The sequence below is a fragment of the Gymnoscopelus microlampas genome (assembly GCF_963454915.1).
Source record: "Gymnoscopelus microlampas genome assembly, chromosome: 19".
Taxonomy (NCBI): domain Eukaryota; kingdom Metazoa; phylum Chordata; class Actinopteri; order Myctophiformes; family Myctophidae; genus Gymnoscopelus; species Gymnoscopelus microlampas.
This window is the reverse complement of record NC_139956.1, coordinates 1,580,325-1,652,413: the sequence shown is the minus strand read 5'-3', so window position 1 is coordinate 1,652,413 and position 72,089 is coordinate 1,580,325. Positions and strand designations below refer to the sequence as shown.

The window sequence follows — 72,089 nt, the reverse complement described above, 5'->3', positions numbered from 1 at the left end:
AGCCCACAACGCCTCGCAGCGCGAGGCGTTGTGGGCTTGTGGGCTTGTAGATCTGCTATTTTTGGCTAAAGTTCTCCTCAGAAAAGGGATGCTAGGTTTCGAGTGGTTATGGTAAAAAAGAAAAATCATATCACATAAAGATTTGGCGGGCCCCCTAGGGGTCCCGGACCCCCTGTTGAAGACCCCTGCTGTAAACTGGAAAAAAAAACTTTTTTTTTTTTTTTTTTCAAAAGGGCACTTCTGGTCAAGAGGGCAAAGGGCAGGTGCTCTAGCACCACCTAGAGTCTATCTGTGCACGTCCCTGTATTTGGCTATTCCAAAATAGCTGATCCACAAGCTCATAGTGTGGCACTGAGTGCCGCGCTATGAGATCCAGTAGAACTAAGACCAGTGGAGAAGAGATCCAGTAGAATAAGACGAGTCATTTTATGTCATTGGTCATTGGTTGCGGGCGGGTGTTTGGGTATAAATCAGGCATTTTGCTGTAGGTTTAGTCGACTAGAATCTAATATTTAGTAAACTGAAAGTAGACTCAAATATGACTAAAACTAAATGGAATCGTTTATTCAAAAGAGTACGACTAAAACAAAATAAAAAAGTGCTGTCAAACTTAACCCTGCTCTCATTGTGCTAACCCAGGTGTGACAACGTGCACGTAGCATTGCATTACATTACATTACATTATTTATTTTAATTTTATCCCACGATTTTGTAACCCCTATTTTTTACACCCAGTGCAAATTACATTACATTATTAAAGGAGTTGTTCGCCCAAAACATTTCTTATTTTCTATCAATCACACACCCCATGAAGCCATGAATTCATGGAGATTGTTTTTCTTTTGGTCGCATTCCTGAGCCAATCATTTGATGACCGGCGGAAAGATGCTATAATGTCTCCGGTAGGAGACTTGCGGAACTTGGAGGAGACTTGGGTGAACTTCTCCTTTAAGGCGGTCAGATTTGTTCTGATCCAGTTTACTGTACCTCAGCCTGGGTGAGACCCTGACCCAGTTTACTGTACCTCAGCCTGGGTGAGACCCTGACCCAGTTTACTGTACCTCAGCCTGGGTGAGACCCTGACCCAGTTTACTGTACCTCAGCCTGGGTGAGACCCTGATCCAGCTTGAAGTTATGGACCTGAGCAGAGCCGATCACAACATGGTTGTTGTACATCGCTCTGGTGGCCACAATCCTACAAGTAGAGAGATGTATTTTTAGTTAGACATTTAACTAGTAAATAATCATATTTTTAACAGCCCACAGAGTATTTTTCGGCTATTAGACATCTAAAATAACCGGGTTTAACAGTGAAAGTGTTTTCAATGTCTATTCTTAGTCTAGACGTTAATTAGCTGTTCTTTAAGCGTCTATATATAGACCATCTATATTATAGACCATCTATATTATAGCCGTTGAAATGACGTCTATAATGACGCTTAAAAAACAGCTAATCAACGTCTAGACTAAGAATAGACATCTAAAACACTTTCCCTGTTGGACCAGTTATAACCCGGTTTTAGACGGAGGTCTAATAGCTGACTATGGCTCACTGGGTGAGGACCCCCCAAAGTAATCATAGCAGATCTACAAGCTCATAACTTTTTGCCTCTTCCTTATATTATTTGACAATTTGGCCTTAGAGAGGCCAAATTAAAAAAAGTCTTAAAAAAGTCCCCCTCACCAACCCACCCACCAGGATAAGCAGCGGTGGAAAAAAGTACTCAAATTCTTTACTTAAGTAAAAGTACCAATACTGCAATATAGACATACTCCGTTACAAGTAAAACTTTAGTATTCAAAATGTACTTGAGTAAAAGTACAAAAGTATTGGCATCAAAATGTACTTAAAGTACCAAAAGCACTAAAATGTTTGAAAATAGCCGATCTACAAGCCCACAACGCGTCGCGATGCGAGCTTGTAGATCGGCTATTTTCAAATAGCCTAGGTATAAAATAGGGCTAAAGTGGTTATATGAAAAGTAACTAGTAACTAAAGTTTTCAAATAACTGTAGTGGAGTAAAAGTACAAGTACACACACACCTGTCATGGGCCTGGTTTTCTATGATATTGGTGAAGATGTTGTCAGCGATCAGCCACTGGTAGTTGTAGGCCGGTTGACGCAGACGGATCCTCCTCCATGCAGCCTGAGACACATAATTACTGCCTGCATTAAAGTCACCCAGCAGCAGTATGTTCTGTTAGAGAGAGAGAGAGAGAGAGGGGGGGGGGGAGATAATAGTTAAAGGCAGGGGTCTTCAACGTTTTCATGCCAAGGACCCCCTAGCTGAGAGAGAGATGAAGCAGGGACCCCCTCTATATTATATAAAATTGTGTTTCAGATAAACGTTTGATGCATTTTTCCCTCTACACCTATAACTCTTAGCCAAAAATAGCAGATCTACAAGCTCACAACGCCTCGCGCTGTGAGGCGTTGTGAGCTTGTAGATCTGCTATTTTTGGCTAAAGTTCTCCTCAGAAAAGAGATGCTAGGGTTCAAGTGGTTAATGTAAAAAAAATAATAATCTTATCACAAAGATTTGGCGGACCCCCTGTAGTAACTCTGACGACCCCCTAGGGGTCCCGGACCCCCTGTTGAAGACCCCTGTCTTACGCCATAGGCTTAAGTGCTTCCTATGAGTGAATTGAAGAGTTAGTTCACTAGAATAGAAAATTACCTGTTAGTCAGAGAAGCCTATACGGGACGGACGTACCTCCGTGTGCCGTGTGTGTGTGTGTGTGTGTGTGTGTGTGTGTGTGTGTGTGTGTGTGTGTGTGTGTGTGTGTGTGTGTGTGTGTGTGTGTGTGTGTGTGTGTGTGTGTGTGTGTGTGTGTGTGCGTGCGTGCGTGTGTGTGTAGAGATTCATTACGTCAGTCCAGGTGTTAGGCAGAGCGTTCACCACGTCCACCAGAGCATCGATCTCCCTCTCTGCCTTGTCTGGTTTGGAGTGCAGAGGGACCAATGCAAAGTCAAAGGTCACAACTAGGAGACAGGAGAGGGAGCAGGAGACAGGAGAGTAGGAGACAGGAGACAGGAGACAGGAGACAGGAGACATAGATAGTTGTAACCATAGATATAGAAACCTAGATAAGATACCTCGTTGTCCTCTGCAGTTCATTGGAGCGACCATATGGCAATACTAGGCTCTGGCGACCGCCATAGAAGGCAAGCTGCCACTCAAAGTGACTACTGGCCAATCACGTGTTGACTACTGGACCAATCACAGCGCGTTGACTACTGGCCAATCACAGTGCGTCTAGCTGACTAGTTGCTGCACGGCTGCGTCTTAAAGGGTTAAGGAGGCGCGTCTACCTTTATATGTCTATGGTTGTAACATTAACTAATTCTGATGCTGACCCTAATATATATTAACCCTAAAATAGCATCTTTAAACGGTGAGGACGAGCTAGCTCATGGCCCATAGCACGGCTGATGCAACTTTGATGATGGAGAGGGCGACTATGTTTCCACTCTCACTCCAGAGGGACACCGTATGTTGACTTTTTTGGTAAATTACTTAATGCCGTTCTATTTCACACAAATATGTCACAAATATGTCACACAGATGTCACACAGAAGTAGCAAAAATAGCAGAAATAGCAGAAATAGCACAAGAGACGCGTCGCACTGCAACGCGTTTTGGGCTTGTAGATCTGCTATTTTTGCTATTTTTGAATCGGAATCCTGAAAAGTAACATTTTTATTTAATTTCGAAGGCATTTAGTTATACTTATGTTAACTTTATGAACTTAAATACAAGTACATTGGACATAAAAAAGACAATAGAATTCTAATACTAGTCATTAAGCTACTAATATAGACTGTAGTAATTAAAGCCGGTCGTGTTTGCATGTGTGGAATCAGCTGAAATCAATAATATAATCAGTATTCTGATATTAACCTGCGGGCCGCATTAAGGGAAGGTGGGGGCTGCATGTAGCCCCCAGGCCGCCAGTTGCCCATGTATGGTCCATAGTGTTAGAAGGAGTTCTCCTGAATGCTACTGTATGTTTATCACACACATTCCCCCCGTAGCGCAGCCTCTGGACTTTAGTAAATATATAAAGAATACACTTTCGCTGTTATGGTCATTGGAAGTTTCTATTGACCTGATCTGTAGGGGGTGCAGTAGTGTAGTAACTACTAGCGTTATTTGTTAAGGAGAACTCCTTTAATGCTATGGACCAGAGCTAAGGACGAGCAAAATATCCTTCTGTAATGTTCCACACGTACACATGCACGCACGCACGCACGCACGCACGCACGCACGCACGCACGCACGCACGCACGCACGCACGCACGCACGCACGCACGCACGCACGCACGCACACACACACACACACACACACACACACACACACACACACACACACACACAGCTTACCGCCGGGCTTGTTGGACCTGAACTCCACAGCAAAAGGAGCTCTGCTGATATGGGGGCCCCATATGAGCTCTTGAAATGGGCCCCCAGATCATTAAGGCCGCCCCTGATGGTCAATAGGGTTAGGTTGTTATGGTGTTACATAATGTACAGAGATAATTATCATGGTATATATCATTGGCAAATATGGAGTTACACGATAGAAACCTTGTATCTCCATATTTCATCTTTACTCTATATATACTATGTCATAGTCTTTTGAATAAAATCTCATTTAGGTTTAGTCACATGAAATGTTTCAGTTTTAGTCGACTAAATCTACAGTTGATTTATTCGACCAAAATGTATTTTGTCGGGCCGAGATTAATGTTTGTTTTACACTTATTTGTTAACGAAATTGTCAGTAAATATTTTTTAGTCATCATAGATTATTTTTATTTAGTTTTCGTCAGTGAAAAACGGTGGTCAACGAATATGTTTATGTTATAATTATTTAGTGGACTAAATGAACACTGGTTTACTGTACCTGTAGAGGAAGACGTAACGCTCCTTCTGGACGCTGTCGCCCAGCGGATCACTGAAGACACAGTCGTAGTCTGTGGATGCTCTGGAGAAGAATACACACACACACCACACACACACACACACACGCACACACACACGCGCACACGCGCACACACGCACACACACACACACACACACACACACACACACACACACACACACACACACACACACACACACACACACACACACACACACACACACACACACACACCTTTGTATAACTTTATGATGTGTGCTTTTTGGTACTTAGAGGGGAATTTTGGACCACCATTTTCTTACCTTTTCTATGATGTTATGATATCTTAGGATGAATGGTACAGTAGAAAATGTCATAACTCCATCCCGGGTTCGGGAAAGAAAAAAAAGTCTCACTAGAAAAAAAAAAGTACTAGACGAAAAAAAACTAAAAAAGTACTAGACGAGTTTGAAATCTCAAGATTTCAATCTCGTCTAGTACTTTTTTTTTTTTTTTGTTGCATAGTGCTCGGTCACTATGAACGTCAGATCTAAAAAATAAAATGAAATAAAAAAGCTATTAAAATACACGATCTAGCGCAAGGCCTATCGGCGCACGTTTTAAGCTGTGGCGGACCCGGGATGGAGTTATGACATTTTTCTACTGTAGCATTCATCCTACATTACATTACATTACATTACATTACAGTCATTTAGCAGACGCTTTTATCCAAAGCGACTTACAATAAGTGCATTCAACATAGGTAGGGAACGAAACTACTAATCACCAGAGGTCTTAAGTGCATTTCCTGTAAAAACAAGCAACCAAGAGTATACCTAGCGCTAAGGTAAAAGTGCTATATATCAGCTATCTACTTTCATAAACACATGAGATAAAATAGCCAAATCAAATGAGCACGAGCTAATAGATCCAATACAACAATACAACAATAGTTCCTACAACTAGTTAACAACAAGTAGGCCAGGCAAAGAGGAAGGGTAGTGTTTCCTGAAGAGGTGGGTTTTCAGCCTGTGGTGAAAGATGGGCAGTGACTCTGCTGTCCTGACATCAGTGGGAAGTTCATTCCACCACTGTGGGGCCAGAACAGAAAAAAGTTGTGACCGTGTCGATCGACCACAGTAAGATATCATAACATCATAGAAAAGGTAATAAAACCGTGGTCCGAAATTCCCCTTTAAGTTGTAACTGACAGTGTCTAGCAGGCTGACAGTAGGCTACACCATTGGTTCTCAAAGTGGGGTCCGGGGACCCCCAGGGGTACTTGAGGGGGTTCCAGGGGGTCCCCAGCTAAATGATGGATAGGAACCAAATAGACCCTTATGGGTCTGTAACTCTGAGAGTGTACAAATGGAACCAAATGGACCCTGACGGGTCCATTTGGTTCCATGTGTACACTCTCAGAGTTAAGTTAACATTGATTTTACGACATGAATTGGGGTCCCAGAGATAGAAATGCCATTAAATGGGGGTCCGTAGCCCTAATGCATGTCAAACTGGGGGTACTTAAAATGTCTCCTATCAAATGGGGGTCCGCGGGCTAATAAGGGTCCTTGACATGAAAAGGTTTGAGAACCACTGGGCTACACTATGAATATGCACAAAACCAAAGTGTATACGTGTAGGTACACTTTGTACACATACAAAGTGTACTACGGAGCACCCCAACCTAAGTTGTTCACAGTGCATGTACTCCTACATCCTTGTTGTGACAATACATTTGTTGAACATGTTGAACGTAGCATTGGTCTTACTGGTTGACGTAGGCCATCAGGTTGACGATCACAGGCGTGGTAGGCTTACTGTCTCTGACCTCCTGGATCGCAATGACGTCATAGCGATGGACAACCTGCGCAAACAAAATGACAAGTGAACACTGGTGGAAATAATGGATAACGACACAAAGAGAGATTTAAAAATCAACAAAAAATGTAAATAATCAGCTAAAAGCAAGAGTGCAGAAGTAGGTCTTGAGCTGTGCTCTAAAGATATCCACAGAGGCTGCCTGTCTTAGGTGTAATGGGAGTTTATTCCACGCTGTCGGTCCATAGAAGCAGAATGCTGCTTGACTGTGTGTTTTGTCATTTTAGGCACCTCGAGCAGGTCAGCACTTGAAGACCTGAGGGGCCGGTTTGGAACATATCTAGGCAGGCAGTCATAGAGGTAGGAAGGTGCCAGACCATTTAGAGCTTTATAAACTAGTACAATCATTTTAAAATCAATCCTAAAAACAACCGGGAGCCAGTGTAGTGAAGCTAGAACTGGAGTTTTAGTTAAAACTCTGGCATGTGTTTGATACCTCTGCGATGGATTGCATGACTGCGTAATCCTGGGACTTTTTCTCCCCAAATATCTGGATGTTGAACGCCCCCACCCTGAGCTGAGCCCAGGTCAGCTGTAACCCGCCCAGCAACAGCAGCAGAGAACACACTAAACGCATCCTGTAAGGGGGGTGAGACAGGGCAGAGAGGCAGTAGAATCAGTACACATGTATAACCAAATGTACCCTTATTTGACAGGAGGGATTTCTGAAATATGTGATTGTTAGAGGCATTTGGGGGTAAAAGTTGGGAACAAGGCCATTTTACATAATTCAAGGGTGCTGAATCAGAAAAACACTGTTCCCAAGCAAAATTCTTAGTGCTTAACCTCCTAATTTGCATATCAAAATGGCTGCCGATTTTGAAGTATTTCTTAAACAACTCTATAACAAAACAAGCAAATCTGACAAATAAAGTGTATATATTTATGTTCTGAGGGTCATACAATGTGTGGAAGGTAGTTGTAATGTAATAAATGTAAATACATGTAAATAATGTAAATAAATATGCAAATTAGAGGCCACCATTACATAAAACGATTTACCGTAGTACTCAAACGGGTCCATGTGCATCCCCCTTATTTTGTTTCTAATTATATGTATTTTTGCCATCCTTAGGACATCTAAAATACATACTTTTTCCCCATGCTAAATGTTTAGTTTTTGATCTTCTAATCTGCATATCTGAATGGCTGCCAAATTGGCAAATTCGCACCTTTATCTTCAATAACTCTGTGGCCAGGCAAGCAAAATTGACAAATGAAGTGTCTATATACATTTTCTACAATGTGAGTAAAGAATGTGTAAGTAATATAATATGATAATATAATATAATATATAATATAGTAATCAGCCTACTCCGAAATATGCAAAATAGCGGCCCCCATTACAGATAACGGTTTAGTACTCTAAAGATACTGTATTGGCCATTGTTGAACGAAAGTCTAGACACTAGACCACATTCATACAAGGAGGTTGATCATCACTTCGTTGCTGACATGCACACATGGCAGTGCATCGTAACCCAGATTTCCGGCATTTGCAACGACGTGTTGTGCATTGCTTATGGCATGCACATGAAATCATTTCTATAGGCTATACTAGCATGGAACAGGCTGGACTAGGCTAGACTAGGTTGTACTAGGTTGTACCAATAGTCTCTATTAGGCTTACTAGTCCCTTGTCAGCCCTGTAGATACTCAGACCATAGGGACTAACCACTGTGTACACAGGCCATAGCTTGTGTGTGCACGAGCAATAGTTTTGCATGAACCTTTGTAGACCATAGTACAGATCTGCCTTGTAAAGCCTAATATAGCCTAGTACAGCCTAGCAAAGCCTACTAGATATTACAACAGCCTATTAGAGACCAGTAGAGTCTAGTACAGTACAGCCTAGTACATCCAAGACTAGTCCAGCCTTTTGGGAGAACAGACTAGGGGAGGGTGGTATAGGCTATACTAGTATGGAACAGGCTGGACTTGGTTGTACTAGGCTGTACTAGACTCTAATAGGCTCTATTAGGCTGTACTAGGCTCTTGTACACCCTGTAGATCCTCAACCCATAGGGACTAACCACTGTGTACACGGGCAATAGTTTGTGTGTGCACGAGCAATAGTTTTGCATGAACATTTGTAGGCCAAAGTAAAGTACTGCCTTCTATATCCTAATAGAGCCCAGTAAAGCCTAGCAAAGGCTGCTAGAGCTGATAGCAGACTATTAGAGCCCAGCAGAGACTAGTACAGTAAAACCTAGTACACCCAGGTCTAGCCTAGTCCAGCCTGGTGGGAGAACATAATAGGGAGGGGGTACCAGGCTATGCTAGGACTGATAAGGCTGGACTAGGATAGATGAGGCTGTACTAGGCTGTACTATACTCTAATAGGCTCTATTAGGCTGTACTATGCTCTTGTCAGCCCTGTAGATCCTCAACCCATAGGGACTAACCACTGTGTATACGGGCAATAGCGTGTGTGTGCACGAGCAATAGTTTTGCATGAACCTTTGTAGACCATAGTACAGATCTGCCTTGCACAGCCTAATAGAGCCTAGTACAGCCTAGCACAGCCTACTAGAGCTTAAAACAGCCTATTATAGACCAGTAGAGTCTAGTATAGTACAGCCTAGTACACCCATGACTAGTCCAGCCTTTTGAGAGAACAGAATAGGGGAGGGGGTACAAGGCTATGCTAGGAATGATAAGGCTGGACTAGGATATGTTAGGTTGTACTAGGCTGTACCAGACTCTAATAGGCTCTATTAGGCTGTGCTAGGCTCTTGTCAGCCCTGTAGATCCTCAACCCATAGGGACTAAGCACTGTGTACACGGGCAATAGCTTGTGTGTGCACAAGCAATAGTTTTGCATGAACCTTTGTAGACCATAGTACAGATCTGCCTTGCACAGCCTAATAGAGCCTAGTACAGCCTAGCACAGCCTACTACTTAAAACAGCCTATTATAGACCAGTAGAGTCTAGTACAGCCTAGTACACCCATGCCTAGTCCAGCCTTTTGGGAGAACAGAATAGGGGAGGGGGTACAAGGCTATGCTAGGACTGATAAGGCTGGACTAGGATAGATTAGGCTGTACTAGGCTGTACTAGACTCTAATAGGCTCTATTAGGCTGTGCTAGGCTCTTGTCAGCCCTGTAGATCCTCAACCCATAGGGACTAACCACTGTGTACACGGGCAATAGCTTGTGTGTGCACAAGCAATAGTTTTGCATGAACCTTTGTAGACCATAGTACAGATCTGCCTTGTACAGCCTAATATAGCGTTGTACAGACCAGCACAGCCTACTGGAATTTAAAACAGTCTATTAGAGACCAGTAGAGTCTACAACAGTAAAGCCTAGTACACCCATAGCCTAGTCCAGCCTTTTGATGGAACAGACTAGGGGACGGCGATATAGGCTATACTAGCATGGAACAGACTGGACTAGTTAAGACTAGGTTGTACTAGGCTATATTAGGTTGTACTAGGCTGTACTAGTCCCTTGTCAGCCCTGTAGATACTCAGACCATTGGGATTAACCACTGTGTACACGGGCAATAGTTTGTGTGTGCACGACCAATAGTTTTTTTCCCTGTTGGCCATCTAAGTGTACCTATAGCCATCCCCATCCCACTCTATATAGTTGTGTTGAAAGTAGTTTGTGTTCAGTTATCAGTACCAGTTCTGTGGCTCTAACTCCTCCTGGGGGTGAGTTATACAAGGCAGAAATCCTCATGATAGCGTATGGAACGTCACATTTATTTTTTGGTCATCAGGGGCCAAATGTACCAGGATTTTTACATCATCTAAATATTTATTTTAGATGTCCTAAGGATGGTAAAAATACAGATAAGTAGAAATAAAATAAAATAAGAGGGATGCGGATAGATCACTTTAAGTACGAAACCGTTTTCTGTAATAGTGGCCTCTAATTTGCATATTTATTTACATTATTTACATGTATTTACATCTATTTCATTATAAATACCTTCCACACATTGTCTGACCCTCAGAATATAAATATATACACTTTATTTGTCAGATTTGATTGCTTTGTTATAGAGTTATTTAAGAAATACTTCAAAATCGGCAGCCATTTTGATATGCAAATTAGGAGGTTAAGCACTAAGAATTTTGCTTGGGAACCGTGTTTTTCTGATTCAGCACCCTTGAATTATGTAAAATGGCCTTGTTCCCAACTTTTACCCCCAAATGCCTCTAACCTCCTTATAGAAGGCCTTTTTTCTGAAATCCCTCTTATCATTTGTTCATTTGCTCTCAGAGTTATAAATGTAGCCTATAAATTAACACACAGGATTTTACTGTGTATAAAGTTAACCTAACAAAATAATTGAATAAATCTCTCTCATCTTTTGATGTTGTTCCTCCAATATGGCGGCATGTCTTTTCATCAGTGATGTAAAGTAAACTAAGTACATTTAATCAAGTAGGTATTTTGTGTGTGTGTGTGTGTGTGAGTGTGTGTGTGTGTGTGTGTGTGTGTGTGTGTGTGTGTGTGTGTGTGTGTGTGTGTGTGTGTGTGTGTGTGTGTGTGTGTGTGTGTGTGTGTGTGTGTGTGTGTGTGTCTGTCTGTCTGTCTGTCTGTCTGTCTGTCTGTCTGTGTGTGTGTGTGTGTGTGTGTGTGTGTGTGTGCGTGCGTGCGTGCGTGCGTGCGTGCGTGCGTGCGTGCGTGCGTGCGTGCGTGCGTGCGTGCGTGCGTGTGTGTGAGATAATGTGTTATCACTGAGCTAATAGAGCCTGCCTGCTTTCTCAGGGGTAAAAATGGCAGGTTAACCACCTGTTAACCACTTAAAGGAATAGTTCACCCAAAAAATAACTTGTTTTTCCTATAAATCAGTTATCCCATGGAGACTTGAATTCATGGACATGTTTTAGTTTTTGTCTCATTCCTAAGACAATAATTTGATGACCAGCAGCGGTTCCGGTAGGAGACACAAAGGAGACTCTTTGTGTCTCCTACCGGACATTCTGTGTAACCACGTAAACCATTATTTTATACTTTGGCTTTTCAAAAATAGCAGATCTACAAGCTCGTATGTTAGCCGAAGTATATGAGGCTGAATGTGCTTTAAAAAAGTATGTTTTGTAACAATCATCGAAATCTGCAAAGTAACTAACTAGTAACTAAAGTTTTCAAATAACTGTAATGGAATAAAAAGTACAATATTTGCCTCTGAGATGTAGTGGAGTAGAAGGAAAAGTAATGCATATTGGAAATACTCCAGTGAAGTTAAAATACCTGTACTTAGTTACATTACACCACTGCTACTCGTAATAGATACCTGCATGTAGGTTGTCCTCCTTCTAATAGATACCTGTATACAGTAAGTAATAGTAATAGATACCTGTATGTAGGTTGTCCTTCCTCAGTAAGTAAGAGCCTGCTGTACAGACTCTTTTTATCATTCTGTTGCTCCTCCCTCTCTAACTCCTCCCCGTTCCCTCCCCCATGTGGGAGTCCTCTATGCCAGTGGTTCTCAAAGTGGGGTCCAGGGACCCCCAGGGGTCATTGAGGAGGTGGAGGACGGGGGGGGGGGTCCAGCAGGTCCCCAGCAAAAAGTAGTTAACCCATTAAGACCTGAGGTGATTCTTAAAAAAAAATCGAAATCCTAACAGTTTTTTGAAAAAAAAAAAAAAAAAAAAAAATCAAGATTTTTCAAAAATAGCAGATCTACAAGCTCGTAGCGCGGCACTCGGTGCCGCGCTACAAGCTTGTAGATCTGCTATTTTTGAATAGCCAAAGAAATCTAAAGTGACACAGATGCGTTCCAGGTCTGAAAGGGTACAGTAGCATCACAATCACTTTAACCACTTTATCCATTTATATGTTGGCTCTTCAAAAATAGCAGATCTACAAGCTCACAGCGCGTCGCTTAGTGCCGCACTGCCAGGGCTGTATTAGCCACTGGGCCGGCGGGGCCGTGGCCCTCAGGGGCCCTTGGCTCTCAGGGGCCCTTCAAGCTCATAGAGCTATGAGCTTGTAGATCTGCTATTTTTGCAAATCTTTGAATATACTGTATATGTTTTTTTTAAAGCAAACATTTGTAACTCAAATCTTTGCTTCTGGGGGATTCTACAAATGTCTTCTATATACTAACTGTTTTTTTTAAAAATACGTATGTTGTTATAATATCAGTGGTTCTTAAACTTTTTTCATGTCAAGGACCCCCAATATGATATGTATCCCCCCCCCCCCCCCCCACCCCAAAATATGTTGTTCCAGGGACCCCTGAGTTAAAAAATGTATATTCAAAGATTTGCACACATTTTCACGATTTTCACCGAGTGCTGCACTATGAGCTTGTAGATCTGCTGCTTTTGAACAGCCAAAGAAATCTTACAACGACACACAGCTGTGTTTCCCGGATTGAATGGTTTAATATCTTATCTGAGCCGTCCTGGGAACCAGTCCACATGTGAGTCTATACAGACTGACCTCTCATAGCTCGCCCTGTCAAATCCAAGTGAACTTGAACTCACACGGACCCATTCAGTAGACCAGGGGTCTTCAACAGGGGGTCCGGGACCCCTAGGGGGTCCTCAGAGTTACTACAGGTAATTGGATTGGCTTTTTTTTAATATATTAACCACTTTAACCCTATCATCCCTATTCTGAAGAGAACTTAAGCCAAAAATAGCAGATCTACAAGTGTGCGTGTGCGTGTGCGTGTGTGTGTTGGATAAAAGCGCTATACAAATGCACCATTTAGCCCCATTTACCACATTGAGACTCTGCATCCAACGGAAAACACCAAACCATGCATACAGGGCAGCATTAGGACCAATTATCAAAGTAAAAAAAAAAAGAACATTGAAATTGTATAACCACTTAAAGGAAAGAGATGTTGAAACAGTCCATAAGAACAGGAAACCCCTAGAGAAACAGAGATGTCCTCATATGGTGGTCCTGGGACAAACACAAGCCCATCCAGCAGACAGAAATATATATATAACAAAACAAAGCTATTTGACACAATGGGAGACAATTAAATAAAAACAACCCAAAACCATAGCAAAATGGAATGCTATTTATCTCTGAACAGAGTTTGATTGATTCCTTTATTAGCAGTTTGCAAACAAAAGCACAGTTAAAGTACAGTTCAATACAAGGTCTGTTAAGAGGGTTTAAAACCCCAAAAAAATCCATTGGCTTGTTTCCATTGAGGTCCCCCCCCCCCCCCCCTCCCCCCCCCCAACAGTTAAAGGAGTCCCTCCCTGCTTTAAAAGGTTTCTAGTAGTGGAGTTGCATCTTCCATCCTGCAGGAGGCGCTCGTTTCCTTTCATCTCGTTTGTTTCGTGGCCTCCTCCCAGAGGAAAGGTCATGGAAGAGCGTTGCCATGTCCGCTTATTATAAGCAAACTTTGGGCTAGTTTATTTTTCTGTAAAGTAGCTTGTTTCTAAAGTCTAGTTGTTTATTTGGGCTTTTTACTAATGTTGTTTAAACCAGTGGCTCTTAAACATATACATGTCAAGGACCACCAAATTAATATTTGTGTTTATCCGCGGACCCCCATCTGAAAATATGTTGTACCAAGGACCCCCCCGTACCAGATTTGTGTTGTTAAAATGTCTCCAAACATTTTCCACTCATTTTCCAAGTTTTTTTGTTGTTGAAAATAGCAGATCTACAAGCTCACAACGCATCGCATCGTGACAGGTTGTGAGCTTGTAGATCTGCTATTTTCAAATATCCGACGTTCATGTGGTGCTCGCTTCTTAGGGGCTTGTTTTCATCATAGACTGTAAAGGTTTTCATAGACCGTGGTTCCTTGTTTCTCTCACACAATCTGGCAACATCGGTTTCCCTAAAGGTTCTTGCAGCAGCTCGCGCCGCGGCGGGATTCATCATTCTACTGAATCTGTGATTAAAACTACAAACTACACACCTTTCTGTAGTTCATCTACAGCTCAGGTAAACATGAATAAACACTCATATATAAAACACACTAACATGTAGGTATAAACTACACACCACACACCGCTAGCATTAGCCTGTTAGCATCATCACACAGCTCCCTAATGGCTCTCTGTCTGTCTGTTAGCCTGTTAGCTGCTAATAGCCTAGCATGCTGGCTTAGCTAGCTCTGATGCTAACCAGTTAGCCACACAGCTAGCCTTAGTTATTGTTCCTCTGATACAACAAATACTCTATTACTTTATTATTACTGAGTACTGAAGAGTAAGTATCACAATGTAGAGAGTATTATCTCATGGTAAACGTCCTTGTATTCAACGGTAAAAGTACTCTTTGTGCAGAATGTCCCATTTCCACGACTTGTACTGCTGGTACTTTACTCTGATTACTCTGGTTTATTATTAACGCTACTTCAGTTAAATGAGTAGGCTACCAATACCACAATATAGAGATACTCTGTTACAAATACTAATTACTGGATTATTACCTTTCATTATATTACATTTTGGGCATCGAAATATACTCAAGAGTAGTGAAGGTAAAAGTACTCATTATGCAGATTTCTGTGAAAATTTCACAGTAATCATATAGGATTGTAATAATGAGTAAATACATGAACGTGTTCATTACTTTATGACTGTATGTGCTGCTGGGTTTTATAACATAGAATTATACATCATTTATCTGTTTATAATGTATGCTTTTTGTAGTTAATAATATAATAATTCACTTTATTGTTGCATTTGTACATCATAAAGCAGTGGTTCTCAAACTTTGTCATGTCAAGGACCCCCAAATTGACACTTATTAGCCCACGGACCCCCATTTGAAAAGATATACATCAGGGACCCCCATAAGAGAAGATTTTTACGACTCTAGCAGTGATTCTCAACCATTTTAATTTCAAGGACCCCCAGTTTGACATGCATTAGGCTACGGACCCCCATTTAATGTCATTTCTATCTCTGGGACCCCAATTCATATTGTAAAATCAATATTAATGTAACTCTGAGTGTACAAATGGAACCAAATTTGGTTCCATTTGTACACTCAGAGTTACAGACCCACAAGGGTCCATTTGGTTCCTAACTATCCATCATTTAGCTGGGGACCCCCTGGAACTCCCTCAAGTACCCCTGGGGGTCACCGGACCCCACTTTGAAAATAAAATACATCTACGAGAGTCGTATTCTATGGATAACTTTTATCCAATCAGTGTAGAGAACTCATGAAGGATAAAGCAGTGCTTCTCAAACTCTTTCATGCCAGGGACCCCCAAATTGATATGTATTTGGCCGGGGACCCCCATCTGAAAATATGTTGTGCCAGGGACCCCCCCAGAAGCAAAGATTTGTGTTTAAAATGTTCGCTTTAAAATAAATATATTCAAAGATTTGTGTCAAAATGTTAATTTTAAATGAAATATGTTCAAAGATTTGCACAAATCTTCAAGATGTATCAAAAATAACAGATCTACAAGCTCATAGAGAGCTATGAGCTTGTAGATCTCCTATTTTTGAATAGCCAAAGTATAAAAGGTTAAAACTATTGTGATTCTATTTTCACAAATTTAGCTGGGGACCCCCTGGAACCCCCTCAAGGACCCCTGGGGGTCCCCGGACCCCACTTTGAGAACCAACAAGTGAAATTGTAAATTAGAATATTAATAATGAGCAAAACAACAACAGTACTGATGAATGCTTTCTCTCTCCTGATTGGATAAAATAGGTGGTGTGTTTACCTGCAGAAACTCTCTCTCTGTATTTTGGTTTGTTTTGGTACACGGGATGTTTTTTTGTGGCCGTCTTTTGTGATCTACAAGCTCATAGCTATGAGCTTGTAGATCTGCTATTTTTTTTTAAATCATGAAAATTTAAGCGGACATTTGTAACTCAAATCTTTGCTTCTGTGGGTCCCTGGAACTAAATATTTGACAAATGTTCGCTTTAGAAACATATATATATATTCCAAGATTTGCACACATTTTCACGATTTTTTGGATAATGTTGTGGATAATGTTTTCAATCATAAATGTTTAACTTCACATAAACTACATTCAGGTCTTTTTTTGTGGTTTGGCTGATTGTGATTGGTCAGTGGTACTCAGGAGGGGCGGTGCTAACGCTCGTCACCCTGTGTTTTCAGGCCAATGGGGGACAGCGACGATGAGTTTGACAGGAGGAGGCGGGACAAGTTCAGGAGAGAGAGGAGCGAGATGGAGCGGTCGAGAGAACGAGAGGAGAGGAGGAGAGAGGACTGGCCTGAGAGGTACGCACACTCACACACACACACACACAGTCACACGCACGCACGCACACACACACACACATACAGCTTTTGAGCTCTGCTGTGTTGTTAACCCTGTAGAGAGCTCTAGACCCTGATGCTAGACTGTAGGGGTGTAAAGAACATTTTAACGAACATTTTAACAGCGATACGATACGCATCATGATACATGGTTGCCGATACGATACATGGAGGATATGGGTTCATTCATGACGATACGATTCAATGATTTAAAATCCATACAGTAACTATTTAGCAAATAAATGAAATCTGTGTGGAGAGTGCAGGTTTCAGAGGCAGTTCGTCCTATAGCTCGCGGGGCCATCCCACAGCTGAGCAGCCGTAACCATGGCGACATTGTTTTACACAAGAACGCTAATAAACAACTTACATTTGGTGAAATGGAAAACGGGCTTCGCTGTTCCGTGCACATGCATGCTGATGGTCAAATTCTGTGTGTAAATTCAGATCAGTTGCTCCAGCCACTGAGGAGAACCGGGCCTCACCACCTCACCACTACAGAGCTTTGTACAATTATTTTAGGATAAATAATGCAAATACATGGACATTGTATTTGAACTCATTATGGACAAACCCACACTTTGACATGAACACAGAGATTACACACATTTATCTATAGACCAAGTGTAGTGATATGTAATGGAACAGTAATTAAATCCCTCTTTGTTTTTTCTTCTTAATGTCTAAATACAACACAAGTAGACTACTCACATTGCAAAATGATTTGATACTGATTATTTTCATTGCAGAACGATTAGATAGAAAGTCAAACAATACGATATGTTGCTGTGTACATATCTATATACTTCTATTGTTGACATTCAAATGCAGTTTAATTTGCAGTTACTGTGTCGTTGTATCAAATAACAGAAATACATTGTAGAAGAACTGTAATCCTGTGTGTGTGTGTGTGTGTGTGTGTGTGTGTGTGTGTGTGTGTGTACAGGGAGTGGGACAGAGGCAGAGACAGGAGGAGGGATTATGACAGAGGTCGTAGAGAGAGGTTCTCTCCTCCCAGACACATCAGCCCTCAACACAAACGCATGAGGAGAGACTGGTAAGAGACTGTTATCTATTATCTACCATGAGAAGAGACTGTTATCTATACATATACCATGAGAAGAGACTGGTAAGAGACTGTTATCTACATATCTATATATCTACCATGAGGAGAGACTGGTAAGAGACTGTTATCTATACATATACCATGAGGACAGACTCACTGGTAAGACTCATTGTGGGACATGATCACAACGAGACAGAGAGGCTGTATAAATGTCGTGTCAGACAGCGTCTGTCTCCACACTAAGTATTGTTGAGCTGTTCTGAACTGAATGATTATATTAATTGTTGCAACAATGAAGACGACATTTAAGGCCTTTTCAGACAGGGTGTGATTAGTCAATCAGTTTTTACCACATGCGAAAAGACGCACAAAACGAACTGGGTTTGATTGGAAGAAAAAACGCATCGCCGCCTCGCATCGCTGCACGGTAAATTGTGAGCCGGTGTGCATGAGGTCACAGAGAACCATGTGTTCATTTAAAACATGATATTGTCCGTTTGTTTCTGTGCGAAAAATCTCACCCTGTCTGCAAAGGCCTTTAATCTGGTACAAACAATCCTCAAGTGATTCCTGTGAGGAGGAGAATTTTCTTACCTTTTATATATATAATATCTTATCCTAGGACTAGTGGTACAGTAGAAACATGTCATAACTCCATCCAGAGTCCACCGCAGCTAAAAACCAGAGCTTACGGTCCGTGCTCTAGATTGCACATTTTGATCGCGATTTTATGTGTATTCTTTTGTTGATATCTGAAGTTCAATAATGACAGAAACCTCACCACAGTGTTTTTGTCTCAAATGGGCCACCGTAGTGTTTACAAGCTGACTTTGATGAAATCACGGGTGAAATCTCATCTTGCGAGACTTTCTGAAGGGAGCATGGAACACAAACACTGTGGCTAGGTCTCTGTCAATATGAACGTCAGATGACAACATGTCAACCTTGCAGGCAGGTGTGTGACTGACACACACCTGTGACTGACACACACCTGTGACTGACACACACCTGTGACTGACACACACCTGTGACTGACACACACCTGTGACTGACACACACCTGTGACTGACACACACCTGTGACTGACACACACCTGTGACTGGCACACACCTGTGACTGGCACACACCTGTGACTGGCACACACCTGTGACTGACACACACCTGTGACTGACACACACCTGTGACTGACACACACCTGTGACTGGCACACACCTGTGACTGACACACACCTGTGACTGGCACACACCTGTGACTGACACACACCTGTGACTGGCACACACCTGTGACTGACACACACCTGTGACTGACACACACCTGTGACTGACACACACCTGTGACTGGCACACACCTGTGACTGACACACACCTGTGACTGACACACACCTGTGACTGACACACACCTGTGACTGACACACACCTGTGACTGGCACACACCTGCCTGCAAATGGTACCAGGGCTGACACACCAAATAATGCGTAATCTGTGTTACGGAACACCAGCTTCACTTGCCCTATTGCACAGGCTTTATCTTGAACGGCCCAAACGTGGCATCTTTCCATGGTGGCAGTGTTACTGCTTGGAGCATCAGCACAACCTCAACACAGTTGCAAGACCCATGTTCAGGTGTCAGTCAATGTCTGTTCATTTGGCTGGTAATCGCTCTCGTTTTGAGCGACCTGCCAGCACACCCCTGCTGAGAGGTGTGTGCTGGCAGGTCGCTCAAAACGAGAGTGACTACCAACGGAAACATATTTGGAGGCGCTACCCACAGGTTTATCTGTGTTGCTCATTCCACGAATGTCCGATAAAGGTGACTAATCTACGTTAAAAATGATATAAAATACAATACCAATTGGTATTATTAAAGGGGAGATCTAATCAACCGAAGTTAAAGTTTCCGAACTTTTTATGGGCAGTTTATATATTCAAAGATTTGCAAAAAATGTTCACGATTAAAAATAAATAGCAGATCTACAAGCTCATAGCGGTGTGATGATGCACTGGTTCCTCTGGTCTGAACTGGTTCTCTCTCTCTCTCTCTCCTCAGGGACGAGGGCCACAGAGGAGAGCCCTACAGAGGGGGTTACGACATGCCGTACGGGGGAGGGGGCGGGGGCATGCCGCCGTTCGGGGTGGGGGGTCCCGGCGGGGGAGGGGGGGGCATGCAGGGGGGCTGGCACCCCGACATGCCCCACCACCCCCCGCACCCCCACCACGCCGCTCACCCACTGCAGGGCAGGTAAGATACACACACACTCTCTATATCTCTCTCTCTCTCTCTCTCTATCTATCTCTCTCGATCACTCTCTCGCTCTATCTTGCTCTCTCTATCTCACTATATCTATCTATCCATCCTGCTCTCTCTCTCTCTCTCTCTCTCTCTCTCTCTCTCTCTCTCGCTCGTGATCATTAGTTTACATACATGTATAAAGAACATGTAGGTCATGGCAGTTTTGACTTTCCAATCATTTCTACAACTCTTATTTCTCTGTGATTAGAGGTTGATTAGACCAGTGGTTCTCAAACCTTTTCATGTCAAGGACCCCCAAATTGACACTTATTAGCCCGCGGACCCCCATTTGAAAAGATAAGCCAGGGACCCCCCATAAGGGAAGATTTTTACGGCTCTCTAGCAGTGATTCTCAACCATTTTAACTTCAAGGACCCCCAGTTTGACATGCATTAGGCTACGGACCCCCATTTAATGGCATTTATACCTCTGGGACCCCAATTTATATTATAAAATCAATGTTAATTTAACTCTGAGAGTGTACAAATGGAACCAAATGGACCCTAACGGGTCCATTTGGTTCCATTTGTACACTCTCAGAGTTACAGAACCATAAGGGTCCATTTGGTTCCTATCCATCATTTAGCTGGGGACCCCCTGGAACCGCCTCAAGTACCCCTGGGGGTCCCCGTACCCCACTTTGAGAACCAATGGATTAGAGCAAAGACTTATGTGTCACACAAATAAATCACAACTTTAATTTTATTTTCATGAATTTATTATGGGGTTACAGAAAATGTGACCAAATCTGCTGGGTCAAAAATATACATACAGCCATGCTAATATTTGGTTACATGTCCCTTGGCAGTGCAGAAAGTTGTGTCAATCAAATAGCACCTGTGTGTGCAGCAATAGTTTGTAAGTATAAAGTGCATATGCACACAGCTGTGTCACTGACACCATCAGGAAGAAAGTGTGCAAGCCATACTACTGCTGAGAGAACATTGGTCAAGAGTAAACCCAGAACCAGCTAAAAGCCACCTGATTCGGATGCTATCAATGCATTGAATGGGACATTATCACCTTTTATTAGACCATTGAATGGGCGAAGTAGGCGACCTACTTACCTACCCGCGATTTATCAGACCATTCATTGGGTGTTATCAAGACATACTGACCTACCAACGGAGATGACTTAAATAGTTCAGTTTCGGTTTTGGTTGTTTTGGTTTGGGACCATGACGGAGGCGCGCAGTCTCAGGCGAACTGGAGCCCCGCGAAGGACCACCGAGGGAGCTAAAGCGACCGAGTTGCCGTCCTGAACTGTGCGACGTTCGTCTGAGCCTACTCAGCGCTGTTGGAGTTATGTACCGATAGGCACAGAATGGTAAATATTGTTGTGGGGACTGCTCCGCCTCCAAAGTAGGTCAGTAGCTCCTGATTACGCCCAATGAATGGTCTGACAAATCGCGGGTAGGTCCGTGTATCGCTTACTCGCCCATTCAATGGTCTGATAAAACGTGATAATCTCCCATTCAATGCATTGATAGCATTCGAAGCCGGTGCTAAAAGCAGATCTGCAATGCATTAGAAGCTGCTGGAACACAGGTGTCAGTGTCCACAGTCGAGCATGTTTTACATAACATAATCACCATGGGCTGACAGGCTGCCATGTGAGAAAGAAGCCCTTTGCTCCAGAAGCAGCACCTTAAGGCTCGACTGGAGTTTGTGGCTGATCAAACATTTAGATGTTTGGCCACAATGACCAGAAATATGTTTGGAGGCGAGAGGCTGAGGCCTTCAACCCCAAGAACACCACACCTACCCTAACCCTACTCACGCATGGTGATGGTAGTGTTCTGCTCTGGGCCTGTTTCTCTGACAATGCTTTACAGAGAGTACATGGAATAATGAAGGAGGATTACCTCAACATTCTGCAGGAAAATGTCAAATCAGCCATAAGTTTGTGTCTCAACAGTGGTAAAGGGACGACTGAATCAGGCTCCAATTAAGGTTTTAGAACGGCCTGCACAAAGTCCTGACCTAACCCCAGTGAGAACATGGTGACAGCGCTGAAGAAACAAGTCCATGTCAGAAAGACGACACATGTTGATCAACTAATGATAACTGATGCACCAATACTGTCCAGAGGAGTGGTCACAGACTCAACCAGACGCTTGCCTTGTGGAAGCTTGTGGATGATCAATAGCGGCTAATCGGGGTGAAAATGGCCAAGGGACATGCAACCAAATATTAGCATTGTGCTATGTATATTTTTAACCCAGCAGATTTGGTCACATTTTCAGAAAACCCATAAAAAATGTAATAAACGTTGTGATGTCTTTGTGTGACACAGAAGTATTTGCTCTAATCAACCTCTAATCACTGAAAAACTATTGGAAAGTCTAAACTGCCATGTATGTAAACTTATGATCACAACTGTATCTCTCGCTCTCTCTCTCTTGCTCTCTCTCTGTCGCTCTCTCTCTCGCTCTATCTGTCACGCTCCTGTCTCGCTCTCTATCGCTCTCTATCTCTCACTCTCTCTCTCTTATCTCTATCTCTCTCTCTCGCTCTCTCTCTCTCTAATGACAGTGAACAGCAGTTGGATCATCTATCAAACAGTGAAACAATGTCCAGTAATTCATTTCAAATGAAAAGATGAACTCAAAACTCATGTCATGTTTTCCAGGCCTGACTGTAAAACACAACGGGTGCCTTTGACCTTTGACCCAAACGTTCATGTCATTCCAAAAGAGAAAAGAAAAAGTCCTCTTCCCCCCCGAACCAGAGTGTGTGTGTATAAATATGTGTGAGTGTGTGTGTGTGGTTGTGTAAAACAGTCAGTTAGAAACCCTCCTCCACCCTCTTTATAGTCAAAGGAAAACGCCAAGAGAAAAACTGGTGAGTCATTTTAACCCATTAGAACCTGAGGCACATTCTACACATTGCCGAGGACCCCTTTAAAATGATGTGTATTTGACCGCGGACCCCCCCCCCCCATTTCCTTGTGCCACGGTACCCCCCAGAAGAGAATATTTGTGTTAAAATAAAAAAATAGCAGATGCACAAGCTCGCAGGCTGTGAGCTTGTAGATCTGCTAATCTTGCTAAGCTTGTAGATCTGATCTATTCAAAATCTTTCAAACACTTTCAAGATTTTTCAAAGATGTTCAAAAACAGCAGATCTACAAGCTCGAGCTTGTAGATCTGCTGTTTTTGAACGGCCAACGCTGAAATGTAACATTCCCGTGGTTTTAATGGGTTAAAGAAAGTCATAGATACTGTTTAATATGTTTAATGTCTGTTCATTTGGCTGATCGCCACACAACTGTCTGTCTGCCTGTCTGTCTGTCTGTCTGTCTGTCTCTCTAGACTAGGTATGTCTGATCCAGACATGCCCCCGGCGGGACCTCCCACCATGAGGAGTTTCAAGGTACCCACTCACAGCATTATAAATCATCAGTACTGTACATAATGATATGCATGTAACGAGTCATCGTCAATCCATTACAATCCACTCAAACTGGTGTTAAACCCATTCAATTATGACGATGCAAAAAGCAGAGGACACGTAAAAATGAGAAGAAAATACAGGATCTTTTTAACCAATGTAGACCTGAGGTCTATTCTAAAAACACCTTCTACATCCTGACCTAAGTTTTCTGAAAAACTTCAAATATTTATTCAAAAGTTACAAAAACATTGAAAAGAGGATGAGAGAAAACACAGTATTGTGAAACAAAACAAAAAAAGAGAAGAAAATACTGGATTTGTGTAAAAGAAATAATACAAAAAAATAGATTTTTCGGTCATTTGTCTGGAAAATATTTTTGTGTTAAGAAAACCGTGAAAAATTGTATGGTGAACCTAGTATTGTAATTCCAATTGTATGGTGGGTTGAGTGAATGGTTACATGCCTAGTACATAATATTATAGTTATAGTAAACTCTCTCTGTCTCATAAACGCCTCGGCCCGTGTAGCTCTCCATCATAGATATGAGGACCGTGCAGACATACTATCCTGGTCATTTGTTCTCATGTTTTTGTTACTTAGGTGTGATTATTTTCCTTGACCACAATGTTAAAATGTCATTTAGATTCATTATTCATTGTTTACCTGGTATTCTGTAGTTTATAAAGTGCAGATTATTATATTGATAGTTTATAGTTTATAGTTTAGACTGATGCTATCTTCATAGTTTACCTGGTATCCTATAGTTTACTGAGACACTACACTGTCTCTCTGTATTCTATGTATGTGTTAACCTTGTTTACTGTAAGTTACTGGGCTCATCCCTACATTTAACTGACGTGTGTGTGTGTGTGTGTGTGTGTGTGTGTGTGTGTGTGTGTGTGTGTGTGTGTGTGTGTGTGTGTGTGTGTGTGTGTGTGTGTGTGTGTGTGTGTGTGTGTGTGTGTGTGTGTGTGTGTGTGTGTGTGTGCAGGAGTTCCTGTTGAACCTGGAGGACAGTGTGGATGAGACGGAGGCAGTGAAGAGGTACAACCAGTACAAACTGGACTTCAGGAGACAACAACTGCAGGACTTCTTCCTAACACACAAGGAACACGAATGGTACTAGTCACACACACATGCACACATACAGAAGGCAGAGGAAACCATTAGGGCTGTGAATCTTATGATAGCTGAAGCTCCGATTCATGGGGTCACGTTCGATAAAAAAATCAATTCTCATTTAGAAATGATTCCAATTCAGTTTTATCTATTTTAATAACAGCCATATTGTTGTTATCTGGACTTAGACAACCAAGCGTAGCCTAGTTATTTCCAACAGCTCAAACTAACGATCATACAATACCAGAGAGTCACTGGTAAACATTCTTGACTTTGATGGTATGTTCGATTAGGTGTAGTTCTATTTGATGCAGAAACACATCATTATAACTAACGAGCGTCGGCTGGACACACACAGTTTAACTCATTCCCTGCCTAGAACGTCTAAAACGACTTCTGTCCCATAAGCCATGCCTGCCTAGAACGACTAAAACGACTTTAAAAAATATATATATATTTTTTTTATTTGACCCAAAGACCAAGGAGATATGATTTTTTTGAAGATCTAGACTCCCATCCACTTCCTTGTTAACTTTAAACTTAAAAATTCTGTATCTCGGCTCCTGAGTACTTTTTTTTTTCAATGAAAAATCTTGGCAGTGGGCAAACGCGGCCAGAAATAATTCAGGCAGTGAATGAGTTAACAATGTATTTATGTCCACACACAGGGAAAGCATACAGGGACACACATATTTTAGGTGCAGCTAGAGGTTACATTCACAAACTCATGCATACGTCCTCATGATACAACACACATGTCACTCAGCACTCCAAGTAGTGGCGGCTCCACCATACATGGCAGCAGAGGGACGGCACAATACTTTAACCAGCCTTTCTGCCTGCTCTTTGGGCATCCCAAGTTGTGCGAAACCCTCCAACAACCAGTCCGTGGGTATGATGTCCTATAGGCTGGATCACCAGAGGAAACAAAGTTCTTAGTCTTGCACTGCTGCTTGGTGTTAAAGAGCTCTCTGTAGTTGTTCTCATGGGCCTGGAAGTCCATCCATTGCTATTCCGACAGCGGACGGATGGTAGTTACAACGGGGAAGTTTAACGTCATGCCCAGGACACACACACACACACACACACACACACACACACACACACACACACACACACACACACACACACACACACACACACACGCACCTCTGCTGAACTGAAAGTGAGTGGAGTTATAGTGCAGTACGAGGCGTCAAAAAAACTGCAACTTTGGGCAACCAAGACAAAATTGTTCTAAAACACCATATGAATACAAATCAACCAAAAGACATCATAGGAACACAACTATTTGAAATGAAAATAAATGTAACTATTCATTTTAGTTTTCAGAGCCCTGCTACAAAAACCTTTTGTGCTTCAATTATTATGATCTAATTTAACGTTGTTCTGGAGAAGGAGCAGAGCAAGGAATGTAATGAGTACTGAGATAGGCACAGGGGTCAGTCCACGGTGTCCCAGGTGAGGAAAGACCCCAACCACAAGTCAGAAAAGATTATTCTGGCTACTTAAAAAGTGTAAGAAATCAACTCTGAATGTTTTAAAACAACTTTACATTATGAAAACTAGCTGCTGTACTGTTCTGGGAGGTTCCAAAATAGGTGACCCCCACCAGAAAGGGGGTGGGGGTCGGAAATGTTTTAAGCCCATCAATCTGTCATAGGTAAGACACTATAGAACCAAGATCTGCAAAATAACTATTTTAGCACAAAAATCCTAACCTCGTACTGCACTTTAATTTCCCCCTAAAACCCCTAGAAACCATGTAAGGCACCAACCTGCTCTTTGTGAGCAGTTGGGGGTTTCAGTGTCTTGCTCAAGGACACTTCCACACTAACACAGGGGAAGGCCCGGAATCGAACACACACGCACGTACACACTCACTCTCTCTCTCTCATAGTATATACATTATTCTATGTCTCTCTCTCATAGTACATGCATTATTCTATGTCTCTCTCAGGTTTCGTTCTAAGTACCACCCCGATGACATCACAACGAAGAAGGCGGAGTCTCTGGCCGCCCTCAAGACCAGGCTGTCCGTCTTCCTCTTCCTGTTGGAGAACGGTTGGCTGGATGACCTGTCACTCAACATGGAACACGCCCCCAAGATCATCAAACTGATGGATGCAGGTATAGTACAGAGATGTATTTATTTATATTAATGTAATTGCTGTAGTTCCATCCTAGACAGTTGATTGGTTCATTCACACATTGACTTCATTTTTTGGAAGAATTTCCATACAGTGGTTTTTTGTGTAAATGACCCGCCGCCACAATACTTTGTAGTCAACAACATCAACTGTACATTTAGTCTAGACTAAAATCTTATGATAATTAGGTCTGGGGACCCCCAGGGGTCTTTGGAGGGGTTCCATGGGGTCCACAGCTAAATCTGTTACCATAGCTATTTAAAAATAGCAGATCTACAAGCCTGTACATCTGCTATTTTTGGAGAATCTCGAAAAGTGTTGGAGCATTTTTGAATAATATTGACTTTTGTTTGTCTGTCTGTCTCTTTCTCTCTCTATCTGTCTATGTCCCTCTCTCTCTCTCTCTCTATCTCTCTCTTTCTCTGTCTCTGCCTCTATCTGTCTCTCTGTGTCTCTGTCTCTCTGTCTGTCTGTCTATCTCTCTCTCTCTCTGTGTGTCTCTCTGTCTGTCTGTCTGTCTGTCTGTCTGTCTGTCTCTCTCTCTCTCTCTCTCTGTGTGTCTCTCTGTCTATCTCTCTCTCGGTGTGTCTGTCTCTCTCTCTGTCTATCTCTCTCTCTGTGTCTCTCTGTCTGTCTGTCTGTCTGTCTGTCTGTCTGTCTATCTCTCTCTCTCTCTCTCTGTGTGTCTATGTCTCTCTGTGTCTGTCTCTCTGTCTGTCTCTCTCTCTCTCTGTCTGTCTCTCTCTCTCTCTCTGTGTGTGTCTATGTCTCTCTGTGTCTATGTCTCTCTGTCTGTCTCTCTCTCGGTGTGTCTGTCTCTCTCTCTCTCTCTCTCTGTGTGTGTCTATGTCTCTCTGTGTCTATGTCTCTCTGTCTGTCTCTCTCTCTCTCTGTGTGTGTCTATGTCTGTGTGTCTGTCTCTCTCTCTCTGTATGTCTCTCTGTCTCTGTCTGTCTCTCTCTCTCTGTGTCTGTATGTCTCTCTCTCTCTGTGTCTCTCTCTCTGTGTGTCTATCTGTCTCTCTCTCTCTGTGTCTCTCTCTCTCTGTGTCTGTATGTCTCTCTCTCTCTGTCTCTCTCTCTCTCTGTGTGTAGCGGTCATAAAGATGGAGGGCGGTACAGATCATGACCTCCAGGTGTTGGAGGTTCCCTCGGCCTCCGTAGTGGCGGGCGGGGGGGATGGGCGGGGCGCCACAGCGGGGGAGGGTCCCTCTGGGAGCGGTCCGCCTCCTGCCGGCGGTCCTCCCCCCACTGGGGGGAGCGCCGGAGACGACAAGACCGAAGAGCCGGAGACCGGAGAGGCTGCTGGGAAGGCTGACACTGATGACAAGGTACCGTCTATGTACCAAACACTGACGATAAGGTACTGTCTATGTACCAAACACTGACGACAAGGTACTGTCTATGTACCAAACACTGATGATAAGGTACTGTCTATGTACCAAACACTGATGACAAGGTACTGTCTATGTACCAAACACTGATGATAAGGTACTGTCTATGTACCAAACACTGATGACAAGGTACTGTCTATGTACCAAACACTGATGATAAGGTACTGTCTATGTACCAAACACTGATGACAAGTTACTGTCTATGTACCAAACACTGACGACAAGGTACTGTCTATGTACCAAACACTGATGACAAGGTACTGTCTATGTACCAAACACTGACGATAAGGTACTGTCTATGTACCAAACACTGACGACAAGGTACTGTCTATGTACCAAACACTGATGACAAGGTACTGTCTATGTACCAAACACTGACGATAAGGTACTGTCTATGTACCAAACACTGATGACAAGGTACTGTCTATGTACCAAACACTGATGATAAGGTACTGTCTATGTACCAAACACTGATGACAAGGTACTGTCTATGTACCAAACACTGATGACAAGGTACTGTCTATGTACCAAACACTGACGATAAGGTACTGTCTATGTACCAAACACTGATGACAAGGTACTGTCTATGTACCAAACACTGATGATAAGGTACTGTCTATGTACCAAACACTGATGACAAGTTACTGTCTATGTACCAAACACTGACGACAAGGTACTGTCTTGTCTATGTACCAAACGCTGATGACAAGGTGCTGTCTGTGTACCAAACACTGACGATAAGGTACTGTCTATGTACCAAACACTGATGATAAGGTACTGTGTTCATGTTAGAGTTCTTTGGTCCTCATTTATCAACACGGTGTATTAACACGTTGGTTCTCAAAGTGGGGTCCGGGGACTCCCAGGGGTACTTGAGGGGGTCCCAGGGGGTACCCAGCTAAATGATGGACAGGAACCAAATGGACCCCATTTGTACACTCTCAGAGTTACATTAACATTGATTTTACAATATGAATTGGGGTCCCAGAGATAGAAATGTCATTACATGGGGGTCCGTAGCCCTAATGCATGTCAAACTGGGGGTCCTTGTGGTTGAAAAGTGGTTGAGAATCACTGCTATAGAGCCGTAAAAATCTTCTCTTATGGGGGTCCCTGGCTTATCTTTTCAAATGGGGGTCCGCGGGCTAATAAGTGTCAATTTGGGGGTCCTTGACATGAAAAAGTTTGAGAACCACTGTATTAATGGGCGTACGGGATCACCACAACTTTCGGCATTTATCAACATATCCTGACTCTGACTTTAGCGTACGACCCACGCAGATCTCACGACAGGTCTGAGAGGCAGTCGTTGACTTTGGCTAAACCCGTTTGTTCCATCCTAGACCTGCGGAGCAGCATTATCTGACCGTCTGACAGGCATCTGGACACATGTACCCAACACACTAATAAATAATCCCTGTGAAAACATAACATTTTATAAACTCATTTAAACAAACTACTTTAACAGTCATTCAGATAAGATTGCAGATCTGGCTGCACTGGCTATTTGAAAATGGCAGATCTACAAGCTTTGTGAGCTTGTAGATCTGCTATCTTCAAAATATACGAGCGCTTATGCGAGAGCATTTTCGGGAGTGGGGACTGGTGCGGCCGCGCCGCTGTAATCTTTTCATGGACAGTGAGGTCTCCAAACTAACAGTAGCGTGTCCTATGTGGAGTTATGTACAGCTGGGTTGAGGATATAAACCCGACGCTCCAAACCTGTGCTGAGCGCACTAGCACAGGCTATCTCTCATCAACGTGCAGCCCTCTGTCACGGGTAATAGGCCTACATGACTGTAATGTTGACAGGGGGGGGGGGGGGGGCACGGTGGCTTAGTCGGTAGCGCTGTCGCCTCACAGCTAGAAGGTCCTGGGTTCCACTCCCGCCGGGGGGCGCTGGGGGCGTGTTCTCTCATCCGCGTCATCGGTGCCCATACCCTAGGTGGGGTTGGCGAAAGGGTCTACTCTGTGTGGAGTTTGCATGTTCTCCCCGTGTCTCCTAGGGTAGGTACCCTCACAAAAACATGCTGTAATCCTGGTCACTATACTGCCCCCCCCCCCCCTGGTCAGCCGGGGCGCCTGATGGAGGGGAAAGGAACTGGTTGGAATAACGTGTTCCTTCCACGCGCTACGTCTAACACGCGTTACGTCCAACCAGGGAAACTCCCCCCTGTCAGGTGATAAGAAGCGGCCTGCTTGCTCCTCATGCATTGAAGGAGGCATGAGCTTCAGCTTGGGCTCTCCCTAGGCTGGCAGAGGGAGAGTAGCGCCCAGGATTACATAGGCAATTGGCACTGGGTGACAAAAATATGGGTTACAAAAATCGTGGCATAAAAAAAATTAAAAAAGTACTGTGTTGGTGATGTCATGGTACCGTGTGCTTCCAGCCTGAGAACGCAGAGGAGGTGAAGGAGAACGGAGAGGAGAAAGCAGAGGAGGAGGAGGAGGGAGAGGAAGGAGAGGAGGGCGAGGAAGGAGAGGAAGGGGAGGAGAAGAAAGAAGAAGGAGAGGAGGGAGAAGAAGGAGAAGAAGAAGAAGGGGAGGCGAAAGGAGGAGAGAAGAAGAGAAAGAAAGTAAGTGTGCTGGTAACCTACCTGGCTCCATACTGGAGTAAACCAGTTTAAAAAGGCGGGAAAAGATTAAAGAAGAAGAATTGTATTGTATTAGGGATGATGCCATTCTATGTCACACAAAAGTAGCAAAAATAGTCGATCTACAAGCTCAAAACGCGTCGCACTGCAACACGTTTTGAGCTTGTAGATCGACTATTTTTTAATTGGAATCCATATTTTTTTATTATGCTATTTTTTAATTAGAAAGTTACATTTTTATTTCATTTCAAATGCATTTAGTTATACTTATAACGAAAAAACATCACATGGATGCACCTGGGACGTATCATCAGTGTTGTAGCCTGGAGTCATAGGATGTTTCGGGTCTCGCAACATACACCCTCGCCCAGGTGACCCAGCCAGGGTTGATCAAGCCCCGACTTACGTCCCAGGTAGCTACCCACGGTCAGTCCTAAATAGGGAAAGACAGGGCCACTCAATACGCTTGTCCAAAACTACTCTGCCAGGAATGGGGGAGAGGAGAGGCTCTGGTACGTGGAGGGACTAGGCTCTGTGGACGGCCTCCTGGCCGGGCTCCTCCTCCGTCTCACCAGGTCCAGGACCTGAGCGTTGCACCAGACTCCCCTGCTCCAAACATTTCATTCTGGTGTGATGGTGTCTTGGCCCGCGGTGGTACTGCAGGCTCCCTTTGCGTCTTGCTTGAATGGTCCTCCTAAAGGCCTCAACGTGGATTTGTTGGGCTTCTTCCTCACGGAAGACACAGACTGGGGCGCCAACCCAAACTGCTCCCGGATGCCGTCTACATTCCGGCTTATGTCTTGTCTTATGTTAACTTAATGAACTTAAATACAAATACATTGGACATAAAAAAAGACAATAGAATGTTAATACTGGTCATTGAGCTACTAGTAGCTACTACTAGAAGTAATTAAAGCGGGTCATGTTTGCATGTTTAGAATCATAACAGCTGAAATCAATAATATATCACTATTCTGATATTAACCTGTGGGCCGCATTAAAGGTAGGGTAAGTGATTTGCATTGGTTAAAATAAGTGTTAAATAGCTCTATATTGTGATAGTACTCATTGCTATAGAGTGTTTGTTCAGTAAAAGGAGTCTCCTTGTCTCTCCAGCTCTTTATTAAACAGAAAATGCATTTTCGTTTCAGTTTCATTTCCAATTTTATCCAACCAGGATAGAGAACTCAATCAGGATACAGATTAAACAAGTGAAATTGGAAGTGATGACACTAAGAAATGAGCAGACAAAATTGGAACTGGAACACTATACAAATGAAGCTTAAAAATGGGTACTTTCTCCTGATTGGCTGAGATTTTGACACCTACCGAAAAATGTATTTTCTCTTTATTAAAGAGCTGGAGAGACGGGGAGACTCCTGTTACTGAACAAACACTCTATAGCAATGATTACTATCAGAATATAGTGCTTTAACCTTTTAACACAATACTTTTTGTTTTAACCAAAAAATATCACTTACCCTACCTTTAAGTGAAGGTGGGGGCCGCATGTGGCCCCCGGGCCGCCAGTTGCCCATCGTATAGATCTGCTAAAACATGCTGTTGGAACAGAAAACACACGTTTAAGCCCCTCCCCTTCCTCTCAGGACAGGAAGAGGAAGCGCAGCGTGTCGGCCGACAGCGGAGAGGGGAGTGGCACCGACTCTGACTCCTCCCACTCTGATGGAGAGAAGGAGGAAGAGGAGGATGAAGGAGAGGACGGTATGTCAATCAAACATCACCTGTCTGTCTGTCTGTCTGTCTGTCTGTCTGTCTGTCTGTATCTCTGTCTGTCTCTCTGTCTGTCTGTCTGTCTCTCTGTCTGTCTCTCTGTCTGTCTCTCTGTCTCTCTGTCTGTCTCTCTGTCTGTCTGTCTGTCTGTCTGTCTGTCTGTCTGTCTGTCTGTCTGTCTGTCTGTCTGTCTGTGTCTTTTTGTTTGTCCATACTGTGTATCAGTGTTTCTCAACCAGTGGTCCTTGAGGGGGTTCCAGGTGGTCCCCAGCTAAATGATGGACAGATAACCAAAGAGTAACCAAATGGACCCTTATAGATCTATAACTCTTGAGAGAGTAACATAAAGCCAAATGGACCCTAAGGGTCCATAAAACATCTGCATTACTTAATTAAATGTCATTTTGATCAGCGTTTGCCTGTCATCTCTCCCATTGAACCAACATCAATACAGCATGGATGGAATTGTGGACAAAATCTCATCCAACGATAACAAAATATTATACGTTTTGGGTCTGAGCGTCTAAATCCAATCCACTTTATTTATATACAGTGGGTACGGAAAGTATTCAGACCCCCTTAAATTTTTCACTATTTGTCATATTGCAGCCATTTGCTAAAATCATTTAAGTTCATTTTTTTCCCTCATTCATGTACACACAGCACCCCATATTGACAAAAAAACACAGAATTGTAGAAATGTTTGCAGATTTATTAAAAAAGAAAAACTGAAATATCACATGGCCATAAGTATTCAGACCCTTTGCTGTGACACTCGTAGATGCTGTCCATTTCTTCTGATCATCCTTGAGATGGTTCTACACCTTCATTGGAATCCAGCTATGTTTAATTATATTGATTGGACTTGTTTGGGAAAGGTAAAAACCTGTCTATATAAGACCGTACAGCTCTCAGAGCAAATGAGAATCATGAGATCGAAGGAACTGCCCGAAGAGCTCAGAGACAGAATTGTGGCAAGGCACAGATCTGGCCAAGGTTACAAAATAATTTCCGCTGCACTTAAGGTTCCTAAGAGCACAGTGGCCTCCATAATCCTTAAATGGAAGACGTTTGGGACAACCAGGACTCTTCCTAGAACTGGCCGTCCGGCCAAACTGAGCAATCGGGGGAGAAGACCCTTGGTGAGAGCGATAAAGAAGAACCGAAAGATCACTGTGGCTGAGCTCCAGAGATGCAGTGGGGAGATGGGAGAAAGTTCTAGAAAGTCAACCATCACTGCAGCCCTCCACCAGTCGGGGCTTTATGGCAGAGTGGCCCGACGGAAGCCTCTCCTCAATGCAAGACACATGAAAGCCCGCTTAGAATTAAGGCCAAAAAGTTCTATATTGGTCTCACCAGACCAGAGAGTCTTATTTCTCATACTCTGGGAGTCCTTCATGTGTTTTTTGGCAAACTCTATGTAGGCTTTCATGTGTCTTGCATTGAGGAGAGGCTTCCGTCAGGCCACTCTGCCATAAAGCCCCGACTGGTGGAGGGCTGCAGTTATGGTTGACTTTCTAGAACTTTCTCCCATCTCCGCAAAGCATCTCTGGAGCTCAGCCACAGTGATCTTTCGGTTCTTCTTTACCGCTCTCACCAAGGCTCTTCTCCCCCGATTGCTCAGTTTGGCCGGACGGCCAGTTCTAGGAAGAGTCCTGGTTGTCCCAAACGTCTTCCATTTAAGGATTATGGAGGCCACTGTGCAGCGGAAATTATTTTGTAACCTTGGCCAGATCTGTGCCTTGCCACAATTCTGTCTCTGAGCTCTTCGGGCAGTTCCTTCGATCTCATGATTCTCATTTGCTCTGACATGCACTGTGAGCTGTACGGTCTTATATAGACAGGTTTTTGCCTTTCCCAAACAAGTCCAATCAATATAATTAAACATAGCTGGATTCCAATGAAGGTGTAGAACCATCTCAAGGATGATCAGAAGAAATGGACAGCATCTCAGTTAAATATACGAGTGTCACAGCAAAGGGTCTGAATACTTATGGCCATGTGATATTTCAGTTTTTCTTTTTTAATAAATCTGCAAACACTTCTACAATTCTGTGTTTTTTTTGTCAATATGGGGTGCTGTGTGTGCATGACTGAGGAAAAAAAAAAGAACTTAAATGATTTTAGCAAATGGCTGCAATATGACAAATAGTGAAAAATGTAAGGGGGTCTGAATACTTTCCGTACCCACTGTACTGTAGCACATTTTACAACTCAACGTTTACAAAGTGCTGCACAGAAAATCTAAAAACTAATACACCGGGTAAAGATAAAACACAGAACAAGCAACAGCAACAACACACAGTCCTAGGATCAGCCCATATCAGCCTATTATGTAGACATCTGTGTAACTGTTCTGTGTGTATCTGTTCTGTGTGTAACTGTTCTGTGTATTATCTCAAGAACTCTGATCTATTGAATGCACAGAATCTCTGGTGTGTCTGAGAGATAAAAGGACAGACATTTTTAACGTTTTGTGTGTGTGTGTGTGTGTGTGTGTGCGTGCGTGTCTCTCAGACGGGGCGGAGCGCCGTAAGGAACGAGGGAAGGAGCGAGGGAAGGAGAGAGAGAAGGAGGGACCTCCCAAACCCAGACCTCTGCACCTCACCACCTCCCTGTTCATGAGGAACATCTGTCCTGAAGTCTCCAAGGACGAGATCACTGCTGTTAGTATTCACACATCTGTAACACATCTGTAACACACCTGTAACACATCTGTAACACATCTGTAACACATCTGTGCTGAAGTGAATGTCCAACCAGCGTCTGACATGCACAGGGCTGTGTCACCATTACAAATTTAAGTTGACCATTAATTGTCACTCCAATAATTGTGATTTAATTGTGTGTTTGGCGTTGAACACTGGAACATATGAAGCCTTTTAGACTTATTATGGAAATATTAATATCCCAGTCAGGTGAAGTGTTGGTCATTTATTTAGGAAGATTCAGCAGAGCAACAGCATAGAGATCATACAGAAACAGGCCTAGTGGCCTGCTCCTGTACTGCAGCCCCTCCCAAGCACCCATCTAACACAGTTCTTATAGTCCACACTGTAGCAGAGATGCTATTCTAAATGGTCATATATATAAGGTGTGTACTAAAGATAAGAGAGACACAAACATAGATACACAAATACACATAGCTGACAGAGTCAGAGTAGCATGGGAGAGCTTCAATGAGATAACCAACAAATACACAATGTGTGCACAATAATACACAAACATATGCTTGGTAATCTATATGTTCCTGCCACCATAGACTTCATAATCAAACATCGCACAGGACAGACATGACAAATAACTGAAATATACAAAGAAATTATTGATTTATTGAATATTTGTATTCATGTAAAAATAGCAGAAGTAGCTGATCTACAAGCTTACAACGCGTCACTTCGTGACGCGTTGTAAGCTTGTAGATCAGCTACTTCTGCTATTTTTAATATTTCAAAATGTGTGAAAATCTTTCAACATGGAAACGATTATGACGATTATCTCAAATAATTGCCATTAGACGATGATGTATTAATTGTGACAGAGCTAGACATAAGATGTTCTTAAATGAAGAAGATTCAGAAACATCTTCATATAAAACGCTCTGGATGTTTCATTAAAGCCTCACTCTGTGATTTCTTCAACTGGTTGGTTGTATATGTAGAGCATCAGGAACATAGGTTTACAATGATACTACCTAAACATAATGAGGGGGGGGTGGGGGGGCTTTTCACATGGTTCATAGACTGAGCTGTACTGACAGAGTTCCAGTCATGAGATTACAATAGCAGCAGTACACCAATAGCGCCAGGAGAGGGCAGTGGTACTCCAAAGATATGTGATGGAGCCATTTAGACCTGAGGATGATTCTAAAAACCTCAGAGTTTTCTGAAACACTACAGAACTGTCAACGTTCAATAAAACATGAGTTCTTCTCAGCCTCTGTAGCACATGGAAAGTTACAAATGGAATACAAACAAAGAAAGACATTGAGAGCTTACTGAAAAGTACTTTAGTTTGACCTTATAGTCATGAAAACATCAAGACAAATCAATAATAAGATGTGTGGAATGTGTATATATAGTTTGTTCTTGATCTATTGTTATTTGTTACGGTTTTAATGCACATTTAGGCAAATTAGATGCTAACCGTGTGTGTGTGTGTGTGTGTGTGTGTGTGTGTGTGTGTGTGTGTGTGTGTGTGTGTGTGTGTGTGTGTGTGTGTGTGTGTGTGTGTGTGTGTGTGTGTGTGTGTGTGTAGTTGTGTCGTAGGTACCCGGGGTTCCTGCGGGTGGCGCTCTCTGACCCTCAGCCTGACAGGAGGTTCTTCAGGCGCTGCTGGGTGACCTTCGACCCCACTGTCAACATCAAAGAGACCTGCTGGAACCTTCAGAACATCAGGGTAACACATCTCCAGAGTATTTCCATTTTTCAGTACTTTTACTTCTACTCCACTACATCTCGGAGGCAAATATTATACTTTTACTCCACTACAAATATTTGAAAACTTTAGTTACTTTGAAGATTTTGATTATTAATACAAAGCAGACATTAGCTGTGGTAAATACATTTCGGACATTTGAAAATGGCCGATCTACAAGCTCACAATGCGTTGTATCGCGACGCATTGGTACTTTAAGTACATTTTAATATCAATACTTTTGTACTTTTACAAAAAGAAACAACATATTTTGAGATGGGGGGTCGGCGGCCAAATACATATCATTTTTGGGGGTCCTTGACATGGAAAAAGTTGGAGCACCACTGATATAGCAACCGAACAACAAAAATATGTATATGTATTTGGCCGCAGACTCCCACCTGAAAACATTTTGTTCCAGGGACCCCCTGAAGGACATTACATATACATAACCCCATTTATTTTGTTTGTTGTGAACTATTTTCACCACTTGACAAAGGGGGTGGTTAAATGGTTAATTGATTTGTATGAGCTACTACAGTAACAGTACCTCGCTACAATGCTCCTTAAATGATTTGGCAACACGTTAGCAAAGCCTACATAGTCAGAATGGAACATGAATTAACGGTTGGACTTTAGTCCAAAAACGTTAAGTTACATAAACGTCAAGGATATAAATAAACGTGACTTCGGTCAATTATTTCTCCCCTTCAATAATACCAATTGGCATTGTGTTTTATATCATTTTTTATCGTTGAGTAGTCACCTTTACAACGAGGTACAGCTTGTAAGGATCGGGCAATCTTAGAATGAGGAACACAGCTAAACGTTTGGGTAGCGCCCCCAAAAAATGTGCCATTTTCCCTATATGCTTCTGTTGGTAATCACTTTTGAGCGACCTCGCAGGTGTGTGACAGGCACCTGAACATGGGTTCTGCAACTTTGGTGTGTGTGTGTGTGTGTGTGTGTGTGTATATGCTCCAAGCATCAACACTGCCCCCATGGAAAGATGCCACGTTTGTCCCTTCAGGATAAGGCCTGTGCAATAGGGCAAGTGATCCGTTTTGCACAGTATGCATTATTTGGTGTAAGCCCTGCAACCATTTGCAGGCAGGTGTGTGACTGGCACCTGAGCATGGGTCCTGCAACTTTGACATGTGTCTTTGGTTCCGTTGTGCAAATAGTGCTTGTAAATCTCTGGAAGAAAACCTATGGTTCCTCAGTGAAGCTTAGCAAGGGGTCTTGGGTTGTTGTCTTCCTTTGACTTCACCAGTCTCACAGAACTTGGTCCTAAGTGTGTAAATGGTAACAGGACTGACACCAAATAATGCTGCTACTCTGTATAACAGAACTCCAGCTTTCACTTGCCCTGTTGCACCATGGGTCTTATCCTGAAGGGACAAACGTGGCATCTTTTCCATGGGGGCAGTGTTGCTGCTTGGAGCAAACTCGACAAAGTTGCAAGACCCATGTTCAGGTGCCAGTCACTCACTTGTGACTGGCACACACTCGCCAGCACGTGTGTGCTGGCAGGTCGCTCAAAAAAAGAGTGATTACCAACACAAGCATATTGGGGAATTTTGGCAAATTTTGGGGGGCGCTACCCACACGTTTAGCTGTGTTGCTCAATCCATGAATGCTCGATCCTTACAAGCTGTACCTCGTTGTAAAGGTGACTAATCAACGATAAAAATGATCTAAAACACAATACCATGTATGTATGTACAGTGGGGCAAAAAAGTATTTAGTCAGCCACCATTGTGCAAGTTCTCCCACTTAAAAAGATGAGAGAGGCCTGTAATTTTCATCATAGTTATACATCAACTATGAGAGACAAAATTAGGGGGAAAAATCCAGAAAATCACATTGTCTGATTTTTAAAGAATTTATTTGCAAATTATGAGGAAAATAAGTATTTGGTCAATAACAAAAGTTCATCTCAATACTTTGTTATATACCCTTGTTGGCAATGACAGAGGTCAAACGTTTTCTGTAAGTCTTCACAAGGTTACCGCACACTGTTGCTGGTATGTTGGCCCATTCCTCCATGCAGATCTCCTCTAGAGCAGTGATGTTTCGGGGCTGCCGCTGGGCAACACAGACTTTCAACTCCCTCCAAAGATTTTCTATGGGGTTGAGATCTGGAGACTGGCTAGGCCACTCCAGGACCTTGAAATGCTTCTTACGAAGCCACTCCTTCGTTGCCCGGGCGGTGTGTTTGGGATCATGGTCATGCTGAAAGACCTAGCCACGTTTCATCTTCAATGCCCTTGCTGATGGAAGGAGGTTTTCACTCAAAAATCTCACGATACATGGCCCCATTCATTATTCCCTTTACACGGATCAGTCGTCCTGGTCCCTTTGCAGAAAAACAGCCCCAAAGCATTATGTTTCCACCCCCATGCTTCACAGTAGGTATGGTGTTCTTTGGTTGCAACTCAGCATTCTTTCTCCTCCAAACACGAGAAGTTGAGTTTCTACCAAAAAGTTCTATTTTGGTTTCATCTGACCATATGACATTCTCCCAATCCTCTTCTGGATCATCCAAATGCTCTCTAGCAAACCTCAGACGGGCCTGGACATCTACTGGCTTAAGCAGGGGGACACGTCTGGCACTACAGGATTTGAGTCCCTGGCGGCGTAGTGTGTTACTGATGGTAGCCTTTGTTACTTTGGTCCCAGCTCTCTGCAGGTCATTCACTAAGTCCCCCCGTGTGGTTCTGGGATTTTTGCTCACCGCTCTTTAAAAAAAAAATGATCCTACGGGGTGAGATCTTGCGTGGAGTAATGGGCCAACACACCAGCAACAGTGTGTGGTAACCTTGTGAAGACTTACAGAAAACGTTTGACCTCTGTCATTGCCAACAAAGGGTATATAACAAAGTATTGAGATGAACTTTTGTTATTGACCAAATACTTATTTTCCTCATAATTTGCAAATAAATTCTTTAAAAATCAGACAATGTGATTTTCTGGATTTTTCCCCCTAATTTTGTCTCTCATAGTTGATGTATAACTATGATGAAAATGACAGGCCTCTCTCATCTTTTTAAGTGGGAGAACTTGCACAATGGTGGCTGACTAAATACTTTTTTGCCCCACTGTATGTATGTATGTATTGAAGAGGAGAAATAAACAAACAGAAGTTAGTTTATGAACTTTTTGTGGGCAGTTTATATGGTGTGAAAAATCTACTGAGAGTTCTGGAAAAATATGGCATTTTAAAATGGGAAAATGTGTGTACGTAGGAACCCTGCTTTCCTGTCTAACCAACTGTGTGTGTGTGTGTGTGTGTGTGTGTAGCTGCGTGACTGTGAACTAGCTCCGGTGGTGAACAGGGATCTGGCCCGTCGGGTCCGTAACGTCAACGGTCTCACTCACCATAAACCTGTCGTCAGGAACGACATCAAGCTGTCTGCCAGACTGATCCACACCCTGGATACCAGAGGACTGCTGTGGGAGACAGACACACTGACAGACAGACAGGTACACTGCTGTGGGACACAGACACACTGACAGACAGACAGGTACACTGCTCTGCGAGACAGACACACAGGCAGACAGACAGGTACACTGCTGTGGGACACAGACACACTGACAGACAGACAGGTACACTGCTCTGCGAGACAGACACACAGGCAGACAGACAGGTACACTGCTCTGGGAGACAGACACAGGTTAATTAGAACAAACAGAACTTGGGCCACAAACCGCTATAATTCCTCTCTACAAACACAACCAGATGTTAGAAATACATTAATAGAGAGAGATAACACTGCTCTGTCTGTCACCAGAAATAGACAAATGACGACGAATATATTTGTATAGAGCTTATCCAAACATTGTTACAAAGTGCTGTACAGAACGTGTTAAAAACGGCACATAAACATAGAAATAGGATAGCATTCGTAGTCAGAAATCAGGGCTGACATAAGCTGTGATTGATTCTCCTAATACACTTATGAAAACAAGTTAAAACCAGGAGACCTGGTTGTGCCAGACCTAAGCCGGTGTTGTGTGAAGTCTAATTCTGAAATCTTTGTGTCTTACGTTATATACCAACCGTATTTATACTTGTGACATAATAGTGATGTCACGACTAGTCTGTGCCTATTTATTCATGCATAAGAAACTTAACCACAACCAGACATACCATGTATGGACAAATTGGTGACAAAGGCTCGTGTAGACCATACCTTTCAGGTCTGGCAAACACTCAACATACGAGGTGTGTTTCTGTTTTCTGATGCTGTCTGGAGCAGAATTAAAACGTCATCAGGCGGCCGGAACCAAGCCTGCCGTGCACCTACAAAATGATTCCCCTTGTTTAAAATGTGTTTAGTTTGGTATAATGGTTTAGTTTCTTTTAGTATAATAATGGTTTTGTATGTCCATGTTTTATTCTAACTCGTAGCATGACTAGCCAGACTAAACTAATTGACTTGCATCATGTGGGGAACAAAAACAATGTGGTTGGTTCTGGTTGGTGTCGACCAAAATGTTGGTCAGCTACCTTGCTTCACTGACGAAAACTGAATAAGAACTAAATAAAAGCTGTGATGACTAAAACTAAGACTAAATATATTGACAATTTCGTCAACAAATAAAAACTAGACTAAAATGTTGGTGAGGAACGAGTGGAGAAGAGATCCAGTAGAAATAAAAGACAAGTCATTTTATGCTTGTTTGGCCTCGGGTGTTGCGCTCTGAAAATAGCCGATCTACAAGCTCACAATGCGTCGCGCTGCGACACATTGTGGGCATGTAGATCGGCTATTTTCAAAGTGCAACCAAGTGTAAAATCAACCATTACGACGCCATCAAGGCACCATCAAACCACATTATAGTCGACTAAATCAACTGTAGATTTAGTCGACTATAATCTTATGATATTTAGTCGACTAAAACTAGACTAACGGTAAAACATTTCAGATGACTAAATAGAATTTTATTCAAAAGACTATGACTAAAACTAAATCAAAATGTGCTGTCAAAATCAACACGGTTTCCTCCTTTTTGAAAGCCTGGTGATGCCAGGTTAGTCTTTTGGGATGCTGAAACCGAGAAAAGTTAGCTGTGACTTCATATACTGGTTGAAATCAAACCAAAGCTGTGAACACTAATATGTTAGGCAGGTTTTAAAACGTTAACGTCACTGTTTTCATGACTGTAATTTGGGAATGTGATTGCTTTTGTACTTGTTTAGATTACAGCTTCATGCATGTCCTTTTTTGTAATCAATATTTTTTACTAGGTAGATATTTGTATAGAAAGGCCTAACCAGGGAGGGCTGGGGTCGCAAATTAGCCTCGGCTATAAACCCCTTATACAATGCAACGGTTTCATGTTTTATGACTTGATACATTGTTTTTGTATTGTCCCTGTCAAATAAACATAAAATAAATATAAATTTAGAGTATGCTGCAGCTCTAGCACACACTAAAACATTAAAATAACTACCTGTTACATTATGTTAACACACACTAAAACATTAAAATGACTACCTGTTACATTATGTTTCATCTCCAGTTTCCAGACTCCAACCCGGTGTTGAAGAACATCACAGACTACCTGATAGAGGAGGTGAGCGCCGAGGAGGAGGAGCTTACCGGCGTTACCGGGGGCAACGAGGCCGGCGACGGCAAGGACCCCGCCTCCACGGATGTTACCATGGAAACGGACGACAAGCTGCTGAAGGTGAGCCGGGACGACGGGCATCGCTGGGAACCCAGGGGAAAAAAAAACGAATAGTCGCTCACACGTTTTTATCGCCCGTGCAGGTTTGCACGCGACACTCTCGCCAAACGTGGCCACATCGTGACGTATGGTCAATGCATTTAAATGAATTAATCCTAAAACACTCTGGACAACGCTCCACACGTCCTAGACTCTTCTCTCTTCTCTAAAACACCCTGGACAACACTCCACACGTCCTAGACTCTTCTCTCTTCTCTAAAACACCCTGGACAACGCTCCACACGTCCTAGACTCTTCTCTCTTCACTAAAACACTCTGGACAACGCTCCACACGTCCTAGACTCTTCTCTCTTCTCTAAAACACTCTGGACAACGCTCCACACGTCCTAGACTCTTCTCTCTTCTCTAAAACACTCTGGACAACGCTCCACACGTCCTAGACTCTTCTCTCTTCTCTAAAACACTCTGGACAACGCTCCACGTGTCCTAGACTCTTCTCTCTTCTCTAAAACACCCTGGACAACGCTCCACACGTCCTAGACTCTTCTCTCTTCCCTATTTTCAGAAATGTTAGGTCGGTGTTTTTAGAATGGGGCTCAGGTCTAAATGGGCTAAACTGAGAGCCAATCAGAGACTGCTCTTACAGTGTATCGCCACAAGATGGCTCCTTTAACCAATACACACTGAATGAACCCATAATCAACCATTAATGCTGACCCATTCCAACAAAGAAACGTTACATTTGATTAAATTAGAGAAATGAGAGAATAGATCTCAAAGGCTGTTTTATCATGAATATGCCACATGAACTATTTAGTAGGGCTATCTTACTGTTATGAGATGGTAATCTGGTTGTTCCAGCTCTTTGTGTTTCTTGTGTAGTGTCTGCTGTCTCTGCCAGCTGTGAGAGAACACAGTAATGATGGAATGACTGCAGTTAGGTCTGTCACAAGTATTACATCATTGTGTAATTCGCAATTATTTGAGATAAAACGCAATTATTTTTGCATAATCGTTTCCATGTTGGAACATTTTCATACATTTTCAAATACTATGAAAGATCTACAAGCAGATCTACAAGCTTACAACACGTCACTTTGTGACGTGTTGTAAGCAGATCTACAATCTTACAGCACGTCACTTTGTGACATGTTGTAAGCAGATCTACAAGCTTACAGCACGTTTAACACAAGGTTGTTTAACACAAGGTAATACATAGAATGCCTAGGAACAGTAACCTAGGATCATAGGTAAACCAATCATCTGTCTAAACAGTATATAATATCAATATTTAATAAGCTGTACATTGAAACTATATAGACTGTAGGATGCCAGGTGTACAGATGATTCAGGTGTTTCACACATATACGTGTCATGTTAGGAGCTGATCACATGTCAGTGGTCAGTGAATAGAGGTCAGATCAGATCCCGTCACCACGTCCTCTCTCTCACTTTATTGTATAAGTCAGGTATAACCTTCTACCTGCCAGCTCATACTGAGGATCCAATTAGATTTGTCCCCCCTCCCACTGTGTGGAAAGACGCCATTCCCTTCATTATGTGGTTGGTTACTGCCGCGGTGCATGACTTCCACCTTCCAATTAAAAACCTCAATGTACTGATTATTATATTGATAGTTTGATGTTTAGACTGATGCTAGGTTCATGGTTTACCTGGTAACATGGACATATTCCAATTAAAAACGTCAATGTACAGATTATTATATTGATAGTATGTTGTTTAGACTGATTCTAGGTTCATTGTTCATCCTAGTTTACTGAGACACTACACTGTCTCTCTACATTCTATGTATGTGTTTATCTTGTTAATTGTAAGTCACTCTGGATAAAGTGTCTGATAAATGATTACATTGTAAATATTGTGTGTGTGTGTGTGTGTGTGTGTGTGTGTGTGTGTGTGTGTGTGTGTGTGTGTGTAGGTGCTGGACAGGTTGCTGCTGTACCTCCGTATCGTCCATTCAGTGGATTATTATAACTTCTGTGAATATCCTTCTGAAGACGAGATGCCTCATCGCTGTGGACTGCTCCATGTCAGAGGACCCTTACCCATCAGCAAGATCTCTAGTACTGAAGGTAATCTATTACTATTACTCTATATACTGCTCCATGTCAGAGGACCCCTCCCCATCAGCAAGATCTCTAGTACTGAAGGTAATCTATTACTTGTGTATGCTCCAAGCAGCAACACTGCCCCCATGGAAAGATGCCATGTTTGTCCCTTCAGGATAAGACCCATGGTGCAACAGGGCAAGTGAAGCTGGTGTTCTGTTACGCAGAGTGACAGCATTATGTGGTGTCAGCCCTGGTACCATTTACACACTTAGGACCAAGTTCTGTGAGACTGGTGACGTCTAAGTAAGACAACAACCCAAGAAGAGAAGACTGGTTCCTCACCTTCCTTCACTGAGGAACCATAGGTTTTCCTCCAGAGTTTTACAGGAAGGTTTTGCACAAAGGTACTAAAGACAGATGTCAAAGATGCTCAGGTGCCAGTCAGGCACACACCTGCCTGTAAATGGTATGAGAACATTTGTGAAACATACCGCGAAAATATGTCCACTTGTTGCACTGAGATAGATAGAAAGGAGGAGATGCTTTAACTGTATTCTGTTGTTGGTTTTGCACTATATTTATACCATGTGTATGGATACGGTCTGTTTACCTTTATTATTTTGCACAAAAAGACATGCTGGACAGGAACTGTACCCAAACAATAGCTTGGTGCAGGTCAGTGCAAAATAAATAGCCGCCTGGTAGGGGTGTGCCGATATATCGTCCCGTGATGTATCGCGATACGTTTTCGTGACGATATGTATCGTTTTGGGAGAAAAAAATATCGTTTAAAAAAAAACAATCGTAATAATCAGGCATGCAAACAGCCCCGAGGTGAAACGGGTGACAACATGTTTTTTTTCGGCTCAGGTGTCACACTATTGCCCTATTTGGATTGAAAACGGCTATTGTAGCTGAAAAGCTACAAGTTTGCATGTCTGAATAATGCAAAAACAGAATTATTTGTTTGCATTTGCTTTTTTTCTCCCCCATATATTTTCATAATAAAAAAAAGTGCGTATCGAAATCGTATCGAAGTTGTGAGCCCAATATCGTATCGACACCCATGACTTCAGTGTAAATCACTCTGAGATCAGGAATAGACTTCTGTCTGCCCCCCCCTCCAGATCTTTCTTTGGCGAGCAGGATGTGATCAACTGTTTTAAAAAATGCAACCCTCGTAAAAGTTCAGGCCCGGACCACATCGGTGGTCGCTTGCTAAATACATGTGCTGAACAATTAGGTCCCATTTTTCATTCTATTTTTAAACTGTCTCTTAGCCAGCAGAAAGTACCCTCCCTTTGGAAACGGTCCACTGTGGTACCCGTAGCCAAGAACAGCAGACCTAAAACACTTAATGATTTTAGACCCGTAGCCCTTACTTCCCTTGTCATGAAGCAGGCTGAGCTTGTGGCCAAAACTGAGAGCCTTCTCGACCCGTTTCAGTTCGCATACAGGGAAGGCAGAGGCGTCCAGGACGCAACTGCCACTCTTCTCAACCTGGTTCTCAAGCATCTCGAGGGTAGTAAAAAGCATGCCAGGTTGCTCTTTGTTGATTTCTCCTCTGCATTCAACACGATCCAGCCCCATGTTCTGGTTGAGAAATTAACGAACACCTTCAGTGTAGACCCATGTCTGGTAGGCTGGATCCTTGATTTTTTGACAAACAGATCTCAATGTGTAAGGGTGAATGAGACGATGTCCAGCCTCCTGCCCACTTCCACTGGTTCGCCACAGGGCTGTGTTCTCTCCGCTTTCTTGTTTAATTTGTACACGGATGACTGTCGCAGTAAGCACGACAACCGTTTTATCATAAAATACGCGGAATACTCCTCGACAATGACGAGGTCGGGCATGGTCAGGTCACAGAGGACTTCTTGTCCTGCTGTACTGATGCGTTCCTTGAATTAAACATCTCAAAAACAAAAGAGCTCTGTATTGACTTCAGACGTGATCCCCCTCCCATCCAGAACACTGATATCTGTGGTCAGCCAGTGGAAATTGTGCCCAGTTACAAATATCTTGGCACGATTATTGACAGCAAACTGAGATTTGATGTAAACACTGACATGCTGTGTAAGAAGGGCCAGCAACGCCTTTTTTGTCTTAGGAAATTGGCCAGATTCAATGTCGATAGAGAATTGATGAAACTGTTCTATAGTGCCTATGTACACTCTGTTATCTCCTTCTCTATCACCTGTTGGTATGGTAACCTCGCCATTAAGGATAAAAATGCTCTGGGAAGAATAGTCAAAACCGCCTCCAAAATTACTGGCATCCAGTTGGAGAGCCTAGACCCCTTCTATAACAGACAGCTAATCAAGAAGGCCAGGTCCATTCAACAAGACAGAGCCCACCCACTCGAGCCAGCATATAGGATGCTGCCTTCTGGCCGTCGTCTGGGTGCCCCCGGTGTCAAAAATAACAGTTTCAAGTATTCCTTTATTCCTGCTTCAATTTGAGCAATCAATGCTGCTAATAACAGGTAAAGGGTAATGTTACTGTGATAATGATGACGATGATGATGATGATGAAATAAGCACTTGTTGACCGGCACTTTACATTTCTGAATGTAGCCTTTTGTTGTATCTCTTGCACTTTATCTCTTGCACTTTGATGATGATGAGGATGTTGAGATGATGATGAAACAAGCACTTTATGACCAGCACTTTATCTTTATCTCTTGCACTTTGATAAGGATGATGATGACGAGGATGAAACAAGCACTTTATGCCCGGCACTTTATATCTCTGATGTATACCTCTGAATGTAGTCCTTTGTCTCAGATCTTGCACTAGATGCGCCCAGACTTATGTTTTATGCTATGGCGTTGGTTTGTTGTCCTGTATTCTGTGTATGTTTTAAATCACTACTCCGGCTGTAAAACTATTTGCCCTTTTGGGACACTAATAAAGACCTTGACCTTGACCTTGTTTTGTGCAATTAGTGTATCGGCACACCCCTACCGCCTGGTTCTTTTGGGTCCAAGTCGATTTTGTGAAATTAATTATTTGGGGAAATACGGTCACAAGACAATGTGACTTTAGCCCCAACAAAATGACTAAAGTCACATTGTCTTTGACTCGGGCAACATAAAATGTCCTATAGGTCACACTCTGGACATACAGGAGGACATTATTATAGTACTAGGGTGGGATCAGCATCTTATCAATAAGGATACAGGCTATTTTACCTGAGGTGTCCAGTGTCATGAAGACATGATTTAAGCAAAGATATATAATAATTTTCCTCATAAGAAGGTGACAGTATGTAACACTTCTCTACATGTTAGAGGACCTCTACATATGAATGAATGAATGTTGTCATTCTCCTCCACAGTGTCAGAACACCAGAGGATGTGTGAGGAGCGTCTGTCTCCTCTGTTCTCCTCCTCAGAGAAGGTTACAGAGGAGGAGGCGCAGAGACTGGGCAAGAAGGACGCAGAGCAGGAGGTAATGTACACACACACACACACACACACACACACACACACACACACACACAGCTGTATTCCACAAATAGCATATAAAGAGATCACATAATGATCAATCAAACATTCCAGGTCTCACGTAAACTCCCTGAAGCTTTTTTGTGTCTCTTTCCTCCCAACATTTATCACGACAGTCAGTCCTCAATATCTTAAGTAATACCCAGGTGGTTGTGGGTTCAAATCCCACCGTGATGCATCCAGCTTTATCAAGCGTCTATATACGAACACAGTTGACCCGTGTTCAGGGGAGGGACGCTGGGCAGGGAGGAGGGTGATATCACTCCTAACCAGGGGTGCAATGCTCAGTGGACGGGGTTGCACGCCGAGCAACCACTTATTTGGCCAGGGGGACGCGCAGGCACACGCATAGATTTAAAACTACTTTAAATTCACACTTCATCAAAGTTTACAAAGGCTCCCGACTCACGCCAGGTACATTAACATAGGAATTAGCCTATATGCATATCAATTGTCCATTGTGTGACCTGTACTGTAGGTGTTAAGCGACGTGCGCGTCAAATAGAGAGCAACCACTTCTCAAATGAGCATAGCATCACTGCTCCTAACTAATTAGCATAGCACTGCTGAAACAGCTCTGGTGAGAGTGTCTGATCAGCACAGCTGAATGTTTATGACACATGAAGTACAAAACTACTGCTAGCATATCTGTCACAACACGACCATTAATGTCATCACGCATGCATCTGACATAAAGCCTGGGCTTAAAGAGAACAGGAGCTGATGGAAATACTTAATAATAATAATAATAATCAGATATTGTGTGGAGAGAGTAGATAAGTGGAAATAGTGAAACAACACTAGATTGTTTTGTAGCTGCTGGAGGCAGCTCAACTTTATGTTGTAGCTTTGTGGCTTTTTGTGTTCATATGTTTTACTGTTTGAAGAGGTGAATGTTTGATGTTTTGTTGTTTTAATACATAATTATGTGTTGTTCATATGTTTTAATCTGTTATAGGTGGAGAAGTTCTTGACGGCCAACTCTCAGGAACTGGGAAAAGACAAATGGCTCTGTCCTCTGAGTGGGAAGAAGTTTAAGGTACTGTGTGTGTGTGTGTGTGTGTGTGTGTGTGTGTGTGTGTGTGTGTGTATGTGTGTGAGAACAAAATAAACATGTATAGCCTATGGACAATATATATCAGTTGGAAATATTTACCGTAATGTTGATGTAGTGTCATATTTAAACTTAATGTAGATATGACACACTGACTGTATAGACATTGAAAACATGGAACTTCATGTCAAAAAGGTTACCAACCCCTACTGTAATGTGTGTGTGTGTGTGTGTGTGTGTGTGTGTGTAGGCTCCAGAGTTTGTGCGTAAACACATCCTGAACAAACACGGTGACAAGGTGACGGCCGTCAGGAAGGAAGTAGAATTCTTCAACAACTTCCTGTTGGACACCAAGAGACCCGCCCTCCCTGAGAACAAGCCCCTCCCACCGCCTGCTCAGGGTGAGAGCGCGCACACACACACACACACACGCACGCAGACAGAGACAGAGACAGAGACACACACACACACACACACACACACACACACACACACACACACACACACACACACACACACACACACACACAGTTAAATCAATGAATATTTTATTGATTTGACCCAAAATCAATAATATCTTTGTGTCTTTTAGCCCCGCCCCCTGGAATGCATGGGTTTCCTGGTCAGCCTCCTCAGCAGCAAAGCCTTCTGGGATATCCTCCTGGAGTCAGACCTCCCATGCCCGGTTTCCCCGGTAACACGCACGCACGCACGCACGCACGCACACACACACACACACACACACACACACACACACACACACACACACACAGTATATATACTGTATAATAGAATAGTATATATAATAGATAGATGAATGTAGAGATACAACAATCATAACTCAACCAAAATGTGTTTGATTGAATATAAATCCCATGTTTGTGTCTCAGAGGAGGGCTGTGGACAGTTCAGAACATAGATATATAAACCTAGATACCTCATTGGTCTCTGCAGTTCATTGGAGCGACCTGTATCTCAATACAAGGCTCTTCTGCAGGGCTGTTTGACTACTGGCCAACTGCAGGCTTTCTATTCCTGTAAAGTCTGCATGTTGTAATGGAAGACATTGTTCTCACGTAATTCTCTTTTTTTTAAAGATATTTTTGGGGTATTTTTCTGCCTTTATTGATAGGATAGTGGACTGACAGGAAATGGGGAGAGATGGGGGGGGGGGGGGGGGGTGACACACAGCAAAGGTTGTCAGCAGGATCGGGAGTCAAACCCGTGACATGCTGTCAGGCTGGATTACAGCATGTGTGGTATGTGCCTGGACCGCTAGGCCAGCCGACGCCCCCTCGCTTAATGTTTGAAATGACCAAACCTTCATACCGATGATGTCACTGGTAGGCAGGTTAGTGAACTGTCCACAGCCCTCCTTTAAGACAGTAGACAGACATGATACCATATTATAATGATCATCAAGTGAATGTTACCTTAACTCTACCTTTACTGTGTGTGTGTGTGTGTGTGTGTGTGTGTGTGTGTGTGTGTCAGGTGGTCCTCATTACCCGGGCAACCAGTTTGGGGCGGGGCGTGGGAACTTTGACAACTTCCGAGGTCATGGGTCAGGTGGTTACCCCGGGAAACCACAACGAAACAACAGGTAGGAAGACCTGTGTCTGTTTGCTTCGAGGTCGTTATTGCGAATGCGTCAGATTGTAAGGGAGGAGAGAAGGTTCATTCTATAGCTTTAGCTACGGCTAGCAAACAAATACAAAAAACTATGTTGAAACGTCATCCGATCGGCCCTGCTTTGATTTATTTAGAGAAGTACAGTCAAAGCCGATAGAGGCTTCATCGCCCGATCGATGGGAGCATCTCTAGTCTGTCTGACTATCGTATAGATGTTACATGTTTTCATCAGTCTACATAAAATACATCAAATGAAAGATGGAGTCTTTGTTTGGATGAACGTATATCAGTAATTTAGTCTCTTAGCTGGATAAGAACTGACCCTGTGTCTGTTATGATATTAACTGACTGTGTGTGTGTGTGTGTGTGTGTGTGTGTGTGTGTTCCAGGGGGGTCAGAAGTGACCCCAGGTCCATCATAGAGTACAGAGATCTGGACGCTCCAGAAGACATGGACTTTTTTTAAAACCACAAAAGAAGAACTTTTTTTTTAATCATTACTTTTTTAATCCCCCCCCCCCCACCCTCTCTCTCTAGTTCTCTCTCTCTTTCTCTCTCTCTCTCATTTCTCTCTCTCCCTCCCTCTCTCTCTCCGTCTTTAACTTGTTTATTTTTATTTTCTGTTTCTTTAAAACAACTAGGATTGTGTGTGTGTGTGTGTGTGTGTGTGTGTGTGTGTGTGTGTGTGTGTGTGTGTGTGTGTGTGTGTGTGTGTGTGTGTGTGTGTGTGTGTGTGTGTGTGTGTCATCATGTGATGAAGATGTTTTGATGTCCTGAATGTCTTCCTCCTTCAATAAAGATCTGCTGTCAACACTCTGTGGGCCTGGATTTATTATCTATGTCAGAGGTCTTCAACAGGGGGTCCGCGGAGGTACTGCAGGGGGTCCGCGAAATTGTTGTTTGATAAAAAAAAATGTTGTTTTTAAAAACTTTAAAAACTTTTTTTTTTTTTAAAAACATCAATTTGTCTTTAAACATAACATGACATATTTTAATAGTTAGTATTGAATGCACAATAACATGGTAGGTTTATACATATTTTGTAGAGAAAGGTTCTTTTGCACACCCACTGGGACAACCTGTGCTTAGGAGGAGGCAACCATTTTCTCATGTTTATTTATATATAAAACACAATTTTATACATAAATATACGATATATGTGGTAGCCTATCCCCCACCCTACGAGGTAGGGGGTCCCTGCTCCATCACCCCATCAGTTTGGGGGTCCCTGGCCTGAAAAGGTTGAAGACCCCTGATCTATGTTTATAGTAGTTACTGTTACAATTATGGTGTGTGTGTGTGTGTGTGTGTGTGAGTGAGTGTGTTGCTGTTCTATCCTACTGACTCACCTACCAGTGAGGAGCCTCCACTGGGAGGACGTAGAGCCTTCATCGTCCTAACTCCTCCCGCCCAACACTCCCTGCCGCCCCCAGTCCATAGGAGTACATACAGTGATGAACACGGGTCAGATGTGTTGGTGTAGACACCGTGGATTCAAACCCTCATCCTGCATGGTGGTGGACAGGTACTTTACCACTGCACCACCCGAGCACTAACCATGACGTTACCATGTTTACCATGCACACACACACTCTGTCTTTAAACCCATTAAGTGAACATTTGTAACTCAAATCTTTGCTTCTGGGGGGTCCCTGGAACAACATATTTTCAGATGGGGTACGTCCACGGCCAATTTTTGGGGGTTCTTGACATGGAAAAGTTTGAGAACCATGCAGCAACATGTTAGAAACTGTTAGGAAACTGTTAGGATTTAAAATATATTTGTAGAATCCCCCAGAAGCAAAGATTTCTGTTAAAAATGTTTGCTTTAAAAATATATATATTCAAAGATTCACACATTTTCACGATTTTGAAAAAATAGCCAAATAAATCTAAAAATGAGACACAGATGTGTTCCTAGTCTTAATGGATTAAGGGTGCGGTCACACCGAACTTTAATTCAGCCATTATGCTTTGTAATGCAAACAGAGCGTTTTTTTGTGTAAATCTGTGTATGGTAACAAACCACTCCACTACCATTGAAAAGTATTGGCAGAATTTCGGTTGGGACTGCACTCTAAACGGGTATTTCACTTTCTAGGGTCTGGGGTCATTTTAACGTCTAGTGTAGCTTTAGTGTTGCACCCCAGACTGTTTAGTTGGTTGATTCAATATCGAGCAATACTTTTTCAAAGAAAAACTAAACTATGAACAAATAAACTAAAAATTCTAAATGACAGAAATAAGCAGATTTTTAGATAAATTATTTTAGCACGATTCCAATTATTGGCAATTCATTTATTTACAATGTGGGGAGAGGGAGAGCAAGGAGACGGGTCCATTTGGTTTCATTTTACCCTCTCAAGAAGAGTTAAACTATTGTTAAACATCTGCATTACTTAATTAAAATACTTCTACATAATTAGAGAATGTAGAAGAATTGTTATTTTTGATCAACGTTTGCCTGTCGTCTCTCCTATTGCTACCAACATCAATACAGCGTGGATGAAATTGTGGACAAAATGTTATCCAACGATAACAACATAAGGCTCTGAGAGTCTCAGGTCTGTGGCTCAAATGCCCAATAAATAATGGACCTTGATATGAAAAGGGTTGAAAACCACTGCTCTACATTTATGAATCTGAGTGACGTACGTGTCTACTCCTTCTTTACATGTCCTTCCTTATGTGTCCACTCCTTTACATGTCTTTGACCCGACCCTTACTCTACACTTACGTAGCTCATCTGGACTGAATCACAGCTGCACCGCTGTTTTTAATTTGATTGATCGAATACTGAAGCACATGAAAGTACAGTTCAGATACAAGGTCAACTAAATAGGATAGAAAAGGAGAAAAAAAAACATGGCTTGTTTCAAATGCATGGGGTCTTTATGGGTCCCCCTGAAGGTACACTCCTTCACTACTTCTGGTAGGTGGAACTGTTATCTGTTCCCAAGTGACGAAAACATATGAATGTGCTTCTGTTCATGTCAGGTAGGCTGTTGTTTTTTTAATTGTAAAAGTGTTTGAATATCATCTTGTCGTCCTTCATACTTCCTTAATACATCCTCGACTGATCACTCTGTTTCACATGCCCGCACACTCCTCGGTAGGCGGTAGCTCAGCCTCTAGTCTTTAGTAGAAATAAAACTACACTTTCGCTACTCACCAATGCTGATTCCATGCTCTCAACCTTGCATCACATTTTGTGAGCTTGTAGATCTTTTTTGCTATCTTTTTTGATTTATTTTCTTTTCATTTGTAATGAAATTCTAAACATATATATGCCAGGTTTAAAGTATAGTTAACAGTTTGATCCAACAGTAACTTTTCTACCAACATGTTTTAAGATGTTTTCAGTACATTGGGCCTCATGCAGCAATACGTTCCTAATGTTTCCTCTTACATACCTAAGTGAATTCCTAAGAGAAGAGATTCATGAAACGTTCTTAAAAGGCAGAATTGTTCGTAACTTATGTTCTTATGATGATGAATCACAATCCTCGTAACTTGAAGGGCTGTGCCAGTTAATCCTAATTACCATAGGGAGCCGCCCCACCAATCCCCATATAAGGCATGACTGCATGGCTCTGCCTGCAGTCACACCTGTGTCTGATTGCTGCTCACAGACATCACAGAAATCACACACAGAAATAAAATTGAGAGAATGAAGTAAAGAATACCTAAACTAAAGTCTAAAGATGGCTGAACACCAGATTCCAAACATAAAAATAAATAAATCAATAGTTCTGTGGAGGTACTTCTGAAGTGAACAGCAAATTATTTTATTTCATTAATGAATGTATTTTATTATTTCTCTCACATTAATCAACATATCACCTCTAGACATCAATGTACATTAGCTGTTAAAAATGTTATCCATATTTCATGTTCAGGAGTAGCGTTAGTAGTGGATATAAAACATTTTAGTACTGAAAGCTGGTGGGTGGATATGGAGGGTCTTTAAGGTAACAGCTGCTTGGTATGTAATGGGGTGGAAATAGGGGTGTGGTGGGTGATATGGTGGTGCAAGGAGGGGTGTTGGGGGCTGTGTGGGGGGTATGGGGATGGGTGTGACGGGTGGGTGTAGGGGGGCTTTCAAGTAGGAAGGGGATGGGAAAATGGGGGTGTGGCGAATGTCGGGGATATGGGGGTGGGGGTATGGGGGGCGATGAGGGTGTGTTATGGGGGTATGGGGCTTGGGCTTCAACTCAACCAGGTCCGTTTGGGTTAGATTGTAATTTCAGACCTGTTGAAAACTCTAAAGCAGTTGTTCTCAAACATTTTCATGTCGAGGACCCCCAAATTGACATGCATTTGGCTGCAGACCCCCACCTGAAAATAAGGGAAATGTTTTCAAGATTTATCAAAATGTTTCGAAAATAGCCGATCTACGCGTTGTGAGCTTGTAGATCGGCTATTTTAAAACAAAGTATAAAATAGGGTTAAAGTGATTTAACTGTGCCTCATTTGCTGTGGACCCCCTGGAACTCCCTCAAGGACCCCTGGGGCTGGGGGTCCCCAGACCACACTTTTGAGAACCCATTTTGCTCTAAAGATATGATAAAAATACTATTGTAATTTAAATCCTATCTATATATACAATTTGAATCCTGCGCCATGTCGGTTGTCAGTATGTACGAACGTTGTATGTGGCCAGTGTGACGTAATCTGACATCACACCACATCACGCCAGTGTGACGCGCCATCAGTATGTACGTTGTAACGTTGTATGTAGCCAGTGTGACGTAATCTGACATCACGCCAGTGTGACGTAATCTGACATCACGATGAGACAATATGACATCACATCCTACCTAACGTTGTATGTAGCCAGTGTGACGTAATCTGACATCACGCCAGTGTGACGTAATCTGACATCACGATGTGACAATATGACATCACATCCTACCTAACGTTGTATGTAGCCAGTGTGACGTAATCTGACATCACGCCAGTGTGACGTAATCTGACATCACGATGAGACAATATGACATCACATCCTACCTATAAATTCTAGGATGCCGTCAGATCGCACCAGTTCGACGGCTTCCATAGTGATAAATAGTAATAATCACATCACGCCAGTGTGACGTAATCTGACATCACGATGAGACAATATGACATCACATCCTACCTATAAATTCTAGGATGCCGTCAGATCGCACCAGTTCGACGGCTTCCATAGTGATAAATAGTAATAATCACATCACGCCAGTGTGACGTAATCTGACATCACGATGAGACAATATGACATCACATCCTACCTATAAATTCTAGGATGCCGTCAGATCGCACCAGTTCGACGGCTTCCATAGTGATAAATAGTAATAATCTATACAAGGAACTCTCTCCACCACAACAACTCTCTCCACCACAATGACGACAGCTCAACGGCTGGAGAAAAAGCGCCATACAGAGGCACAGAGACGCTCTTTGGAGACGGCAGAGGCCAGAGGTAACTACTTCACTCCATCAACACACACACACCACCACACATTAGCTCTTACCTTTCTCACATGGAGCACCACTGCCCATTCAACTACCTCACATCCACCTCTCTTCTCTTCACAGCTCAACGGCTGGAGAAACTGCGGCACACAGCGGCACAGAGACGCTCTTTGGAGACGGCAGAGGCCAGAGCACAAACATCACTGTCTTCACTCTCACATGATCCATGGTGGACGTCTCACATTGTGTGCTTGACTCCTGCCTTCGCCTTTTCTCCCATTCTGCAGGCTCTGCCATGACAACCTGTGGGCCTGACGACGTCGCCACTGTCTTTCACACCATTTCATTCTTATACACCTTTTACACCAATAAACTGCTCACTTCATCTCCTGCCATTTGGTCTCTCTTTTAACATTGTACACCACTGTACACTGCTCACAGGTCTGCCATGCCAGGTGTGAGTAATCACAAAGTGGGTTTGGGTCCTTGCAGAGGTGATGCACGTCACCTCTTTAGGTGCCTGTAAGGTGGCACTGCAAAGTGAACGACGCGAACTTCTAGTATTATACAACTGTAGAATTGAATAAACTTTGAGAATTAATTATTTTTGCACAAACACTTAAGAACTCAAAGGCCAGCCTAAGAGTGCTCTTCAGTGTGTGTGTAGATTCTGTTCTTACCTAAGAACAGATCACAGCTATGAAAACATTGCAGTATACCAAAATCTTCTTAAAAACGTCTTAAGTGGGTCTAAGAAAAAAATTCCTCTTAAGAAAGTGTGCGTAGATTCTGTTCTTACATAAGAACAGATCACAGCTAAGAAAACATTGGAGTATACCAAAATCTTCTTAAAAACCTCCTAAGTTGGTTTAAGAAGACATTACCTCTTAACAACGGTTGCTGCATGAGGCCCATTGTTTTTGTTTTGTAATATCTTGCAGGAGAGTAGAGTTCCTGAAACTGGTTGGAAATGAAGAGGAAGTAGAGAAGTACTACAGAAACCCAGACCACCAGAACCTCATGGCAGGAATGGACCAGTATGCTGACAGGGGACTGTTTGGTGCATGGAAAGACAAAATGATAGACAAGGTAACTAAAGCATCTTTAGAGGTTAATAGTCCGGGAGTCAAAGGGTGATTTTTGGCTGATAGGTTAAAGTTTTTTTCTCAACTGATTCTTGCTGCTGGGGGTCCCCTCTTAAGGATTCAAGAGGGTGCCCGGTGAAATCCCTTGGGCATTTTTTTAAAATTGATTTACTGTGCATAACATGTCATAAATCAACATTTTTAATGGATTTTGGTGCTTCGGGTGTGAAGGAGTTAATATCTATGAAATGTTCTAATGTGAAATCAAAAAACAAAATTTTACACATCCACGTTCATTGATAAACACTGTAGAAATCAAATTTGATGCGCTAAAACAATATTTTTGCATAAAATACCATAAAAAAACGTCTTTTGTTTTGGGCATTTAAGGGTTAATGACTAAAAGATGGTTGGCCTCAAAGGGTTAATATGCATTCATCCAAAAGGAAACATGACCAGTTCCACTATTAGACTTAGTAGAAAGCAGATCTGATGCATTTGATTTGATTTCTCTGCATGTTCTATTTCACAATATCACAGTTTGAATCCTTAAGAGGGGACCCCCAGCAGCAAGAATCAGTTGAGAAAAAAACCTTAACCGACGAAACCACGTTAAGCCCCATGACTCCCGGACTATAACGTGTGTCTTTATGTCTATTAGACTAGTCCAAGGGTTCCCAAACCTTTCAGGCCACGACCCCCCAAAATGATCATATTTGAACTGGGGACCCCCCAAAATAATCATATAAATAATCACATTTGAACTGGGGACCCCCCAAAATAAAAATATAAATAATCACATTTGAACTGGGGACCCCCCAAAATAATCATATTTGAATGATATAAATAATCATATTTGAACTGGGGACCCCCCAAAATAATCATATTTGAATGATATAAATAATCATATTTGAACTGGGGACCCCCCAACCCCGATAAGCACTTGGAATTGTAGGAGTTGAGGCATTGAATAGTATTTCCACAGATAAACATTGTGAAAATAGCCGATCTACAAGCTTCTAGATCGTCTATTTTCACTATTTCCGTCTTTCTTATATAATTTGACAACTAGGCCATTGTTTGACCACTTTTTATAGTATAGTTTGTTGAGAACCTCTGGTTTAGTGTGTGTCCCTCCCCTCCTTAACCGCTCCTCCCCTGCCCTATAAATTAATTCCACACCTTCATTTCTTTCTTTGGATTTCTTCTTCGAGAGGTAGGTGTTCTTTACCGTGTTCTCTGTCATGACATTAGAAATGGAATTGATAATGATTTAATCAGTATAATTATGATAGTCACAGATGATATAAAAACACTTCTAGCAGCACGGCTCAAAATTATTATGTGAAGAGAAAACAGTTTTCAACAAGTCTGCCTCACCCGGGGGAACAACGGACGTGCGCACGGGCAATAGACCATAGTCACACGGCGGCCATGTTGACACGGGTTAGCTACTGTACATGGTGGCATTTCATTAACAGCAAAATGGCCGCCGTGTGAATATGGTCTATTCACGAGAAAAAGAGGGATGTTGTGGACGAACTTCTAAATAAAACCTGTGTTGACTGATCATGATACGAGGGGAAGATTACGCTAACAAAGTTTGTGACTTGTGCGCGTGCGCGCGTGTGTGTGTGTGTGTGTGTGTGTGTGTGTGTGTGTGTGTGTGTGTGTGTGTGTGTGTGTAAATTTGAAAAACATTATAGCCACATCTGCTTGTTAGGCAAGAGGGATAGGGAGAGAGAGAGGGAAAGAGGGCCTGGAAAACAACTTTCGTCACTGCAACCACCGCCATCTGTTAACTCTTAAGTGTGTGCAGAGAGGAAGAAGGAGAAGGAAATGTGTCTTCAATGATCGTGGCTAAGAGCTTGTAGATCTTGTCACGGTGCGAGGCAGAGCAGAATGTGGGACCCAAGTGCAGGATGAGGAACGGGTCGATTCACTCTGAATCAACTTTGTTTGTTTATGTGTTAAAAGAGTGACTTTGAGAGATGTTTCACCGTACAATGTAAGTCAATCTGGAGCATATTTTGAGTGATCAATTTCTAATTACTTGAACAATTATTTTAGATTTCTTTTCCACCTTTGGAGTTACATCATGGTAAGGTAACTAGAACATATTGTTCCTATAAAGAAACAATGTGGGCTCGCTTTAAAGGCAAAAAAATGTAGTTATAAAAAGTACAAATTCAGTTTGACTCTGCATCTTTGTCTTTGCGTTGTGTGTGGGTGCAGACTTGCCTCCGGTTGATCAGATGGGAGCGCCTGGTGGAGTGGCAGTGGAGTATATGGGGTGTGTGAGTGGGGGGGGGGGGTCGGAGCTTGGAGTGTACAAACGTTTTAGCAACACAATATACTTTGAGTACCAAGTAAAAGTGTCCCTGATGATATTGGTTACCCTCCATATCATCAGGGACACCACCCAAATGCCAGGACAGAGAGGATGAGGAATACTTTCTTTCCCCAGGCAATTAGATTCCTGAACTCAAATCTCCCTAGTAGAGTAGATTAATAATAAATTCTGCAAAGTAACAAGTAACTAAAGCTGTCAAATGCTGTCATTGTAGTGGAGTAGAAGTAACAAAAATGCAAAGGAAAGTAAAAGGACCTCAAAATTAAACTGTGCATGGTAAGCACTTGCATAGTACTTGAGTAAATATACTTAGTTACTTTGCAGCACCACTGCCTGAGAGCCAATGACTGACAGAGTAGGTAGCACCAGCTGCTACTGATTGCTCGAGTGTGTAGGTGCATGAGTTTATATTAATGGTCTTAAGTAAAAATGTATACATCACACAGCTTAGATCTTTGGAGTAAATTGGAGAGCAGACCTGTGGGATCTTGGTGATGTAAAATACGTATATATGTAGTGTAAACAATGTGGCCACAGTGGCACAGTGAAAACACGGGGCATTTCTCCTCTCTCTCTCTCCACACTAGCAAAACCCATTGGAAATGCATTGGGTGCTTAAAGTTAAATAATTCAAAAACTACAAATAATTTCAAAAAGAAAAGTACAAGCACACGTGTCCACAGTAAGCTGGATTTTTTAACGTTTTAATGGAGTTTCTAAGTGAAAGTATGTGGGAGTAGTTAGGTGCCATACTTTTGGGAGAGAATAAATAAATGAAGATATCTATAGTGGGCTCGCTGCTGCTGCAGCGAGCCCACTGCTACTAAACCCAAACCTCTACTAAAGTCGTCTTGCCTTTTAAAATCTTTCTCCCTTTAAATCGTTAAATCGCAACTTATCTTATCTTTTATTATTCCTAGTTGTCATTCTTTGTTAGGTTTAATAATTAAACACTTACTTCATATATACTTGTCAGGCTGTGATCTTGTAGATCTGCTATTTCCTCTTATTTTTGAAACATTTGGAAGATTTAGGAACATGTTGGACAGTTTTTTCCTATAATGACTTATTCTATGCTTGTATTATTCTACTAAACAGCCTATAAAAAGACATAAAAGCAAGGGAGGTTTTCACTGTATGGCACTGGGTGATCAGGCCAGCCTTGGGAAATGGCTACAGTATGTGATGGTGTACTTATCCTGACTGTGTGTCCTCTTCTCTCTGCAGCCAAACCTTTCACCGCCAAGGTGAAGCAGATGGCCTGCACAAGGAGGACTTCAAGATCCTCAAGGTGATTGGACCAGGAGCCTTTGGAGAGGTAATGTACTTCCTGGGTTTTATTTTCTTACCAACCTAACCACAGAAACTTTGGAACATGACCCAGAACAAATGATAAGGGCAGGTACACACTGTAGGACTTTTAAAGTGGTCGGGGAGTCGTCTGATCGTTAAGCATTACACACTGCAGGAGTTTATTTCTTTGATATGGGCTGTCATATATAGTTGTGGTCTTCACACTATAGAATAACCCCCAACCAGGGATGACACACTGTAGGATAGTTCACTAGGATGCTATCTCCAGAGTCAGACCCAATATATACATTTGTGTTTATTCCAATTCATTTTAATCGACGTATCCCGTGATATGCCTCTCTCTCTCGCTCTCTCTCTCTCTCTCTCTCGTGCGCACGTTAAGTGCGCTGAAGCGGTCAGTGACAGTGTTGCCATGTCCGCTTATTATAAGCGACTTTGGGATTGTTTTTCTGTAAAGTTGCTTGAAAGTGTAGTTGCTTTTTTGGCCTTGTTTCCTAATGTTGTTTGAACCAGTTGATCTCAAACATGTTCATGGCAAGGACCCCCAAATTAATAATAATAATTAATAATTATGTTTCGCTATCGCACAGCCCTGCGCTTAACTAACTTATCGTCACTGTCGTGCGGTAAACCTTGTATGTCCAAAACGGTTACTTTTCCAAAAATGTAAAATGGAACCTGTGTACCAATGGACCCCAAGTATTTTCTTGTACTTTCATTGGTTAAATATTTATATATTAAAAAAACACAGACACACGTAACCACTTCGAACCTAATGTCTCTATTTTGGGCATGTCATTATAGGTGAACATAAAAAAAGAAAATGGAACAAATAGCATATCTACAAGCTCACAATGCTTTGTATCGCAACGCATTTTTGCACAACACTGTCACACACGACACGATACATACAATGAATGAAGTATAAAATAGGGCATTAATTCATGAAAGAACTGATGAAAAAGATGATATATAGAGAAGAGATACAAGGTTTCTGCCCAACAGTGACGCTATGCAACATGCATTGGAAACGGGAGGACAAGTTGACGCCAGCCACTGGCTAAATGTTGGACGGTTTTGGCTATGGTTTCTATTCCACTAGCCGAAGTACCCAAACATTACTTTGAAGTTCCTTTCTATTCCAGGTCAATCAATCAACCAGCTAAAATAACCATCAATTAGCCTGGTGAAATAGTGAAAGGGGCCCTTGTAGCAAGTTGATTTCCTACTGGGATTATGAAATGTTGAAATGTATGAACGTCAGCGGGGAATAGACCTGTTTTTTAATAAGTACACCCTTTTAATCAACAAGTCTTTTGCCGGACATGGAAGAATAAAAGCCTCATACTGTAGTTGGTGTGTATTACATTATGGTGTGAGACTGCCATGGATTTGTAGCATTTGCATACTGTATATAACACACGCTGACAGGCGGCTGTGTTTGCCCAGTGCCAGGATTATCTTACCATTTCAAGTAGTCACAGAATAGTTATATCCAGTATGATTGATCCCCTGATGGTTGCTAATCACTGAGGGTTTTCAGGTGTGGTTTAACAAATAGAGAGAGAGAGAGAGAGAGAGAGAGAGAGAGAGAGAGAGAGAGAGGTTCCTGATGCAGCAGAGATCTCCTGATGAATATGTTAATTGGTTTCCTCTCCTGCTCCACTATGGAGCAGTACAGGGCTGCTGCATTATGGGAACTCTCACATCAGTAGTAGCTGCTTTGCATTAACTGTGAAGTATACGGTTTAAGTGGTTAACTCAACTTCATCCTAAATTAAAGGTACATTCTCACTGCTTTTCCAAAACAGTGGAAAACAGGGCTTGACAGACACAGATTATTATATTGCCCATGTTTGACAAATCTGTCATGTCTGTCTGCTGGCCACTTTGGACTGTTGCCAACGTGTGCTCTGTTCAGCCAGTCTTTCTGATAGAGTGTAATCATAAAACTATCATTTGGCACATCACCTCAGGGCTTCAGATCACACATTGGAATAAGATAGACACAGACACAGTCGGAGATCTCCGTCATATTTTACTTGGTACCAAGGAGCCAATGTCCAGCTTTACCTGAATCATTTTCTGAAGTACAAATACTTTACATTGGTTTATATACAGCAACATGAGACAGGAGATACAGTTAAGCAGGAGGCAGGGCTTAGGAAGTACTCAAAAGTATTAGGATACGAGTAATAGGTACTAAATGTAATAGATTAGAGCGTATTTGAGACTTCAGTGGGAGCAGAGAGCTGTGCCTCCAAGGGCTGGAGACACTATAAGATAGCCGTGGAATGTCAACATCTGTAACTTGCAATAATAGACCATTCAGTATTGGCCCTTAGTTCTGTCCTCCTCTCAGTACCAAGCACAGTAGAAATGAACATTTATGCATTAATTATATGAACACATTATATAAAACTGAGAATCGGACCTTTCATTTCCCTCCTTTTGATCAAATAATTAATATTCCTAGATATCAAACACATTTTCAGCATGGACATCATAACAGGATTTTATTAATCACACCATATAACTTGCCTCTTTCTTTCAGTGGCCTTGGTACTTAAGCTATCCGCTTGTCGCACTTTGTCATACAGAGCATAGCACAAAGTTTGTCATTGTTGATCACATGATGAGAATTATAGAATGTCACTTGATATGGTCATTAATGATAGACACGATTGTGGATAATGTCGAAAAAACCTAATGGTAGGAAAAAGATCATTATCACCCTTCATTACCATGTAATGTCTTGCTATTCGTATGAGCGGCAGCCTCAGCCCTCAACCGGGTATATCACTTGACCAATCAATTGACAGTCCTTACTCAAAACATTAACAGAGCGCATAGAAGCATTGTCCCACTTGTACCCAGCTGTCTGTTCCACCTACCCCTCCCTTGACCTGTGACTCTCTGGAGGGCACTAAGGTGTTAACATCACATCACTGGCATTTTTAGAACTAATGTCATCTGACATGTAAACACAACAGGTACTTGTTCGAAAAGTACTTCTCACCAGGACCACTGGATCCCCAGTGGGGTCACGGTGTTTTGATGGCATCACCAGTTGGCATTTTCCATCTCGCTCCATGATATTGCATTTATCACACTTCATACTTAGTCCGCTTCAGAGTGACATAAAAGCTCTTATTTATGTGCTTAAAACTGATCATACGTTTTGCACGGCAAATAGCTTGACCCAAGGCTCACTCACTGTTTGGATTCACTTACTTACTATCAGTTAACTGGAACAGGAAATGTATGATGTAGACATATATCGCTGCAACATAACAATCATAATTATCTTAGCTTTAGCCTTCCCCTGCTTAACTTTAATAATAGAGACAAAAGATACATAGAAGAATATACAATAACATAGATAGGAAAATATAAAAATAAAAACAAGTGTGGTGCATCGTCCTTCTAAGTGTAATCAGGTGAGGGGGGGGGGTACTATTCTAAGTGGATTCTTCACCGGTTAGGGCCTAATCTCACTCTAAATGTGAGACTCCACCCCACAAGCCGGCCTTCTTCACCTTCTTACGTAATGTTCGATGATGTTTGCACCAACTTGCGAATGTTTTTGTGTGGATTGGACAAACCACACGCCTCACATTAGGTGACATGTTGACCAGGGACTGCATCTCACAGCAGTTGGCATGTTGACGTGACCCGGGCATGGACCCTCCTAGCACGGAGAGTTCAGTTCACACTTGATGACCTGGTCAGCATCACCATAAGCAGTCCCATCGTTCCTGTGGAAGAGATAAAATCTTGGCAGCTTACTAGTTCTTTTGACCTTTGTAACGTCTTCAAATTCATTTTTACAGTGTATGGCTTTTACCAGAATTTTAAAAAATGTAAGTTTGAATATGTTGTGAATATGTGTCTTTAATTACTATTAATACTACTATTAATACTTCTTAACTCAGTGTCACTCCCTCCTGTTTGAACCATGGCCATAACTTATGGTCATGATTCAATATACAATTAATTACTTAAAAACCGCTACTTATAATGATTCACAACTTTACTTAGAACACTTGTAAACTTCAAATATAGAGGAGAAGACACGATTAAGTGAGAAATTGGGGCTTGTGGCACACTAGTATCAAGACACAACAAATGAAAGATAAGTTCCATGAGAACTGAACTCGCTTCCTTTACTATTTTTTTTTATAAGCATTCCCATGGGCTTGGAACGTGGGAGTCACTGCTCTCGTCATAACAGCTTGCAGGCTGAGCTTGCCTCCACATGATATACCTCACTTGAGTAGAAATACTTTTCAGTCAAAGTGACTAAATGCTCAAACATGTATTAAGTGTCAGCTTTGACATAGGGTAACTTTACATAAGTCTTCTAATACTTATGATACTTTTCATTATTGAGTATTTCTTAAAATCAACACTTGCTGTACAGCTTGTAGATCTGCCATCTTTTGGACAAAGATTTCCTTTGCTAGTTAAGCCACAAATGTCACCTTCAAAAGTAGACCTCCCTGTCATTTGACTCTTATTTTAATCAAAACAAAAATATTGATTGCATACAGTTTTAATAAACTTAAAGTTTGTGAGCCACGTCCATGGCACAGCGGATTTAGATCCGCAGCGCTTACAGATCCAACCCACAATCCAGGACACGACACACAAACCTCTACGCTTCTTCTCTGGACAGTAATGCCCCTTGACCCTGCAGTGCACATTCCTAGCTTGGGGTACTTGGAACTAATCCCTCTTAAAACTTAAGGTTCACTTCGCTTCGCTAATTTACTAAAAACTTCATATTTTACTGCAACAATGAGCTCAATCCCATCAAGTGAAGGCCTGCATTCCTTTGATCAATGCGTCAAACACTTACAGGCCCTAACCTAATGCAATTTTGTTGCAACAGAACAGAAGTCATAACACATCTTTAACACTTGAGTTTAGACAAAGGGCTCGTAACAGAAAAGTGGGCCTTATATGGGAGCTGGTTAATAGCTTTAACTGCACAAACTTCACTGATAAGGGCTCCTAAATATCACTAGAACTTATGGCCTTTTGTGATGTTTTTTTTTACTTCATCACTGTCTTTCTGTCTCGCTCTGTTAGCACACAGCCCGCACACACACGTGCACACACACACGTGCACACACTCCCCAGCTTAAGTTCAGTACTTGAGTAAATGTACTCAATTACTTTCACCCTCACACTCTTGAGAATGGTTTATTACGTAGCAGATCTGGTTGGTCCTTACTATTAATGCCTAAAAATAAGCCCAGTATCCATTTGCTGTTGTCTACTTAAGATTCTAATTATGACTGTAATAAGATGTGGGGCTTTTATTCATGCATAAAACTTTGCTTTAGACTGGCTACTGTAAACAGGCAAGGGGCTTAGACATCGTAGCTAATTAATACCAAATGTGTGCAGAATGTGTGCCCTCATCATATATATATATATATATATATATATATAAGGGTTTCTGTACCAATAAAACCAAGGTCCTGCCATGTATCATCTTTCTCCATTCTGCTCTTAGGTTTACGTGTCTTTCTGTTATTATGTCTTTCCTCTTCCCATCCGTCAACCGTAGTGCTCGATTTACAATCTGCTATGAAATGGCCGCTATGGCCACACCGATAACATACTCGCTCTCGCGGGTGCCTAGCGGGGCCTCTCCTCCCTTTTGACTTAGCACCCCACTCTCTTTCGTTCTCTCTCACATCCATCTTGCACACCCGCGCGCACTCCCACACAGTCCCACACACAGCACGTTTGAGTACAGTATCTGAGTAAATGTACTCAGTTACTTTTCACACACACATTCACTTGTATTCCTATACTCGTGAGGACATACACAGACACTGAAAATCTCATTCGTTCTTCACAGTCACGACACTTTGTCTGCACTCTCTCATAGGCTTCTACAGGAACATACACATATTCCCTGGGGATCCCCACACACATTCACTGTACTCTCATTCATAGATTCATACAGAAATCACCAGTCCACGCGACTGTCCCAAACAGACCTCAAACACGCAAGGCTCCTGAGGGGGGGGAAAGAGACACACTCGTCTCTCAACCACCGTGATTATCATTCATACTTATTTCGAGCGTTATTTACACTGCTGTATACTGTTTGAATCCCACTTCACACATTCCTTAATAACACATCTTAATATCACAGTATCACCACGTTCCAACGGATTTCTCCGGAAAGGTGCTCACGGTAGTGAGGATCTTTTAGTAATATTAAGCACAAACATACAATATAAACACATTCAGTTTCACCACGTCCCAACGGATTTCTCATCGAGACACCCAAGTTTAGATGTGGGTTATCTCTAACTGATAGATCCCGAAAAGTGCTCACGGCTCACTCACATAGTGATGACCGCGGAGAGAAAATTGTTAGACCCGGATAATTCACTCAGATCGCGTTTTGGATACACATAGTGATGACGCGCGTCCGTCAATATCTGTGATTTCATACACACTACAGTATACAATTTGCAGGAAATAAATCACTCTGTTGCTTCTAAAACATAGCAAAATATCCTAAGATTTCACTGCTTATTCAGTGCTTAGGCCTATGTCTATATTCACATAGATAGACAACTTTTGTGTCTCACTTACGTGCTATCTTATAGTTGTGTGATCAGCGTTCAAATGCCGTCGGCCGTTCCTTGAAGATAAGATGTCAGACGAGTTGACCGCCGACCTGGATCGAATTCAACGCTCCAGGATTTTTGCAGGATCCGGTCCTGGCTGCAGACTTTTCCAGCGGCGTCTTCCTTCTTTACTCTTCTTGGAACAGCTCTGGCATCCGAGCTCGATTAGGACCAGTGAAATGATAGAGTGTAATCTATAAAACTATCATTTGGCACATCACCTCAGGGCTTCAGCACACATTGGAATAAGATAGACACAGACACAGTTGGAGATCTCCATCATATTTTACTTGGTACCAAGGAGCCAATGTCCAGCTTTACCTGAATCATTTTCTGAAGTACAAATACTTTACATTGATATATATACAGCAACATGAGAAGGAGAAACAGTTAAGCAGGAGGCAGGGCTTAGGAAGTACTCAAAAGTATTAGGATACGAGTAATAGGTACTAAATGTAATAGATTAGAGCGTATTTGAGACTTCAGTGGGAGCAGAGAGCTGTGCCTCCAAGGGCTGGAGACACTATAAGATAGCCGTGGAATGTCAACATCTGTAACTTACAATAATAGACCATTCAGTATTGGCCCTTAGTTCTGTCCTCCTCTCAGTACCAAGCACAGTAGAAATGAACATTTATGCATTAATTATATGAACACATTATATAAAACTGAGAATCGGACCTTTCACTTTCCTATTCAGAGTCTTGTACTGTACGTGCCTTGCTCAAGAGAAAACACTTAAAGTCTTTTCGTTGTTTTATTTCCCTCACCCGGGGGAACATGTTGTGACTCTTCCTCTGACTGGTTGAGTGGAAACACATGAGGTTTATTTGAAACAGACATTTTGTTTGAGTCATGTCATGTACTGTACAGGCCACAGTGTGTGTGTGTGTGTGTGTGTGTGTGTGTGTGTGTGTGTGTGTGTGTGTGTGTGTGTGTGTGTGTGTGTGTGTGTGTGTGTGTGTGTGTGTGTGTGTGTGTGTGTGTGTGTGTGTGTGTGTGTGTGTGTGTGGGGGGGGGGGGGTTATGATTCATGGTGGTTGTTTTGTTTTTAGAAATAGCCCCTGCCCACACTTTCAAGGCAAATATAGACAAACAGTATGGAGTATCAATTCTATGCAATCCAATCCAAAGCACATTTTACAACTCAAGGTTTCCAAAGTGCTGCACAGAAAATCTAAAAGCTAAACACACTATATAAGCTAAAACACAGAAAAACAACAGTATTTACACACAGTAAGATAAGAAACACAAATAAACAACAAGGAGACATCACTAAGCAGCAGTGTCAGTAGACAGAGAAACAAAGCAAAGACCACAGAACTCTCAAACAGGATCAAAAGCCATGGTATAAAGGAGGGACTTAAGGTGCCATTTAAGAGTCTCGATGGTGGGGGCCAGTTTGATATGGGAGGGGATCTCATTCATAATGTGGGGGTATTTATGTTGGCTTAAACCAAGCCTCCATTACACGTCTTCAGTTAGTCCAACATGCTGCAACACGTCTCTTAACTCTATCCTGACCACATTACACACATTCTGTCTTCACTTCCCTGTTTACTTCAGAATGGATTTTAAGATGTTATTGTTTATTTTTAAATCCTTATTGGTTTGACATCTCAGTATCTCTCTGAACTTGTGGTCTGCGACTGCGGGCCAGTTGAAACTTGAGGTCCCAAAGACACGTTTAAAGACGGGGTGCCTTGATTTTCAGTGATTTCCCCCCCCCCCTTAAAACATAATCATCAATTCTACTGTGTATACTTTATTTATTTTTTGACTTGTTTTCATTTTTCATTGCAATTGTGTCTTATTTGTTTGTATTGTCCTTTGTGTTAAGGGTACAATGAGATACCATTGTTGTGGCTCTTTCGGACCGGGAACTTTGGGGGGGGTGGGAGGGGTAACATACATTCACTGTTTTTGTATGCCTTTTGTCATAGACCTGTATGTGAAAATATATTAAAATAAAATAAAATTGAACAAAACATAATCATCAGGTATTATGGTTTTAATAGGAGGAAGATTTTTTCAAAAAAGTGTACAGAAAGTGTTAAAATTATGTTTTTATGTGGACACGCCTCCAGTTCATTAAGTATACCTGGTTCTCACCTTAGCACCTTCTCCACCACCTTAGCACCACCCACCTTTCCTAGTCCCTCCTCCTCCTCATGCCCACATCTGTTGTGTTATGATAATGAGGGGGAGGGTATATTTTTACTGTGTCATTAAAGCGCTGTTTTTCTATTGGCACGTTTGACCCTCAAGGTTTCAGCCTCCAGGTAGAAACTCAAAATAGTCAGAGAAGACATAAAACACCATAAAAACACCACCGGGGGGCTTAATGAAGTTCTATCAACCTCATAGACACATGAAAAAAAAGTGCAAAACCATGGCACCACCTCTTTAAAGACCAGAGGTGACCGAGCCTTTTCAGCATTACAGTAGTCCAAGGGTCTCAAAATAATAAAAAAAAAGCACAGACTTGATTTGAGCAAGCAGCCTCTGATGATAAAAAGTGGATCTGACCACAGCATCTATCTGACTAATTATAGACAAACAGTATGTTGTTTAGAGCATGGGTTCACAAACTTTTTAGGCTGTGACCCCCCATAATAATCCTATTTGAACTGGGGACCCCCATAATGATCATATTTGAACTGGGGACCCCCCACCCTGACAAGCACTTGGAATTGTAGAAGTTGAGGCATTACACATTTAGTTTGATTCGGTTCGGCAATGCGAGGCGTTGTCAGATTGTAGATCGGCTATTTTCACAATTGTTGCCTCTTTCTTAGGTAATAATTGACAATTAGAACAATGGTTAACAATTTATTTTGTATAGCGTGTGGGTTACTTTTGACGAAGTAATGATCTTCGTTTTTTACTTACTTAATTTTAAAGATATTAAAAAGGTCTTAAAGTCATTCAATAGTGAGACGCCACGATGTGACGTGTTGCGAGCTTGTAGATCTGCTATTTTCACTACTTAAGTTTTTCTCTAATCTATAGAATTTCTACGATTTTGTTGACATGTTTTTGTTGCTTACAGACAGACACAGACAGATGTCATTAAAACTGACATCTGTCATTAAAAAGCACTGATGGTTTTTACACTGATTGTCATTTCATAATGGTGTTGATGGTTTTTATTCTGATTTTCAGTACATTAAGTCACCTCAGATGATACCTGGATACATCTGTTAATGTTTAGACTTTCATACTTTGTCTCTTATCAAGTAGTTTTTAAATGAATGAAGTCACTAGATAAGAACCGTGTTGATCTGGGATGTTGATCTGGGATGTTGATCTGGGATACGTTGTCCAGGTTGTTTTAGAGAAGAGAGAAGAGTATAGGACGTGTGGAGCGTTGTCCATGGTGTTTTAGAGAAGAGAGAAGAGTGTAGGACGTGTGGAGCGTTGTCCAGAGTGTTTTAGAGAAGAGAGAAGAGTCTAGGACGTGTGGAGCGTTGTCCAGGGTGTTTTAGAGAAGAGAGAAGAGTCTAGGACGTGTGGAGCGTTGTCCAGAGTGTTTTAGAGAAGAGAGAAGAGTCTAGGACGTGTGGAGCGTTGTCCAGGGTGTTTTAGAGAAGAGAGAAGAGTCTAGGACGTGTGGAGCGTTGTCCAGGGTGTTTTAGAGAAGAGAGAAGAGTCTAGGACGTGTGGAGCGTTGTCCAGAGTGTTTTAGAGAAGAGAGAAGAGTCTAGGACGTGTGGAGCGTTGTCCAGAGTGTTTTAGAGAAGAGAGGAGAGTCTAGGACGTGTGGAGCATTGTCCAGAGTGTTTTAGAGAAGAGAGAAGAGTCTAGGACGTGTGGAGCGTTGTCCAGAGTGTTTTAGAGAAGAGAGAAGAGTCTAGGACGTGTGGAGCGTTGTCCAGGGTGTTTTAGAGAAGAGAGAAGAGTCTAGGACGTGTGGAGCGTTGTCCAGGGTGTTTTAGAGAAGAGAGAAGAGTCTAGGACGTGTGGAGCGTTGTCCAGGGTGTTTTAGAGAAGAGAGAAGAGTCTAGGACGTGTGGAGCGTTGTCCAGGGTGTTTTAGAGAAGAGAGAAGAGTCTAGGACGTGTGGAGCGTTGTCCAGGGTGTTTTAGAGAAGAGAGAAGAGTCTAGGACGTGTGGAGCGTTGTCC

At 42.3% G+C, this 72,089-nt stretch overlaps 1 protein-coding gene across 2 annotated transcripts; it reads left to right on the top strand.

Annotated features, from left to right (window-relative positions):
- Positions 1 to 14,554: 14,554 nt before the first annotated feature.
- LOC311034810 (serrate RNA effector molecule homolog B-like) lies at positions 14,555 to 51,911 on the top strand. Of its 2 annotated transcripts, XM_084042823.1 has the most exons (21): positions 14,555 to 14,672; positions 16,821 to 16,943; positions 17,929 to 18,039; positions 20,095 to 20,286; positions 23,652 to 23,712; positions 24,725 to 24,852; positions 26,813 to 26,982; positions 28,097 to 28,332; positions 30,786 to 30,971; positions 32,597 to 32,711; positions 35,238 to 35,386; positions 36,978 to 37,118; positions 40,440 to 40,622; positions 42,666 to 42,833; positions 44,773 to 44,926; positions 48,245 to 48,357; positions 49,372 to 49,452; positions 49,718 to 49,868; positions 50,060 to 50,161; positions 50,962 to 51,070; positions 51,489 to 51,911. In XM_084042823.1, the coding sequence occupies exons 2-21, from the start codon at positions 16,825 to 16,827 to the stop codon at positions 51,562 to 51,564; spliced, it is 2,745 nt and encodes a 914-aa protein (XP_083898949.1). In that variant the 5' UTR covers positions 14,555 to 14,672; positions 16,821 to 16,824; the 3' UTR covers positions 51,565 to 51,911. The 2 variants fall into 2 exon arrangements, with proteins under 2 accessions (XP_083898949.1, XP_083898950.1); XM_084042824.1 differs by lacking the exons at positions 14,555 to 14,672; positions 16,821 to 16,943; positions 17,929 to 18,039; positions 20,095 to 20,286 and adding an exon at positions 20,900 to 23,181.
- The last annotated feature ends 20,178 nt before the right edge of the window (positions 51,912 to 72,089 follow it).

Bases quoted from the DNA above. Each gene is read 5' to 3' on its own strand.
- LOC311034810 (XM_084042823.1), top strand. From the start codon at position 16,825: ATGGGGGACAGCGACGATGAGTTTGACAGGAGGAGGCGGGACAAGTTC. The intron at 35,387-36,977 runs GTTAGTATTCAC...GTGTGTGTGTAG, and splicing joins CCAAGGACGAGATCACTGCT to TTGTGTCGTAGGTACCCGGG. The intron at 51,071-51,488 runs GTAGGAAGACCT...TGTGTGTTCCAG, and splicing joins AAACCACAACGAAACAACAG to GGGGGTCAGAAGTGACCCCA.